The sequence below is a fragment of the Ambystoma mexicanum genome, chromosome 5p (assembly GCF_040938575.1).
Source record: "Ambystoma mexicanum isolate Mex_15411 chromosome 5p, UKY_AmexF1_1, whole genome shotgun sequence".
Classification (NCBI taxonomy): domain Eukaryota; kingdom Metazoa; phylum Chordata; class Amphibia; order Caudata; family Ambystomatidae; genus Ambystoma; species Ambystoma mexicanum.
Window position 1 is genome coordinate 1,258,743,396 of NC_090930.1, and position 72,089 is coordinate 1,258,815,484.

The following is a 72,089-nucleotide window of genomic DNA, read 5'->3' on the forward strand; positions in this document are numbered from 1 at the left end:
CAGTGCTATAAACACACAACATTACTAACTTCTTTCTTTACAATTGCAGTGAAGACCACTCTCCTGAAAAACAGCAACATCTGAAGTACAACAACAACTCAGAAGAAACCTGCTCATTCCAAACAAAAAAGAAAAGTAAGTACAATACTACCATAATATTCTTATGTTTACTCAAACTCACTGTGTAGTTGATTCATTGAATTTGTGTGCCAAAAAACAGAAATTTGTACACCATTCTACCCAAAAATCCCCATTTGTTAAACAGGGATTAAGAGGCAGAATAGCACACAAATCCCCCTTTTTCGATGCACAAATAACATAACTCAGCACGTAGAATGTTAGTATTACAGAACAAAGAACTGTTTCAATTCTATACCATTAGATTTAGTATTAGTACTTCTCCTCACCACTAGCTTACTTTGTACTGTCATCTGAACCCAAGTATAGTAACACACAAATACAAGAATAGGCTTCCCAACTAATTGTAGCTGCCCAATGCACAATCACGCACCACCAAATACATCCTTACCATCATACTCACACACTCATGCACACAGCACACATACATTGCAGAACAGCCCAACCCATACCTTCTTTTTTTTTTCAACAGACCCCAAAGAATGCCTACCAAGAACCAAGTCCGTAGAAAGGAAGGCAGAAGTAGAGCAAATGAAAATAAAAGTGTCCGAAATAAGCATCCATCTCTAGCAGAATGTGTACAAAAAGTTCAAACAAAAGATCTAATAGAGTCATTAAGCGAAACAAAACAAGCTTCCAGTACAAAAACGTTCCCTCCTCTTTCAAAATGTAAAAACAAAACAAAAAGTGATTAACAACAATTCAGCTACCACTACTGCTAACACTGCTCCTATAAATCTGGATGAAGTGGCAAGTAACCATGCCAAAATAAGTATATTACAAAAAATGTTCCACCACAGAGTCCTTCAAAATCTTATAAAAACAGGAGAGAAATCATGCACAACCCTTAAAATCTACCGTAGAATATTAATTTTAGAAGCTTTGATAGGCAGTACAATCCTTCTCAAAAGAAAGTTATTTATTTTAGTGTTAAACAGAATGAAACCACTAACACAACTAACTACTAAGTTACAAAAAATACTTCTAAACAAATGGAATGTCAACAAAAATAACTTCTTAAATATCTGTGGAGGTGAATGGAGTCACACCACCAGCACAGAACCATATTTCAATGAAGAAGCATACAAACAAAATCAAACAAACATAATTGCCATACTTAGCAGTGAAATAGGCTATGAAAAACTTAATAATATCATTATGGAACAAGAAATACTGCTTACAAAAATGTCCCCAAAAAATTCAGTATTAGCTCTCCATTCAACTGAACCAGAACGTCCAGTATACAAATAGCCGTGCACGTCAATGTGTAAAATCGCCAAAAAATCTTTCAAATGTTTACGCCAGTTCTTCAATCAGTATGTGAAAGGCAAAGACAAAATCAAAATGAAACTACTACAAAAAATAGTGATCCTCATGCACAAATTGTGCAATTTCAAAGACACAAATGTGGGAAATATTGTTGTCGCAAATACAAAAACAAAGAGAAATACTACACCAAATGCCGCTTTGGTTTCCCTAGACCAGTTACAGAAACAGGTGAAGTGAACAACTTCATGTCTTCAGTTAGACATAGGCCCTCATTACGACCCTGGCGGAAATCGAAAAACGATGGCGGAAATGCAATACCGCCATCGAATAGCGCTCGGTGCGACTATGACCCGTCACCGCAAAGTACGAAGCCATTAGCGACACCGTAGTGAACGCCAACGCTAACTGCACCAAGTACGCGCGTGCGCCATGCCAAACCGTAAATACCACCATGGCGCAAGGGTACGCGAATTCCGACCCTAGCGGACATGTACCTAACGCCATCAAGCACGGCGGAAAGTACCATTCCGCCATGGTGAGAAGTACGGCATCGCGAATCAACCGTAAACGGCCCCACTGAGTGCCTGTACACCGCTTCCTGCCCACAAAGTACAACTCCCCGTAGGTGCAATGAAGTCACAATGCAACCAGTGAAATGCACAAGTCACCCATGCATGCCAACGAACAAAAGATACACAAGAGGGGCCAATGGGAGCTGCAGGGCACAGATGGCACGAATACAGAAGCCATTCCAATGGACATGACCACAGTCCCCCCCCAAGAAACGCACGCAAACACAGGCACCTGTGACCAGCAATATTCCGAAAAGCACATCATTCCACCAGTCCACCTGGCTGACCGGCATCTGTCACACAAAACCCAATCCCCCGCCCCTGAGCATGACAACATTCAAACAGTCATATTGGCAGCCCCCATCCCTGACCTCACTGGGCTACGTAGGCAAACGCGCCCAGCACAGTACCACGCAACTAAACTCCGAAGCTGGAACCCAATGCAGGTCTCCTCACAATACATCGCTCCCCAAATAGGAATATGCCACATCACTCGCAAAGAAGAACGCTACACGGCCCATATCAGAATAGAAATTTAATGCACAACAAAATCACCAAGCCCATACAGCCATTAGGCCATGAACTCCAAAACACATTTCACCATTGTGGGCTGCATCCGCAAGAAATGACCAGCTACTACTTGTGTGACACCCTGTTCCATCATGGTACACAGAGCCACATTCACGTACGAAAAGGCAACATGGAAGCGCACAGAACCGCAGGGCCGTCCCAATGGGGAGGCACTAGTCCAGCTGAAAGGCCGAAATGTTGCTCCGAGCCACTAGTACTGCGTAAGGGCATGTGGCCCATTGGCGATCGTCCCATAAGATCGTAATGCTGCTCCACTGATTAACACGAAGCAGCAGGTATCGGGAGTAAAAGCCATCTGCAGGAGTGGCATACAGATGGCAGTGGCAAAAGGGGAGGAGATACCTGTCAACCAAAAGAAAAGAAAAAGAACAGAATGGCCATCAGAACTACATTCCAACAACTCACTCCAATGATCACACTAAATCCACAGCCATATGCATGCTAGCCCACTCCAAAGGATCATCACCACCCCAAAACCACTTGCGACTCATAACCATCTATATCGAGGTGCAAACACCATCACAAACGAGTGTACCTGTGCATGCGTCTGTTAAAACAGAATCCATCAGATGGGATTGGTAACGTGCATGGACACAAGTGTCTGAAGGCGCGTCGAGACAGGGAGGGCTCAACAAGGCCAGATAGACGATGGTCCCACTATGGCAGCCCTGCATCACATAGCGCAGGGGAGGCGGATAGATTCCAAGAAGCCCTGTACATGGCAAACTCTGTATCAAATCATCTGCCCATGCATCCATTCATCATTCCCTCATCCCGGGATGAAAACGCCTGAATATTTACTCACATAACATTAGAAATATCCATTGAGTCTGTGCGTTATGCAGCCTGCAAAATCCACAGTGCCCCAGCCCGTAATTCCAGTGTTGTGAAGTAACATGTATTTGGGAACGTCCGGCCTCATCGCCCACGTCGCTATTGCGCATCCCAAACTATTCATATCAATCATTGCATCCTCGCCATGGCCCCTGTCTCAAGGACATTGAACAATAGAACGTTATATTTGCAGTCAGACCTGTGGGCATCTCCTCGCCGCTAGCTGAAAACCGAAAGCGCCGCCCTTCGAATTCCTCATTTGCAACATCACGTCGAAAAGGCATCTGTGGCCGCTTGAAATCACAAATTAATCCATCTAGTGCGGCTGTGTGTGAAAATGGCAACTGCCTTCACCCACAAATGGGACGCCCCGCCCGTCGGTGCAACTCGGTACAGTGATGCATGAGGGCCCACCGTTACTCGAGTACTACGTTCCACTGACCCTTCACAAGTCTGTTCGCGACTGCAAAGATTGTATGTGAAACAATGGGACCATAGCCGAATGTACATATCAACAAATGTTACACGGCCATCGGGTACAAATACATGATTGCTATAGCAAGATGCCATTACTCGAATTGCAGCGTTGTGTGCGGGACGTGCTCGGCCAAAGGGGAGAGCAGCTTGCACAGGTGGAATGAATCACCACAGGTGGAGGCCATACAGCCTGAAAACACATAAATTGCACACCCAGTCTCCTCCCACAACCACACCCACTCCGAAATGCTACCGGCAGGACACGCGATGTTGGCCCTGGGGGACCTGATAGCACTGCAAGTACTCCAACTCCAAGAAGAAGACGAACACCAACTACAACCGGCCGCACGGAGGGGACGCAGGAGGAGGAGGAGGCCAAGGCAGGGCCAGCAAGGGCCGCCAGCACAGCCACTACCACCACGCAGGCAGCCCGCAATCCCACGCCTCCGAGCACATCCGTTCAACCTCACTGATGAGCAGATCCACACCCTCTACCGTTTGGACCGGGACACCATAACCGCCATTGTGGACATGACACAGGCTGACCTTGTCAGCATGATAGATAGCCCAACCGCCATCCCACCCCTACTGAAGGTGGTGTCTGTACTACACTTCCTGGCCACAGGCACCTACCAGCACACAGTCGGACAGTTGCATGGCATTTCTCAGCCACTGTTCTCACGGACACTATTGCAAGTGCTCGATGCCCTCCTGCAGCACGCAGACGACTACATCTCTCTACCACGCTCGGAGCAGGAAATTACCAACACAAAAGTGGGATTCCATGCACTTGCCGGCATACCGGGTTGCATTGGTGCCATCGACTGCACCCATGTGGAATTGGTCGTCCCACATGCCATGGAGGCCCAGTACCGCAACCGAAAACAATTTCATTCCCTGAATGTACAAATGGTGTGTGACTCCAACAGGATCATTACACATTGTTGTGCCCGATTCCCTGGATCAACCCATGATTCTATGGTCTTGAGGAACTCTACAATACCACGCTACATGGAGCGACACGCAGGGAACAGATCCTGGCTACTCGGTGAGTCTCATTACATGCATGATAATGTGGGGTATGTGATTCGGCAATGACCTGGCAGGAAGGGGGGGGGGTGTGCGTACGTAGCAATGGCATTCCACATCATACGTTTATCGTCCACATACAGGTGATGCTGGATATCCACTGAAGAGATGGCTCCTCACACCAGTCCGGAACCCACGGGACCAGCATGAGGAGGACTACAACCATGCCCACTCACGTACCCGTGTAGTCATTGAACAGGCATTCGGCCTACTGAAGACTCGTTTCCGCTGCCTCAGCAGGTCTGGCGGGGCACTCCTGTACCGCCATGTGAAGGTTGCAAAGATGGTCATGGCATGTGTCATGCTCCACAACATGTGCGTACGTAGAAATGTGCCCATGCCCCCTGACGCAGAACTGCAAGCACCTGATGATGGTCATGATGAGGGTGGGGATGTGGCAGCACCTCAAGGAGTCTGCGAGGCACAGGAGGGCCGTGACATTCGTCAGCATCTCATTGATGCATGCTTCTAGCACTCACGCCTGGTGGCTGATACATGGACACGGTACTCGTGGCACTGTGTGTGTCTGGTACATGCACAATATGGACTGTACGCCTATGATGGCCTAGTACACAAATATAATTGTCCACACATCTCATTGGTTGATCGTGCACTGTTTATGGCATATGTGATATCATGTTGAACACCCTATCGACCCGCCACCCAAGTGAGCCCAAAACACCCCCTCCACCCTCCTACCTCCCCCCGAACACCAGTGTCCAAAGATGCTCATTGTCAGTGGGCAGTCGCTATTGCAAGCCCCCTCTGCGGGTATCAGGGGCACCCCTGCCTGTGGAGCGCAGGTTCCTCCCGGATCTACGTTGGGGGCTGCCCTGGACGGAACTTGCAACGGATGATGTCTCTGCCTGCTCACGTCCATGCATGTCCCTAAGGGTTTGTGAGAGCTCAGTGAGCACACGGCGCACTGCGGCAAGTTTGGCACATACGTCTTTGGACGTCGCATGCAGTTCCCCCCTCAGGCTCTCGGTGCTTCTCTCCATTTGGACTCTCAGGCTCTCGGTGCTACTCTCCATTTGGACTCTCAGGCTCTCGGTGCTACTCTCCATTTGGACTCTCAGGCTCTCGGTGCTACTCTCCATTTGTGCCCTTAGTGTCTCTGTACTCCTCTCCATTTCTGCCCTAAGTGTCTCAGTTGATGTTTCTATGTCTGCCTTAGTGCCCCCACATTCATCGGCATGGTCCTTGAGGAGCGTGGCCAGTTGCTGCTGTTGCACGATTAACTGGTCGAGGGACTGTTGCCTCTGCTGGGCCATGGCCATTTGCGGGGGTGTCACAGAGGGGCTGGTGACCTCATGTTGCCTTGCCACAGGGCTTGTGGGGGATGGCCAGTCGTCGTCTTGTGGGTGCCCCTGCGTGGTATCCTCATGTTGTACGGGATGGGACAGACAGGGGGATTGGGACAGGTCATGGATGGATCTGACTTCGACATCCCCGTCTTCTGTGTCGGAGCATGCTGCCATCAATGGGGTGTCACCTATGGTGCTGCTGCCACCAGAGGCAGTGCCTTCTGTGGCATCCGTTGGGGGGACCGGTGGTGGTGGTGTTATGGGCATGCTGGCTGCTGGGGTGCCTGTTGATGTTCCCTCCTCTGTGCTGCCACCTGATTTGTGCTGCTGCCGTGTCTTGATGCGTGCAGCTGAGGTGGAGGGTCTTTGGCCGTTGGTCTTGGCCCTCTTTGCAGGTGTGCTGGTAGGGGTGTCCTGATGCTCGTCGTTTGGATCGGACCCTGTGGTGGAGTAAAGGAGGGCAAGGGTTATTAATGGGTCTGTGGGAATTGGAATGGCATTGTATCACATGCATTGGGGTGGTACCTGAGGGTGATTTGGGTCGGGGCCTTGGAGGTGCTTTCATTTGTGTGTGGAGTGAGGGTTCAGTTGTTTGGCAGCCTGCAGTTAGGGTGTGCCTGCTGCACGTGTAGTGGGTGTTTTAGGGGTTTTTAATTATTTATGTATTTATTGTGAGTTTTAAAGTGCGCTATCAGGCCGATGTGTGTGGACGTTCTCCTGGACATGTGTTTCTGTTGCACTATGTGGACACATGGTACTTCACATGATTGGACATTGTGGATTTAGCATTGTTTTATTTGGCCCACCTACCTGAATCTTCGGATGTCTGCACTCCTTTCTCCATCCCTCCGACTCCCTCTATGGTCTCCATTCCAATGGTGGAGGCACAGATTTCTTCCCAGGGGGTCAACTTAATGGGTGATTCAGGACCTCCCCCGGTGGCTGTGGCAATGTTGCGGTTGGCAGAAAGTATGCTACGGACTTGTATCCGCAGGTCGTCCCATCGCTTTCTGCATTGCTGTGGGTTGCGGGGTGCGGTCCCCACCGCACTTACCCGCTGTGCCACCAGAGCCCATATGGCCTTCTTGTTCGCAAGTGCCGTCCTGGTCATTTGCGTGGAGAAGACGACGGCAGCATTCTCCTGGAGGGTCTCTGTTAGCACGGTGAGTTCCTCACGGGAGAAGTGGACCTGCCGCTTGCGGTCGCACGCTTTCTTCGCTACTTTTCCCATTTTTCTTGGTTTCGCTAGGGTGGATGACGGGTTGGGGTGTGTCTCAGGGTAGTGTTTTTAGTGGTTGTGTGGATTTTGTGGTTTTATAGGTGTACGGCGGGATGTTTCCCGTTCCGGGCCCATGTTTTTACTTCCGTTTCCGTATATTTACGGTCACCGTACTTTCCGGTTGGCGCTCACTGCGGTGTCCGCTGAGATGGCTGGCGGTATTGCACCTAGGGCGCCGTACGGCGGCGGTGTGGGCCGTTTTGGGGTCATTTCCGCCATCGCGGACTTTGCACTTCCGCCATGGCGTGGTGCTCGTGCCCGATGGGTCGGAATGGGCCGCACTTTGCTCCTTCGTGCAATGGCGGAAACGCTATTTACGCTGTGGCGGTCCGGTCAGTCACTTTCCGCCAGGGTCGTAATGAGGGCCATAGTGTTAAAGGTAAATCACCTAAGAACACATATTACATAAAAATAACAGAAGAAGCTAAATATATCAATGATTACAATGCAATCATTGCCCTCTTATGGAATGCAAAAATAGATGTGCAGTATATTGCATACATTTCGACTGAAGTTGCATGGTATGTTGCAGCCTACTTAACCAATGCTGAAAAAACAGAGCTGCAAGACCTCTGGAATGACCTATCATTGGACAAAACACTGTCTCAGAAATTGTACAGCTTAGGCATAAAAATGCTCCCCCATGGAGAATGTGGCTGCTTTGAATCTGCAGATTGTTTAACCGGTAATGCTTTACATGGAAAATCTGAAAATATGGTATGGTCTTGGTCCTGCTAAATCTAGAAAAAGAGTTCTCAAATCATACGATGACATAGAAACAATAGCCAAAAATGATCCCAACAGCCAACATATTTTGAAAAACAATTTACTAGACATGTACTACCCAAACAGAAGTACCACTTTGGAAACCATGTGTCTATACCACATAGCCCAAAACTTCACATACAAAAATAATATAAAACCCAATGAAAACCAATGTAGATACAGTGTGATAAATTGTGAAGGCAGTTTAGTGAAACTTACCAATAGAAACTTAATTAATCATATCAAATTGTCATTAAAATCTCCTCAACATAAAGAACTATATTACATGTCCCTGCTAGAACTTTTTAAACCATGGAGAAAAGAAGAAGAGATACTAGGTATCTATGACTCTTATGAAGATGCTTTCAAAGCATATGAAAGCAATACAACCAATGTAAACTTTACACAGCATAAAACAATGTTGCACAATGAACAGCAACATGAAGAAGAACTCCAGGCTCAACTAGATAAGGACACTCCCGACAGTAGTCAACCTTCTGTACAGGAAGCCAAGAACCACTGGGACAGCAACTAATAGCAAATGAGGCAGAATTAGCTATGACAGAAGTAGAAAACACCATGGGGCCGATTCATGGAACAAACGTGCGCCGAAAATCTTCGCGCAAGCAGGCGCAAGCAAGCGGAAAAAAACAGGCGCACGCGTGCGATTCATGGAAGTCCCTGCGCGTGTACACCTCGGGATGTGCGCCAAACCCGTGCATGGCGCACAAGTCACTGCAACATCCCGAAAGGCGTGCGCGATGCGAACAGTGAAAGCGCACAACCTCGGCGCGTACACCAGAAAGTGGGCGGGACACGGGGCGTAACGCGCGGAATGGGGAACAACGTGTGAAAATAAGGGCATAACTGGGGATGTACTACAGGGAAGCAGACGGAACGCCCACACGCACTCGAACCACACGTATTCACGGAATCGAATAGGGCAAAGCCACGCACAGCCAAAGACACGCACAAGCTGAAACACGTCCGCCACACGAAGGCAGGCGGTAGAGTCCCAGCGCATCACAAAAGTGGCAACATACAGCAATTGGGCCTGTGCGAGCGGGGTACGTGTATTTCGGGGGCCCGCGGGAAGTTACACACGCGATTGAGCAGGGTACGTGTATTTCGGGGGTGCGCGGGAAGTTACACACGCGATTGAGCGGGGTACGTGTATTTCGGGGGCGCGCGGGAAGTTACACACGCGATTGAGCGGGGTACGTGTGTTTCGTGGGCGCGCGGGAAGTTACACACGCGATTGAGCGGGGTACGTGTATTTTGGGAGTGCACGGGAAGTTACACACGCGATTGAGCGGGGTATGTGTATTTCGGGGGCACGCGGGAAGTTACACACGCGATTGAGCGAGGTACGTGTATTTTGGGGGCACGTGGGAAGTTACACACGCGATTGAGCGGGGTACGTGTATTTCGGGGGTGCGCGGGAAGTTACACACGCGATTGAGCGGGGTACGTGTATTTCGGGGGCGCGCGGGAAGTTACACACGCGATTGAGCGGGGTACGTGTATTTCGGGGGTTTGCGGGAAGTCACACAAGCGATCTCATCAGGGTACGTGTATTTCGGGGTACGGGGGAAGTATCCCACGCAACATCAGCAGGGTACGTGTATTCCAGGGGTGCGGGAAGTTCCATACGCGATCTCATCAGGGTACGTCTGTTACAGGGGTGCGCCGGGAGCAGCACACGTGAATTGCATGTGTGGGTCCTCCCAGGTGTTCCCTCTACACCCTCCACGGCCCCTGCAGGTGGCTCACACCACAGGGGCCTACCCAGCACATGTCCTGCAGGCACCCCATCCACCCTGGCCATGCCCACCAGCCAACCCACATGTCAACTTGCACTACTACCCACCAACGCATGTCCCCCTGCACCCCGAGCCACCAGGGGCACCCACCACCAGGCCCCCACCCATGTCTCCCAGCACCCCACCCCCCAGCAGTGCAGGGGCAGCCTCCACCAGGCCCCCACCCATGTCTCCCAGCACCCCCACCCCCCAGCAGTGCAGGGGCAGCCTCCACCAGGCCCCCACCCATGTCTTCCACCACCCCCACCCCCCAGCACTGTGGGGCAACCACCACCAGGCCCCCACCCATGTCTCCCAGCACCCCCACCCCCCAGCAGTGCAGGGGCAGCCTCCACCAGGCCCCCACCCATGTCCAACTCATGTCTCCCACCACCCCCACCCCCCAGCACTGTGGGGCACCTGCCAGCAGGCCCCCACCCATGTCCAACTCATGTTCCCCACCACCCCCACCCCCCAGCACTGTGGGGCACCTGCTAGCAGGCCCCCATCCATGTCCAACTCATGTTCCCCACCACCCCCACCCCCCAGCACTGTGGGGCACCTGCCAGCCGGCCCCCACCCATGTGCAACGCATGTTCCCCAGCCAACATGTCATCACAATCTAGATCCCTGGTCCCTATGCTCAGCCTCCAAATGCAAAACACCCACCCGAGTATTGCATCCACCCACTCATAATTTGCAATTACATCACAGAACACCAATTGCAAGTTCCGAAACAAACACATTTCCCTCACATACACCCAATGGGTAACAGTGAATCTCAAAACACATATCATGAAATGCATGAAACCAATGAGATACCACACATTGAAGTTCACCAACAAAAATATGTATTAAAGGAAACATAAATAGAATAAAAAATGAAGAAACAGAAATGTGAATGTACAAAAATGAAAAGAAGCATGTCCGTGAAAAAAAGCAAAACCAAAAATAAAATTCCAAAGTAATGTTGTCCAAAGTCAATGTCCACAAAACAAAATCCAATGGGAAATAAAAAAGAAAGCCATTGCTCCATGGTTAAAAAATGAAAAAAAATACAATCCAACTGTGAACTATGTACATGGGAACAAGCCAGGGTCCATTATCCCAACAAAATAAAGGAAACCTATCTAACTACACTAACTAATAAAATAAACTATATACAAAAATGTGGCCAATGTCCAAAAGGTCCAAATAAAATCAAAACAAAAATGAAACCTAACACTACCTACATAACTATGTACAAGGGCAGCGGGCTAGTTTCACGGCTCACTTGTGGATGTCCCGGGCCAGGGCATCATCAAACTCCTCCTCAATGTCCCGGAGGCGGTCCTCCTCCATGGCCCGAGGGTCCGCAGGGCCGTCGACGTCTCCACCTCCAAACCCCTGCGGATTGCCTCGAGGCACTCGGCCCGCCTCAGGGCCCTCCGCATGGAGTTCTCCGCCCTGACCATTGTGAGCCGTGCCTCTTCCGCCCGCTGCCGCTCCGCATCTATGGCGTGGCCCAACCGCTGCCACACGGAAGACACTCTCTGTCCCGGGTCCTCCTGCCCTCCAGCCGATGCCTGCCCCTCCGATGTTGAAGGCCCCGAGCCTTCATGGCTCCCACCACGTTGCTGCTGCTGCTGTGCCTCTGCCCGTGCACTGCCTCCTGCTGCCTGCACATCCTCCGCCGGCTGGGGTGCAGTCGTAGATGTGGCCACCCCTGCTGGACGTCCGACTCCACACCAGCCAGGACAGGCTCAACCAGGACCAGGATAGCCACGTCCGCAGGCAGAGGAAGGCCAGTTGACGTGAGCTCATCCCCTGCCTGAAAACGGGTCTGGACGTAGGCATCCCTGCTGGTGCAAGATGATGCAGGGACAGGATCAGGGACAGGATTGCACACAGGCACCTCCGCGGCGGCCTCTGCTGCCTCCTGTCCTGGTCCTGCACTGTACCACTAGCACCAGTGGGATCCCCACCTCCAGACCCCGTCTCTGGTGCTTGCACGGCCTCCTCCTCCACCAAACCCCCCACCAACCTGGATGACTCCGTGCCATCTTCCCCTGCTGGGCCCTGTGGGGTCCCAGCTGCCCCTTCTGCTGCCGAGGAGTCCAACTCCAACCTCCGCCTCTTGGACTTCCCCCCGGCAGCTGCGGCCTGGGAACGGCACCGGACTCCTCACTCCCCGACGAGATCACAACATGGGAGGGGAGCCGGGCCTTGCGTCTCCGGCTGGCGGTGCAATCCCCGCCGCTGTGCTCCACAGCACCTTCTTCGCCCTCTTCATCAGTTGACGCTGCAGACAGGGAATAACAAAACACAGGCATCAGGGCACTGTACAATGGACACATACACACATGACAGTTGTACATGAGTGGCATTGGCAAACCTCAGACATGTCATCACAATCCCCAACACACATGTCATTACAACTCGCACACATGAGCCATACCACAGCCATATCGCAACTGCCACCACCATCCATACACATACAACAGCATGAGCAGCCAAAGGTGAGCCAGACATCACATGCAACACAGGAAGTGCACCACACATGTACACACACCACCACACTTGCATGCATGTGTACACCTCTGCCAAGTGTCGCAGTATCAGACGGGCATCCATGTCACATCTGCCAATCAGGCTTCCACATACCGCTGTCACATGCATCCATGTTGCATCACTGTTGCACCCTTGTCAAATACACACACATGCACATGTACACAGTGCTGATACATGCAGCCAAATACAACATACATGCGTGACATCACGGACATGTCTACTTACATACACATTCATCCAAACATGTGTGCCCACACAACTGCATTTGGCATGCAAGCCTACACACACAAGCACCATCCATGTCTCACACATTCCAGCCCTCGCATGTGTCAGCCCCACGGCCCTGTACACCCCCACCCATACTCGACCCCATACAAACACATGTGCAACCTGCACACTACTGAATAATCACCACACGCACTGCTCACAATCTGGATGCATGTACACTCACCGCTCGACTCCAGACGGGTCTGCTTCTCAAGGACCTGGACGTGGAGCGCTGGGGATATGCGTTCCAGGACCCTCATCTGTTCTTCCGACAAGTGGCCCCGGCGCCCCTTGGCATCCGCTGCCTTCAAGAGGCGCCGGGCCTTGTTCAGGGTCCTGGACCTGAAGTCCTCCCAGCGCTTCTTGACATGTTGTAAGTCACAAACTGCCACCCCCTCTGCGTTGATGGCAGTCACGATGTCAGTCCATATCCGAGTCCGTCCTTCCTTGTCGGCGCGGGAACTTCCGAAGAGGGCATCATACTGCCCCAGGACTTGCTCCACCAGGACACCAACTTCGGTGGCACTGAAGCTGGTGCCCCTCTGCCTCTCTGGCCGGGGGTTGTCAGTGGTCCCAGATGGTGTTTGCCCCGACATGACAACCCCAGAGGCAGGAGTGGGTGGGCAACTGGGTCTTGGGGCTGGGCTGTGGAGCGATGGAATCCCAGTCGGGAGTCTTCGGTTCCAGAAGGGGTGGTCACAGCAACAGCACCCCTGGGTGATGTGCAGGCAGCAAATGGCAGGGCACGTGGGCAGCAGGCAGTCAGGCAGCAGCAGATGGCAGGTGGGAGCGTGCTCAGGGCTCTGGGGGGCAGTAGTTCGGACTTCTGGACAGGAGCGTGGTCTTCCGTGTGCTTACGCATGGCCAGCTTGATACGGAGTGATTTGGCACGTGAAAAATCTGCACGCCAGCATGTAATTCGAGGAAAGGGCCCATACGTGTATGCACGGCAGCACACATATGCGATTTCATTGGATCAAAGGCCCTTAGCGCGTAAGCGCGTCTGCACGCATACGCATTTTCATTGGACAGAAGGCCCCTCAAGCGCAAGCGCCCCTGTGACGTGACGCGTACGGACGTGCATGGGCATTTCAGCTCGCGTGAAAAACTGCATGTCTGCGTGTAATACGAGGAAAGGGCCCATACGTGTATACACGGCAGCACGCATATGCGATTTCATTGGATCAAATGCCCTTAGCGCGTGAGCGCGTCTGTGACGTGACGCGCGCAGGTGTTTCCCTCATTGCACGTGATGACAGAACACACGTGGATTTCCACCAATCGCGTGTGAAAGTTCCCGGCACCCCGGAACACACGTACCCAGGCAAATCGCGAGTGGAACTTCCCGCGCAACCCGAAACACACGTATCCAGGCCAATTGCGTGTACGCACACTCCCCTCTGATCACACGCGATGACACTCGGACCGTATCCGAATACGGGAATCCCGCGCACGGCAAAAGACGTGCACAGGCGTCAACGCGTCCGCCCACACAAAGGCAGGCAGAGCCGTCCCCGCGCACAGCATAAAAGTGCGCGCAAACAACAAACGCGTATATACAGCTACGATGAATGCCCCATTTGTCGCTGCACTGATCGTGGGACACCGCAGGAGGAGGAGAATAGCCAGGGCACGCATTTTCGCACCACGGACAAGCCTTTTTGGGATGCCTGACGACCAGGTCTACGGCAGGTATAAGTTTCCACCCCATATCATCCTAGACCTGGTCAGGGAGTGGGAAGATGACCTCACACCCCCCACCCTTTGCTCCCAAGCATTGAGCCCCTTGGAGAAGCTGCTCAATGTCCTGCATTTTTTGGCCACTGGGTCATTTCAGCGGACCACTGCCATAGTGGGGGGGTCTCACAGGCCACGCAGTCACGCTGCCTACACCAGGTACTGGCAATCATGACAGCGCCCCCCTCAGTCCGCCGACACATATACATGCCCAGAACACCCGCAGAAAGGCAGGCCGTTGTCCTGGATTTTTTCAGGGTGGCACACTTCCCCAAAGTGCTCGGTGCCATAGATTGCACCCATGTGGCCCTACGTCCACCTAGGGCCATTGAGCACATCTACCGAAACCGCAAACACTGGCATTCCATCAATGTACAGGTGGTATGTGATGCAAAGAGAATCATCACCTCTGTCTATGCAAACTACCCTGGCTCCGCCCATGACAGTTTCATATACAGAATGTCCACCCTGAGCCGGGCCCTGGAAGCTGGGCAGCATGGCGACACATGGCTCCTAGGTCAGTACAAATGCCCTTGCACATGCATGCAAGTCACACACAGACAAATATCCAAACCCTAATAATCTCAACTATTATCACCTCCCCCGGGGACAGTGCCTACCCTCTGAGCAACCACATGATGACGCCAATCCGGAACCCCACCACACCACCCCAGGTAAGATACAACGCCACCCATATTGCAACCAGGGGCATAGTGGAGCGCACATTCGGAGTGCTCAAGTCACGTTTCCGCTCCCTGGACCGCTCGGGTGGGCAACTACTCTATGCACCACCAGTAGTGTGCAGGATCATTGTGGCAGCATGTGTCCTGCACAATGTTGCAACACGGCAGGGCGTCCCGGTGGACATGGTGGTGTCCCCACATCCCCAACCACAGGCACAGGCGCTGCCCATGGGAGGGGACAGGGCACGTGGCGAGGAAGCCCGGACCCAGCTTGTGGCCACATTTTTCACCTAAACTCCCACCCCTGCGGAGTGCACACAGGCCTGGCACATACCAGGTGACAATCGATGATGACAAAGAGACAGTCAACTGTCACAACCCTACCACCCTGAGATAGTTGCCATGGAAGTGCCACATCGTCTGCATCCCTAGCTACTTAAACACAAGCTATCCTGTGTGACCAAAAGGCACACATATGACATATGACATGATATGGGCCATACACAAGTATTCCAAGGCGCAATGAGACAGGGAGGGGGGAACAAGGGAACACAGAGAACGGTACTACTAGGCCAGGTGTCATTGAGATCATGCAAGTGCAGGGGTAGGGGGAATGGGAAAAGTGCAAGGGGAAGGGTGGGGGGGAGTCCAGTACAGGGGAAGTAGCCCAAAAAAATAATACATAGGTCGCCTGGTGGCAACTACAAAGGTAAGTGCAGACAAGTGCTGGGAAGGGAGGTCTGTAGGGATAGAGAGACAGTACTGCAGTGCAGGGGTTGCCAGGGAGGCAGTGCAAGTGGAGAGTGGCTGGGCCAGGGACCGAGGTCGGTGAGAGTGGCCCAGTTGCAGCTCCTGTGCAGTTCCAGTGAAGAATTCTGCAAGGGAGAGGCAGAGAGTAAGCAGAAGCAAAGAGGAATGTCTTGAGGTGCTTCCAGAACTGGAGATGGTTCCCCTCAAGTTCAAGTCAGGCCGGAAGCCTGTTCCAGGGGGAGGGCCCTGCTGCGGAGAGAAATCTACCTCCAGCTAGTTGCTCTGAGAAGCGGATGACCCGGACATGCAAGGTGTGCATTACACACACCTGCAAAACAGGCCATGGCCATCACTGTCATATCACTCAAACCCTCCCAAACATCAACATGACATGGCAAGCAATACCCATACACCAACGCAGTAACAATAAGGTACACATTGCCATGTCATAAATGTACAGTGGCATCGGACACTGCTGCCTGACCCAGAATCAGATGAAATGACAGACCAACAAAATCTCCCACCCAAAATAAGTCATTTCCAAATGCATTACAACAGTCGTAGACGTAACATCACAATGAATGCCTGTCTACATGCACATTATGCATTGCAAAATCAACACTGCAGCTCATGTGTGCAGTGTCCTACTCCTGCATCACACTGCTCAGTGCACAGCACAGTGAACAGCCATTGTGTGTGATGCACACCCTGAGCATCACATCTAAGTGACAGACCACGTCAAACATCAAATTAGGCATGTACTGGATCCATGATCGGTCACAGAACATGTGCTGCCGGGACACAGTGGGCACCAGAAGGCAAACAGTGTACACGTGGATATGCAAGGGTGGGAGTACATGTAGTGCATCAGAGTGCAAGTGTGTGGTTCTGCAAGGACATGCACTCCACATATGCATATGCACTCCAGTGACCATCAGTGTTCCCTACACATCACATGTGAACATCCACCATGTGTACACCCCAGCATGTCAAACCACAACTATCCCCTCGCACCTGAAAGGAAAACACAACACATGAACAGGCATTGATCAGCACATAGGATACCACCATTACTATGTCAGAGTTCCCATCACACTGCAGGGCAAGGCAACTATCAACAACAACCCCCCCTCACAAATGACCATGACCCACTGAACAACTGCACCTGGGTCATGGAGCCTCCAAACCTCAATTCCACCTGGCCACAGGATCACCTTTACCCTTCGTCACCATCTCCCACCTTGTGAGTAAAAAGATGCCTGAACCCTCAGAATCCACACTCATTTCCAAAATCACAAAATCCAAGGCATAAAAACGAACCCGAACACCCTCCAGTAGATAACTTGACGTAGCAGTACCTCACAAAGGCCAAGTACTACCACAATGATGCAACAACCAAGGTAGCACAGCAAAACAATGTCACGACAGGATGTGAGAAATGTGTGGTACATGACATAGGATGATGCACCTTGAATGGATGTGTACTGTCACAGGTCCCCTGTACAGGCGCGGGAGTGTCACGAAACAACCACCCCCACCATGTCCCGGGTGCCTGCAAGGTCAAACTCACACAGGCCCCTGAGACCCTGGTGGGGAATGAGGTTCAGGGATATGCAGTCGGGACAGGTGTTGACACACTGGATGACTGGAATGAGTGGCAGGAGAGGGGAGGAGGAATGACACATGAAACTAGGGAATGCACGCAAATGTACAACCTGCATGAACACATACACAATCCAAACAAACTTGGACATCATTGTCATGGCCTTCTGTAGTCCAGACTCAGGAGTGGTACGAACCAACCACCCCCTCTAGGGTTTTGGCGCCTACAAGTTCGGGGCTTACACAGGCATCCGCAACCCCAGTGGGGAAAGAGGGTCAGGGAACGTTGCTTGGATAGGCACGGGAAGCAGGAACACCGGGTAGAGGGTACAGGTTTCAAAATTGCATAGGATCACGGGTGATTAGGGAGAAAAAACATACCAAATTGAACCACACATACATCCATGCATCAGTACACTCCCCAGCAAGCCTATGCAGAGCAGTTCATAAGAAAAACAACAAGACACTTAGCTCTGGTTTTGAGTGCTGGCCTCCTGCCTGCGCACTCTCAGTTCCGGTTACAGGAGCACTGCAATGCTGCAAAGAGAGCCACAGTCAACAAGCTGTACATGCCAATTACACAAAAACACAACACCAAACATGCCCCATAGCAACAAACTACTCTACAAACAGACAATCTGTGGTCGATGCTTCGTACCCATATATAACATCACCCCTGTGACGGCTCATACACAGTCAATGCAGTAAGTCAAACGCTGGTGGGTGCGTGGCAAATGGAATACCAATGTGTCACAATTCACACAACATGCAATGTTCCCTGGGTAAGCAGACAGACCCATATAGCAAGCCATGACTACAGAGCAAGTTGCGTACCACCATGACCGAAACAAAGTTGGCAGTGCATTTATCATGAAGTACGTGGAAAAGACATGCACTGCACCCGAGTATGTCCCTTGCTGTATGTCCCTGTGAGCTGCCCCTTTCCATGTCTCGGAAGGCTACATGGTTGATACAAGTGCCTCAATGGACCTTAGTGTACCGGAGGGTATGTGCCACTGCCCCTGCATGTGTCCCAGACAACGCTACTATCAACAGCCATCAGTCCACAAACACATCTGAGCTCCATTGCGTGCTTCAACACCAATATTCGTCTAAGCTCACCCTCAGTGCTGTGACTAAGCCTGCATGTGCAACTCGCCTGGTGCAAGCTTTGCTGTGTCGTGGCCCCCCTGTGATGCTCACCTTGCCTGGAGTTCCTTCGAACATGTCAGCAGTTCTAGGATGTGGGTCTGCAATCACTGTGCCTCTGCTTGTGCACACATGTGCATGTGGGCACCAACAAACGGGTCCAGAATTCTGTCGTCCAGTGGGCCATGTCTGCTGGCAAAGGTGCTCTGGAGGCTCATCCCCCTGCAGAAAGGGCATGAAACACATGATTAATGCTTCAAAGTCATCTGTGTGTGTCTCATCAGGCATCTCATTACTTGACCATGTCAGAGAGTCACATCACAAATCACACCATCAGTCCGACTATCACCTCCAAAGTGTGGAACACTAACTAGAGCATGAATTGCAACAAGCACAGGTACAGGAAAGATATGAAACATACTACACAATGCATAGAAATCAATGTCCACATTAATCATGACACACCCCATCTAGCAAAAGCTGAACAGTGGACAATAACACCAAAATCATCCCCACTAGGGGTGTCAACACAAGTCACACAGCACCAGACATGCCACAGATATGACAGTCCAAAGCCCTTGTGTAAAATGCTGTAACACCGAACCATCCTTGCGAGCCCATGGATAAGGGAGGCAGGAGTGGCATATGTGAGTCAAGGACCCCAAGCAGCAAACACATACACAAGACAACCATGAAGGGCCCAGCTGGAACAGACAGTGGATGCCTTCAAAAGCCACAAAGCACCGCACCATCACATGAAAGCACAATAGATTAGCAATTTTAAACTAACTCAACTAATCACTAATTACACTAACTATGGAAAACCTACATTACCTATTTAAACTAACTATCAAACAGAAACTTAACTAACTAAACTAAAAGAAAAATCAAAAATGGCCACATACGACCCAGGGGGGAGGGGAGGCACCCAGGAGGGGGGAGGTACAGGGTGCTGCTCAACATCCACATGCGATGATGCTGAGCCAAAAAAAAAATCCTCCATGGGCTCAACGCCTGCACAGCACGACCTATGTGGGAGATAGATGGTCGTCCGAGTCTGGCTCATCCTGGAAAGGAGGACGTGGCACAGTAGCCTGGCCACGCCTAGCCGCAGCTTGCCCCTCGTCGGCAGCAAGTCTGCCGGACGGGTGAGCCTGGTTCTGTGTGGCGATGTGACGTAGGTCTGCATGCAGAACCTCACGTGATACACATGCTTCCTCTTGCAAGGTAGCACGTGTAACACGGAGTTCCTCCTGCAAGGCCTGGCTGGACAACCGCTGCACCTCCCGGCAAGCCTGTAGCTCAGCCGAGATGGTACGCTCAAGCTGTGCAAACCTCTCCTCTGCCTGCTGCCTCTGGGACATCATAAGGACACCCAGAGTGGATCTGAGGGAAGCATACTCCTCCCTCAGGGCATCCATGTGCGCCTCTGCGTGAGCAGCAATTGCTTGACGCAGAGACGACATTTCAGCCTGGCGTGCCCTGTCTGAGGCCGCCATGCCCAGCCTGAGTGAGCGGGCCGTGGACCGTGCCGCCTGCTGCTGGAGAAGCACCTGCCTAGCAGGGGGGAGCACAGATCGGGCCACACGCTCCATGCTCTCAGCGATGTTCTCCATTGCTGCCCCCTGCCATTCGGAATTGGCAGTCATGTCTTGCTCCCACTCAGTATACAGCGGTTGCGCGCGGAGACCGCGTTGCCGGGCTTGACCCCTGCGGGACTCAAGGACCGGGGGTCCTCGCTGTGTTGGCACCGCCTGCTGCTGCACGACTACATGCCCCCGTCGACGTGATATCCCAGGCACATCAGTGACTGGTGTGGAGGGTGACCCTGCGTCCCGATCCACCACGGGCGGAGGAACCAAGACTGTCTGATCCCTCAGTGCAGGTGTCGCAGACAGAGGAGTGTCCACATCAGAATCACTCACCCCTGACACATGGACCTGATGCTCATCCAACTCAACATGGACGTCAGAGTCGTCATCAAGGCTGGACTCATAGGCAGCCAGAGACAAGATGGACTGCAGCACTTGGGGGTTTTCGTGGCCTACCACCCAACGACCCCCACTAGTGCCGGGTTGATGTGGTGTTACCAACCCTGTGCATGGCATGACAACACCATCCTCTGCCTCCATTGCGTTATCACCTGAAAAAAAGAGAGAAAAAGGTCAATACACATGTCAGAAGCACACGACACACACACACCGACAGCAAAGGCATCCGGCAGACATGTGACACACAACATATGACCTAGCATGCATGCTGGGTCTACTTTGAATAGCTTCTGTGATCAGACCTGTTGAAAGGTGGCAGTTTCCATGGAAGTGGGTCTCTGCAGTGCAGAAAATGTGTACGCCACTCACTACCTACATGTACAAGCACTACATGGTGTGTGCCAGGATATGTGAAGGCAGTGCAATGTCAAATTCAGACATCACGTGCATTGTGCATTCAATGTGTACCATGTCTAGAAGCCAAGCACCCCTCCACCCCAGTACCAAAGCAGGGATGCCTAGCATGGTATCAAAAGGCTGACCATACACCTGTGTATTGACAGGCAGTGTTGACTGGCATCAACAGCTTAATGTGATTCAAATTACAACACTGCAAATGATGCTGGGACAGTGGGCAGGACACATGATGGAAACTCCGGAGGCCGCCCACGTGTGAAGAAGACACAAGAGTTGGACAGAGTCATTGGCCATTGAACAGGCTGAGGCCTGTGAGCCACACAGATTGTCAGGGCCTAAACATGTGTGCAATGCAGGACTGAGCCACAGTTGACATGGGGAGGCCGATGAGAAGGCAGGCAATGTATGTAACCAAGGACTCATATTACAGTGATCATCCAGTCAAGGACACATAGGGGCATGCGTGCAATGCACATGGAGCATGAATGGGCACTCATGTCCCTGCAGGACATCTGACCCATGCACAGTACAAGTGAGACACCCTGCATCGAGTACTAAGGCTGTACCACACGGCATATGTCTGGCAGTTTCTACGCTGGAAGTTAGCATCTACACAGGACACATGAACAAGAAACTACACATTGGCAAGATTGGAGCACACCAGTGCAAAGGTGGAACTGGAGTGCAGAGTGGCAGAGGAGGGGTAAGGGAGCATGCCCACATGGAGTCCCGCATGCAGGCAGAGGAGACATGCATGACGGTAGCATTGCATTACTTACACATCAGAACCATGTACACGTCACATGTAGCAGCAATCATGCACATCACATCCCACAAGTGAAACACACACGTCCTCAACAAACACGCATCAACACTCACTGGACTGGGCATCAAAGTTCAGCATCTCTCCCACTCCTTCGACCAATTCAGGTGGTATGAACTCCGCAACGAGAGCCTCATGCGGAGTGAGTTCTTCCTCCTCTGGTGCAGGCCCACTGCCAGTCACCAGAGTCAAGTTGTAATTTGAGGCACGCTTGGCCTTAGTGCTGCGCTTGATGTCATTCCAACGCTTTTTGCACTCCTGCGCCGTGCGCACCTCATGGCCGAATGAACTGACATGTTCCGCAACATGCTTCCAGTGGGTGTCACGTTGGGCAGCCGTAGTCTGACTATTGGCACCCACTAGCATGTCACGGCTGTGGCCCCGCACGTAGTCCACGAGGAAGTCCAGTTCCTGCTTACAGAAAGGCTTCTTCCTAGACGTGCAGGAGGTCGTGGCTGTGTGTGGGGTCCCAGTCTGTGCTGCAGGTGCAACCTTCCTCCTCTTGGACTGTGGCGCAGACCCTGGCTGGCTAATGCCGCCCCAACCAGTATGGCCAGTGGGTTCGGTGGATTGAGCCAAGGGAGTGGCAGGTGGAGGGATGACCAAAGGCCTGACTTGTGTCAGTGGCAGCTGGGTGCCCACTAATGGACCCTGTGCAGCAACATCAGCTGTGGCAGGGTCATTGACCGCAACGGTCCTGGTTGGCAGACTCACAACCGGGGTGCTGTTGGGTGCATCTGCCCCTGCACTTGCCAACACCCGGCTGTTCGGGGCAGCAGATGACCTGACTGCCCCAGGGACACGTGTCTTGGTCTGAGCAGCCCGGCCTGCCCCTATGGTTTCCCCCCTGGCCTGTTGGAGATCTACCAAGGGCTCTTCAAGTGCCAACACAGCCTGCGCTGGCAGACCCTGAGCCTGGGTGGCGGTGTCCACAGCTGCACCTGCAGTTACCACTACCCTTGAGCCCGTGGCAGTCGATGGAACGGACTGCCGGGTCATATTGGTGCCAGTGCCAGATGCAGGAGCTGCATCCCCCGGAACCACAGGGGGTGGTGGCATGGCTGCACCGACACATGGCACAACATTGTGCTCAAGTGGCGCACCCTTGCCTCTTCCCCCTCTCTGGCTGCCCTGGACACCCTGGAGTCCCCCTACTCCCTGGTCACCACGGCCACGTCCCTGACCACGCCCGCAACGAGGAGTACGCCCAGCTGAGGCGCCCCTCACCTTTGGTGGCCTCCCAACCATGGCACAGATGTAGTAGTGCTGGCACAGATGGAGTGGTGCCAATGGGAGGTGTACACCACAATTGACCTGGGCAATTGGGGTGAAGGGGGTGGGAAGCAAGATGTTAACAGCCCCCCTGCACCTGCAAGGCTTTATGTGACCCCGGTGATGTGGTGACGGGTCACGCAACGCTCAGGCACCCCAAAACTGCAGTAAAACCGTGCACGCAACCCTGCAGCCTATGTGCGTGGATTCAACACCCGCAGTACGCGGTGGCACCCAGTAACACGAATAACGCGTACGCGTGGGACACGCAGGCTACTATGACATCGAAAATGGGTGCGATACACAGGGGCACCCGCAGTGGGAAAAAGAGCATGTGCGATTCACCGTCTGACTAGCGCGATGCAGAAAAACACGCGTAGCCAATACCCCCGCCAAAAGAAGAGATACGTCCTTGATAGCTGTGAAGTTGTGATGGCGCACGAAACAACAGGAAGCAGCAACACACGTCGGTCTCCACGAAAGGCACGTACAGCGAACTGCTGGGCTCGCTCACCTGTACCCCGTGCTGAGGGAAACGCACGCGCGCGTCACGTCACTTACGCGCATGGGCCCTTTCCTCGTATTACATGCGGACGTGCAGTTTTCCACGCGCGCTTGCGCGCATGTGCCCTTTCCTCGTATTACACGTGGACGTGCAGTTTTTCAAGCGCGCTGAAATGCCCATGCACGTCTGTACGCATCACGTCACAGGGGCGCTTGCGCTTGAGGGGCCTTCTGTCCAATGAAAATGCGTATGCGTGCAGACGCGCTTACGCGCTAAGGGCCTTTCCTCGAATTACACGCTGACGTGCAGATTTTTCACGTGCCAAATCACTCCGTATCAAGCTGGCCACGCGTAAGCACACGGAAGACCACGCTCCTGCCCAGAAGGCCAAACTACTGCCCCCCAGAGCCCCGAGCACGCTCCCACCTGCCATCTGCTGCTGCCTGACTGCCTGCTGCCCATGTGCCCTGCCATTTGCTGCCTGCACATCAGCCAGGGGTGCTGTTGCTGTGACCACCCCTGCTGGAACCGAAGACTACCGACTGGGATTCCATCGCTCCACAGCCCAGCCCCAGGACCCAGTTGCCCACCCACTCCTGCCTCTGGGGTTGTCATGTCGGGGCAAACACCATCTGGGACCACTGACAACCCCCGGCCAGAGAGGCAGAGGGGCACCAGCTTCAGTGCCACCGAAGTTGGTGTCCTGGTGGAGCAAGTCCTGGGGCAGTATGATGCCCTCTTCGGAAGTTCCCGCGCCAATAAGGAAGGACGGACTCGGATATGGACTGACATCGTAACTGCCATCAATGCGGAGGGGGTGGCAGTCCGCGACTTACAACATGTCAAGAAGCGCTGGGAGGACTTCAGGTCCAGGACCCTGAAAAAGGCCCGGCGCCTCTTGAAGGCAGCGCATGCCAATGGGCGCCGGGGCCACTTGTTGGAAGAACAGATGAGGGTCCTGGAACGCATATCCCCAGCGCTCCACGTCCAGGTCCTTGAGAAGCATACCCGTCTGGAGTCGAGCGGTGAGTGTACATGCATCCTGATTGTGAGCAGTGCGTGTGGTGATTATTCAGTAGTGTGCAGGTTGCACATCTGTTTGTATGGGGTCGAGTATGGGTGGGGGTGTACAGGGCCATGGGGCTGACACATGCGAGGGCTGGAATGTGTGAGACATGGATGGTGCTTGTGTGTGTAGGCTTGCATGCCAAATGCAGTTGTGTGGGCACACATGTTTGGATGAATGTGTATGTAAGTAGACGTGTCCGTGATGTCACGCATGTATGTTGTATTTGGCTGCATGTATCAGCACTGTGTACATGTGCATGTGTGTGTATTTGACAAGGGTGCAACAGTGATGCAACATGGATGCATGTGACAGCGGTATGTGGAAGCCTGATTGGCAGATGTGACATGGATGCCCGTCTGAACACTGCGACACTTGGCAGAGGTGTACACATGCATGCAAGTGTGGTGGTGTGTGTACATGTGTGGTGCACTTCCTGTGTTGCATGTGATGTCTGGCTCACCTTTGGCTGCTCATGCTGTTGTATGTGTATGGATGGTGGTGGCAGTTGCGATATGGCTGTGGTATGGCTCATGTGTGCGAGTTGTAATGACATGTGTGTTGTGGATTGTGATGACATGTCTGAGGTTTGCCAATGCCACTCATGTACAACTATCATGTGTGTATGTGTCCATTGTACAGTGCCCTGATGCCTGTGTTTTGTTTCTCCCTGTCTGCAGCGTCAACTGATGAAGAGGGCGGAGAAGGTGCTGTGGAGCACAGCGGCGGGGATCGCACCGCCAGCCGGAGACGCAAGGCCCAGCTCCCCTCCCATGTTGTGATCTCGTCGGGGAGTGAGGAGTCCGGTGCCGCGTCCCAGGCCGCAGCTTCCGGGGGGAGGTCCAAGAGGCGGAGGTTGGAGTTGGACTCCTCGGCAGCAGAAGGGGCAGCTGGGACCCCACAGGGCCCAACAGGGGAAGATGGCACAGAGTCATCCAGGTTGGTGGGGGGTTTGGTGGAGGAGGAGGCCGTGCAAGCACCAGAGACGGGGTCTGGAGGTGGGGATCCCACTGGTGCTAGTGGTACAGTGCAGGACCAGGACAGGAGGCAGCAGAGGCCGCCGCGGAGGTGCCTGTGTGCAATCCTGTCCCTGATCCTGTCCCTGCATCATCTTGCACCAGCAGGGATGCCTACGTCCAGACCCGTTTTCAGGCAGGGGATGAGCTCACGTCAACTGGCCTTCCTCTGCCTGCGGACGTGGCTATCCTGGTCCTGGTTGAGCCTGTCCTGGCTGGTGTGGCGTTGCGTCAACGGGCCATGCGAGGTGACCTGCAGTCTTTTCATGAAGAGACTGCACGTCATCTCGAATGGCTTGTTGACCACGTCAGCCTGCTGGGACAGGTCACCCAGGCCGGATTCCTCCAGCTGATGGGGCTTGCTACGACCCCCTCCTCAATTGGACCCCCTACGCGCCAGTCGTCCTCTGTGCCATCTTCCCACCAATCAGTCACCTGGGTGCCCTGTGGAGCTGCCTCTGACGGTGTGGCCAGGCTGGTGGAAGAGGCATCCCTGCCACAGTCGGGAGTCGGATGTCCAGCAGGGGTGGCCACATCTACGACTGCACCCCAGCAGGCGGAGGATGTGCAGGCAGCAGGAGGCAGTGCACGGGCAGAGGCACAGCAGCAGCAGCAACGTTGTGGGAGCCATGAAGGCTCGGGGCCTTCAACATCGGAGGGGCAGGCATCGGCCGGAGGGCAGGAGGACCCAGGACAGAGAGTGTCTTCCGTGTGGCAGCGGTTGGGCCACGCCATAGATGCGGAGCGGCAGCGGGCAGAAGAGGCACGGCTCACAATGGTCAGGGCGGAGAACTCCATGCGGAGGGCCCTGAGGCGGGCCGAGTGCCTCGAGGCAATCCGCAGGGGTTTGGAGGTGGAGACGTCGACGGCCCTGCGGACCCTCGGGGCCATGGAGGAGGGCCGCCTCCGGGACATTGAGGAGGAGTTTGATGATGCCCTGGCCCGGGACATCCACAAGTGAGCCGTGAAACTAGCCCGCTGCCCTTGTACATAGTTATGTAGGTAGTGTTAGGTTTCATTTTTGTTTTGATTTTATTTGGACCTTTCGGACATTGGCCACATTTTTGTATATAGTTTATTTTATTAGTTAGTGTAGTTAGATAGGTTTCCTTTATTTTGTTGGGATAATGGACCCTGGCTTGTTCCCATGTACATAGTTCACAGTTGGATTGTATTTTTTTTTCACTTTTTAACCATGGAGCAATGGCTTTCTTTTTTATTTCCCATTGAATTTTGTTTTGTGGACATTGACTTTGGACAACATTACTTTGGAATTTTATTTTTGGTTTTGCTTTTTTTCACGGACATGCTTCTTTTCATTTTTGTACATTCACATTTCTGTTTCTTCATTTTTTATTCTATTTATGTTTCCTTTAATACATATTTTTTTTGGTGAACTTCAATGTGTGGTATCCCATTGGTTTCATGCATTGCATGATATGTGTTTTGAGATTCACTGACACCCATTGGGTGTATGTGAGGGAAATGTGTTTGTTTCGTAACTTGCAATTGGTGTTCTGTGATGTAATTGCAATTTATGAGTGGGTGGATGCAATACTCGGGTGGGTGTTTTGCATTTGGAGGCTGAGCATAGGGACCAGGGATCTAGATTGTGATGACATGTTGGCTGGAGAACATGAGTTGCACATGGGTGGGGGCCTGCTGGCAGGTGCCCCACAGTGCTAGGGGGTGGGGGTGGTGGAGAACATGAGTTGGACATGGGTGGGGGCCTGCTGGCTGGTGCCCCACAGTGCTGGGGAGTGGGGTGGTGGGAGACATGAGTTGGACATGGGTGGGGGCCTGCTGGCAGGTGCCCCACAGTGCTGGGGGGTGGGGGTGGTGGGGAACATGAGTTGGACATGGGTGGGGGCCTGCTGGCAGGTGCCCCACAGTGCTGGGGGGTGGGGGTGGTGGGAGACACGAGTTGGACATGGGTGGGGGCCTGGTGGAGGCTGCCCCTGCACTGCTGGGGGGTGGGGGTGCTGGGAGACATGGGTGGGTGCCTGGTGGTGGGTGCCCCTGGTGGCTGGGGGTGGGGGTGGTGGGAGACATGGGTGGGGGCCTGGTGGTGGGTGCCCCTGCACTGCTGGGGGGTGGGGGTGCTGGGAGACATGGGTGGGGGCCTGGTGGAGGGTGCCCCTGGTGACTGGGGGGTGGGGGTGGTGGGAGACATGGGTGGGGGCCTGGTGGAGGCTGCCCCTGCACTGCTGGGGGGTGGGGGTGGTTGGGAACATGAGTTGGACATGGGTGGGGGCCTGCTGGCAGGTGCCCCACAGTGGTGGGGGGTGGGGGTGGTGGGAGACATGGGTGGGGGCCTTGTGGAGGGTGCCCCACAGTGCTGGGGGGTGGGGGTGGTGGGGAACATGAGTTGGACATGGGTGGGGGCCTGCTGGCAGGTGCCCCACAGTGCTGGGGGATGGGGGTGCTGGGAGACATGAGTTGGACATGGGTGGGGGCCTGCTGGCAGGTGCCCTACAGTGCTGGTGGGGTGGGGTGGTGGGGAACATGAGTTGGACATGGGTGGGGGCCTGCTGGCAGGTGCCCCACAGTGCTGGGGGCTGGGGGTGCTGGGAGACATGGGTGGGGGCCTGGTGGAGGCTGCCCCTGCACTGCTGGGGGGTGGGGGTGGTGGGAGACATGGGTGGGGGCCTGGTGGTGGTTGCCCCACAGTTCTGGGGGCTGGGGGTGGTGGGGAACATGAGTTGGACATGGGTGGGGGCCTGCTGGAAGGTGCCCCACAGTGCTGGGGGGTGGGGGTGGGGAGAGACATGAGTTGGACATGGGTGGGGGCCTGGTGGAGGCTGCCCCTGCACTGCTGGGGGGTGGGGGTGCTGGGAGACATGGGTGGGGGCCTGGTGGTGGGTGCCCCTGGTGGCTGGGGGGTGGGGGTGGTGGGAGACATGGGTGGGGGCCTGGTGGTGGGTGCCCCTGCACTGCTGGGGGGTGGGGGTGCTGGGAGACATGGGTGGGGGCCTGGTGGAGGGTGCCCCTGGTGACTGGGGGTGCAGGGGGACATGCGTTGGTGGGCAGTAGTGCAAGTTGACATGTGGGTTGGCTGGGGGTCATGGCCATGGTGGATGGTGTGCCTGCAGGACATGTGCAGGGTAGGCCCATGTGGTGTGAGCCACCTTCAGGGGCCGTGGAGAGTGTAGAGGGAACACCTGGGAGGACCCACACGTGCAATTCACGTGTGGTGCTCCCCGCGCACCCCTGTAATACACGTACCCTGATGGAATCGCGTGTGGAACTTCCTGCGCACCCCTGAAATACATGTGCCCTGCAGATGTTGCGTGTGAAACTTCCCCCACACCCCAAAATACGCGTACCATGATGAAATTGCGTGTGGAATTTCCCGTGCACCCCTGAAATACACGTACCCTGCTGAAATCGTGTGTGGCACTTCCCGCGCACCCCTGAGATACGTGTACCCCCAATCGCGTGTGGAAATTCCTGCACACCCCTGAAATACACGTACCCTGCTGAAATCGCGTGTGTCACTTCCTGCGCACCCCTGAGATACGCGTACCCTGCTCGCACGGGCCCAATCGCGTGCAGAAATTCCCTCGCACCCCTGAGATACCGTACCCTGCGGAAATCGCGTGTGGAACTTCCCGTGCACCCCTGAAATACGCGTACCCTGCTCACACGGGGCCAATCGCGTGAGGTACTTCCCGCGCACCCCAGTGATACACGTAGCCTGCTTGCCGTGCTGGTACAGGGTTAGCGCAGCCCTTTGCGCTGGATTGGGTATATTGATGGCTTTTCCCTGCGCGAGAGGTGTTCTTGGGGGCGTAACTGGCGCTGCTGCAGGGTCGCTGCGCCACTGTGCGCCACGGCTGGTTTTGGTGGCTGGAATCCATGAATACGCTGTGCGCGAAAATGGATTTTAGCGCACGCGGCTGGCGCAGGGATTCGCACGCGCACACTGTGTGCCAGCCGCGTGCGCCACTTGTGCGCTGAATTCTATGAATTACCCCCCATGTGTCACTATGAAAAAGACACAGAAGACTTAACTGTATTACAATCAAAACTAAACAAAGAGCAGCATACCATTTTTCAAGAGGTAACAAAAGAAATTGCACATGGTGTACAACATGAAAATAAAGAATGTACCTGCAAAAATTACAAACCTATACTACAATATGTCAGTGATGAAGCTGGTACAGACAAAACATTCTTAACAAAATCATCAGCAAGTTCCTTCAACAACTGACAAACAACAAACTGTCAGCTGTTGTAACTGCCCTCACAGGTTTAGCTGCCTACAACATAGGCGGTGTCACTTTACACCAATTACTACTCCTTCCTGTAGAACACCAAAACAAATTAGAATATTCCAAACTTTCTACAGAAGCTGCAATGGAATTACGCAGAGTGTTAAAACAAATGAAAATGCTGCTAATAGATGAGGTGAGCATGGTCTCCAATCTAATGTTGGCTTTGATTCACCTCAGATTACAAGAAGTACTTAAAACAAACTATGAAGAGCTCTTTGGAGGAAAATACATTATTGTTTTCGGAGATCTTCTTTAATTGACACCAGTGAAAGTTGAACCTATTTTTAAAATCTTAGGACACAAACTCTGCCGTAAAACTGTTGGCAGCATAGGTAATGTTAACATTAGGCAGCATTTACAATACAGCGAATTAACAGAAAAAAGGGTGTCAGTCTGCAGACCTCACCTACGCCAACATTTTAAAAAGTATTAGAGTCGGTGTACTATCTCAAGAAGCAATATTAATATGGCCATAACTCATGTGCTACTGATGTCATGGAACAATTAGCACACAAACATGTCACGTGTATGTCCTTGATGCCAACTCTTGCAAGCTGTTCCAAGTTCAATGAAACAATGTTGAAAAAAGAAATGCAACCAATAATTGAAATTTGCTCCACAGACAAACTGGACGTACATCGTATGACACTACCCATGTGTCAACAAGCCACAACAAGATTACATGCCTTAGAAAACTCTATCTCCAACACAGCTGGTTTGGAGAAAATATTAAAATTATCTTTAAACTGTAGAGTGATGCTTAAACGTAACCTTGACGTGGAGCAAGGACTAGTTCATGGAGTACTTCGTACAGTTGTTGGCTTTCAAACATATCACGTGACAATAACATTCAGTTTGTCAATATTCTCTTTGACAAACTACCAGATGTAAAAAGAATATGATGCTCAGCAGCTTGATTCCTTCTTTTGTATGCAGAGAGCAATTTTCTCTAACTCTAGCATTCGCAGTCACCATTCAAAAATCACAAGGTCTTACCCTAGATAAAGCATTAATAGATATTGGGAACACAGTCTTTAAAGAAGGCACGAGCTACATAGCACTATCACGCTTACGTACACTTGACAGTCTATTTCTAATCAATTTTGATGCAAGTAAAGTAAACGCTGATATTCCTTGCATTTTAGAATACAATAGACTACATTCACTGTACACCCCATCTAAAAACGTATCCTCTTCCAAAAAAAAGCAAAACGTTATAAAATAAAACTACTTCAAACAGAAATGCAACAGGATCTCACTGTACATCCTCCAAAGAGAGTAAAAGAAGCTAATACTTCATCAATTACTACAACCAAAGAAAAATGTACTACTCAAAGTAACTCAGATACTTCTTCAAAGAAGTAACACACACTCCAAAGAAATGACTTGCATGCAGAACTATCTGGACCATTCAAATTTTGAAATGTAACTGGTGTAAATTGCTACACAAATGTAGCAATAAATATTCTATTTCATTTGCCACCAATTATTGACAACATTTACTTACACAATACAGACCAATTGTGTTTACAAACGTTAGTCCTTCATAGAAATGCAACCAACAATCCTGACAACACTTACAGTGTTGTGTTCATGGAATAAGACAAGAATTGGACTACTCTGCTGGAATGGTGAAATTCACTATAAACTCACAAGAAGATCCACAAGAATTTCTAATGTACTTACTACAATTACTGGAAAACAAAAATATACCTATAAATGACCTCTTCCAGATTTCATACATGTGGAAACATGCATGCACTCCCTGCAACAATGTGGCACAGGAATAAATCCTAATGAATGCTGTGTATGTATCAATACCTAACTGTGAATCCATTCCAAAATGCAAACCATGGCAGATTATGTACTACCTGCAATTCAGATAATCCTTCCACCTTACAAATACAAACACATAGTAAATATATAATACTAATGCTTTTACGTTACAATACAGATGGTACCAAAAACAACTGCAAGCTGACTGGATTCACACATAGTCAAGTCTTACTTGGTAAGAAAAACCTTACAACAATAGGTATAATCTACCATGCAGGAGCCCCAACCAATGCAGGTCACTACACTGCATATATAAAAAAGAATTGTGTATGGTTTGAATGTAATGATAATACCATTAATCTAAAGCAAAGATTACCAGCAAATATTATAAATGCTTATTTAATATTCTTAAAATCAAAATGTATTAACTAATCTGTGCATAAACATTTATAAAACTTCAATAAGAAAACTATAAACAGTTACAATATGCCAACAGGTATCTAACTGTCCCAAAATTCTGGAACAACCAAACAGATAAATCAACACCACTAAATTATAAGAAGAAATAAACAGTGAGAATATGCCAACAAGTATCTAACTACTCCAATATTTTGCAACAACCAAACAGATAAATCAATACCACTAAAATATAACAAAAAATAAAAAGTTAGAATACGCCAATCGGTATCTAACAGCCCCAAGATTTTACAACATCCAAATAAATAAATCACACCACTAAAATATAACAAAAAAGTAAACAGTTAGAATATGCCAACAGATATCTAACCGCACCAAAATTCTGCAACAACCAAACAGACAAATCAACACCACTAAATTATAAGAAGAAATAAACAGTTAGAAAATGCCAAGTATCTAACTGCCCCAATATTTTGCAACAACCAAACAGATAAATCAATAGCACCAAATTATAAAAAGAAATAAACAGTTAGAATACACCAAAATGTATCTAACTGTCCCAAGAATCTGCAACAACCCAACTGGTATATTAGCAAAGTTAATAATATAAGTTACAATTCCACATCATGTATCTAACTATCTGCAACAACCAACAGATAGAACATTAGCCATTAGCCAGAAACAACAAGTAAACACTAAAACAAAGAACAAAATGTACTGTACCATAACAAAAAAAGTTTTTTATTTAGACCAACATGGATTTCTTTTCTCACAGACCCAATGATTTAAGCAACAAACGCAGAAACTGAGCAAATTGTACAGTACACTGGTTGTCAACTCCTAACTATGAGGGTCGAAATAAAGCAGACATGTCTATTATGCAATGTAATAAGTGTTTATATACTACGTACACTAACATGATCTTTTCTTTTATCACAGAAATTGAAAAAGAATATCTGCTCCAGTTACCCACTTCATGAAAAAAATATATCCAATCACAAAAAATCAAACAGTAAGTATATTATAATAAATATAACTCATAAATACTGCTCCATAACACAACCATTGAAGCAAACATCTAACTATACAACACAATACAAAATGTTTACTTTCATGGATATGTTATACTGCACTGCTGTTACCATAATCTACAATCTTAATGACATGACATAGCCAAAACATCACATACAAACTATACAAATCAAATACAACACAAACAGTAGATTTGCAAATATTTGATAGATGTTTGATTCTATGGGTGTGATCTGTGGGTGTGATATGCTGTGGTGGTTGTGGCCAGGGCCTAGAGTCTTGGGTGCATGGCCTAAGGCAGTGGGCCGTACAACCATCTGCCATATACCTTTTTTGCAAAGTTTGGTGAGGATTCGTCCAGAGGGAGCAAAGTTATAAGCTGCCCAAAAAGTGCTCTTGCTATGGGATTAGCAACTTAACATATATTAATATATATATATATATATATATATATATATATATATATATATATATATATAGCAATCACCTACCGGTGACAATACAATTCAGAAAATAAGCAAAGCAATTGAATGATGATGTAGAATAGAAAACACAGGAAAAAGAACAGTTTAGGTTTGTGTACAGATAGCATTTAGTTGATAGTTCCCCCTGCAAAGTACTGAAGTACAAATGAGCAAACCTACATAAATGTGAGTAATCAGCGGGTATTCAGGAATGCAAGACAATATCTAGAGTTAGATCTAATCTTCCCTCCCCCAACAAGAGAGAAAACCATTTTTGGCAAAGGACACTTTCAAAGTGGCAGGAGAAAATTGCTTTGAAAAATAAAATAAAATAAAATAAAATAATGCAAAAGGGTGCAAAATGCTTAAATGGATAGAAGTTCTGAGAAAAGCTACACTAAACAGGTCCTAACACACATGAACTATGATATAAACAACAGTACACACTTTAGATCAGGATGGAATAGAAGAAGCACTTTGAAATGGGACAAATACAAGTGTAAACCTTTGAACTTTGCACATTTGTGGCCAACTTTTATTATGCAATATTGGAGTAAAACCAGTCAAATACACTGTCCCCGATTTTGTGGATGTCGCTAAAGGTCTTGGGTATCAATGAGAGTTGAAATTCCGTTTCTATCTTTAAAACTGAAGAAGTTATAGAGGTTTTAGTGAGAGGCATTTTGGCAAAATAGGCGTGAAAATGAAAACAGGAATTTGGTTTTAAAAATGATGGATAGGTTTTCTTATACTTTATTAAGGACTATGAAAAAGGGGATACCACACATGAAACTTCATAGCTATGTGGCCAGCACAACCAGTCCATGGTGTTTACTCGATTTCTGGGATTTACTTTAATGATTCAAAATCACTAAGAAGTTATTATTTTGTAACACAGATGAGAGAAAAGTCAGCCCAAGAAGGATTCTAACAATACTATGGTTCTGAATTTAAAGATGGGATGGGTTGAGATTGGGATGATACAATGCAGAAATACTATGGGTCACTGTTCTCCCAATTCATACTTACAGTCCTTTGTAATTAAATTGGACCCTCAGTTCTGGTTATTGGATTGGATCAGGTCTGCCGGCAGCAGGGCACCTCCGGAGGGATTTGGATCAGCGGCGCATTTCGGTCAATTTTATACAGCGCCTCAGGCTGGATTAGGATGGCCCTTCTGGTCACTGGACACGGCAGATTACAGGATGCGTGTTTCAGCGGACACACCTTTAATGGAAGCAAGCCAAGCTGAATCAGAATTATTCTTTTAAGTTCTGGAGGTTTGCAATTGTGTCAAGCTAGCAATAGTTCAGCTATGCTAAGTCTGGATTCTGCAAAGAAATCTGGATCTTCAAAGAGTTCTGGAGTCAGCTACAAGATGAAGAGTTCTAGATCAAGGTGCTGCACGTAAATCTGGATGGGTTCTGGAGGCAGTGTGTCTTATGTGTTGTGCAGTTCCTATATTTATACTGTCAAATGCCATCACCTAGGTTTATGGTGTGGGCAGAATTTCAAAAACACACCCCCACGGCTGTGAGTGTCTGCAGGCACATGTGTTGTCCTGGTTGGCAGTCTGAACAGAGCTGTCATCTTTATGATGCAATTTAGGAACTCCCATCTTGATTTTTACCCAAAACATAACTTTTTCACAAATGTACATTTCTAACATTATGTACCCTAATAAAATTGGACTCATTTATTTCAAATTTGATTGTCTACATTCACATTCAATCCCTATCTTTGTGCGAGCTGTCTTTCTCATTCTATGGATTTTTATCAAATTCAAACCTAACAGTTTGGATTAATCATTTCTAACTCGATACATCTCTGGGCGCTTATCAGTGGACCATGTACATCCAATCTTGGGTTTGCAACATTAATCGTTCTGCTATAATGAGACTTTTTTCTTAACTTTGGTTCCTTTAATGGTACAGATTTCATCAATGTCTTAAAATCAAGAGCCTGAAATTAGGTTAATGTCTATCAATGTTCAAATGTATGCCTCTTTAGGTTGCTCATTTCAAGAGTTTTAACTTTTAATCACATGTAAGGATTTAACATCAACGTTCCCCTTTGCAACCTCCCCTTCCCAGGCAGCAGCTGTCCAGCCCTTTGATTAGGGAGGTGTGTCCTCCTTCCTGGAAGGAAGCTCCCCTGTAGAGATCAGGTGGGCAGCTTGACATTGTCCTCGGCTCAGCCCCAGACGAACGTCTACTCAGGTCCCATTGTGCTGCATGTTGTCATTATGCTGGAACCATGAGCATCACTTAAGCCTTCCTGTAGCAAGGAGTGTCAAGCTGAGATGTCAACTTTCCCAGGCCATGCACTACCCAATCAGAATTTAGCAGTTACTTCCACTGGGTTACTGTAAGATTCACCTACAAGCTTAATATTTAAAAGATATAACATGAAAAGAGTTTATAATGGATTTTGACATTTTAAAGGAATTAAGCCCTTCAGAGAAAAATGCTTTAAACAGGTGGATTTTTCACTTCTTCAGGAAAAAGAAAACACGATTTAAACTGGGTTTGACAGCCAATTTCCCTAGGCAGCTGTCAGGCAGTGATGCCTGGATTCCTCTGACTGCCTGGAGATTCTTTGATTTCAGCAAACTTTTCCTTCCCATAATTCACTGGAAAGATGACAGAATTTAGCATCAAAACACCACTTTGAAGGTTGCAATTTACTAAGAGAAATGTGTTTTCAAGGCATTTTCAGATTTTAGCCCACTTTTGTGGCCTTGATTCAGGTGACAGGTGCCAGGTGACAGTTGACCAGTGTTTTTACACCAACTTGGCCTGTGTGGCAGGGTGTGCAGCTCTTTTGTGGTTTATGAACCATGCGCCGTCTTGCAGATTTGGCGGGCACATGGTTATTGCCTCCATTTACAGCAGTTTTCTTTTCCCATTGGCAAAGGGGTGTATTAGGGTGCATTGGCATGGGTTGAAATATCCCATACACCCCGCCTGACTCAGGCGTGACATCCAGTTGTGGCGGAGTCGGGCACGTGGGATTATTTTTCCTTCGGTCCATGTGAAGAAAACCGGTTGCTTCTCCCATCAGCGATGGATGAGACACGCTCTCCTCACTGGTTCTAGTTAGAAGTGTGGAGTGACACACCGGGCTCTTGGGTTTTTTCATCCTTGTCCCCGAAGATGTCCTCCTTGGTGATTAGGTGGTTTTTAGTTCAGTACTAGAAAACGGAACATAGCACGGTTATGGAAATTTCCCCACTACTGTTCCCCGAGGGGTGTAGTGAGGCGGATGCATACATTGAATACAATTTACAATATTCCCCACCTATATTTAATAATGGTCTTAACACTCTCCCCTCATACATACCCAATGAACATTTAATAATTCTTTTTAGTCTCTGGATTTTCCCCCTCTGGGTTTCCGGTAGGCTCTTCTATTTGCCACAAAGTATGCCTGGGATGGCAACTCTTTAGCTGGTTGATGTGGACCCACTTGTCTTCCCCTTCTGTCAAATCTCCCTTGGGGATGTGGATTCTGTAGGCGACTGGTGAGATTCTGTCCACAATTTCAAAAGGACCCTGCCAACTTGGGCGTCATTTGGACTCTTTGGCTTGGTTCCTTTGGGCATTTTACAAGTAGACCCGGTCTCCTGCTTGATATTCCTTTTAAGATGTCTTAAGGTCATAGTGGGTCTTCATACTGTCTGTAGATCTTTCTAGATTCCGCTGAGCATACGCAAAAGCATGTTGAAGGTGTTTTCTCAGATTCTCAACATAATCATGAGTTGTGGAGGCATTTACCAAGGTCTGCTGTTGGGTTCTGTAGTGCAGATGCTGGGGTAGCACCATCCTTCATCCAGTCATCAAATCAAATGGAGAATGTTTTGTTTCAGAAGAAAGGGTAGATCTGATGTCCATCAGGACACGGTGTAATTGAATATCCCAACTTGGCCCAGAATCTTCCACAAAATGTTTTAATATGCTCACAATAGTTGTTTTGTACCTCTCAATTCCACCACTAGAGGATGACTGGTAGGCAATGTGTAGTTTCCTTTTGACCCCAAATATCACCCACATCTTTGTCATAACTTTGCTAGTGACTTCGCTAGTGAAGTGGCTATCTCTGTCTGACTCAATCCTTGGGGGTTGTCCAAAATGCGAGAAGATGTGATTAATCATCAGGGCAGCTGCTGTTTCTGCCTTCCAATTTGGGGCCGGGAGACATTCCACCCATTTAGTAAACAAGCATGTTACGGTTAACATGTACCTGTTCCCCCTAGAGGAGCGAATAATGGGCACAATGAAATCGACTTGCAAATCTGACCAAGGCATCATGGGCATGACTTAGAATCAGGCTTCGGAATGAGGGAGGGACCCCCCACTGATCATGGCCAGATATGGATCTCCTTACCAACAAACCGCCTTGGATTTGGAACATTTTTGGAAATGTCATCAGTACTCAGAGGTCCTCTTTCCTAATGCAATTGGTATCTGTCAGGGGAAAGTTCTCAGGGTCCTCAATGTGTTGATAAAACCTATCAATTATTGGATCCCCTTTCTGAGCCATAATAAAATCAGCATCTGGGGTCTCCTTACACCACTGGGCAGTTGAGAGTTCATTGTGAGCATTTGTCTGGGACCTAGTGATATCAGTGACCTGTATTTTCCCCAACAGCGACTCGATCTCAAGTAGATCCCCTTGGATGGCTCCGGTTTTGGCCTGCTGATCAGCAAGGTCATTTCCAGTTTTGTCTGGTCCCTCTACTTTAGAATGACCCTTTATCTTTTTCCAGTAGATTGTCATCCCACTAGAGATGACCAGATCATCAATATTCTGTATTAGTTTACCATGCTTTAGTGGTTTATTGTTAGCACATGTTACGCTGTCGACTGGTTAAATTGCACCAGTCTGCTGGAAGGACCTTTGTGAATATCTCACTAATTTGCTTTAAGTAAATGTTCAAAATTTTCCAAGAATTCTTCAAAAATAATAATAAGTTCAATTAGTTGTAACCAAAAAATCTTTTATTTAGAAATCTGCATTTGTCTGAGGCCTTTATCAAGCATTATATTGTCCAATGCATTTCGGTCTGTGCTAGACCTTCTTCAGGGACTGTATTAAACGATGCTTCTAATCTTAGGCCTGTTTGTATTCAATTCCTTATTGGAGAATTATCCAACTCTGCTTCACTCAAACATGCTTGTTTATATTTTGTTATATGCCCTTTGTGCAGCTTGCTTCTGTTCTTGATAATCTGTAGTAAACAGATGTAGAAGCAGCCGGGCACCTTGCTCGCTTGGCTTATTGTTAGCACATACCATGCCTCTGGTTTTCCAATTAACCAGATGCTCCACGAACCTGTTCCTGACATAATCTGAATCAGTGATTATGACCAGTTTGTGAAGTTGGTGTTGGACAGCAGTGAGGATGGCTTCATGCACAGCCATCAGCTCTGCCACTTGACTACTGCGGGACCGATTTTGTACCCAGCAGAAGGCTCTGGGGCATCATTCACCCATGCATTCCCCACGCTAGCTACAAGTTCCTTTTCTCCGTTGTTGTCAACATGGTAGGAGCACCCATCCACATAGACAGTGGGCATTCCCTCACACGTTTCTTCTTCGTAGACCTGTGTGGGGAATTAAGGTATGCCTCCATGTTGACCTTGATTTTAAGACTTTCGTCCTCAAGACAGTTTTCTCTGGCACAATCATGCAAGTCAGCTAGACCTTGTGCGAGGGGACTCTTCTTGTTTTGGCCATATCTGACCTCTACAGGAAAGCCTTGCATTGATAGAATCCAGGAAGTAATTCAGGAATTACTCACATTTCCGGCACGGATTCTCTCACTTTGAAGATATTGCAGAGGCTTTTGTGGAGTCTCCACTATGATGTGTTTCCCCTGGATGAACGGGTGGTAATAGTTCAATGCCCACACCATTGCCAGGAGTGCCTTCTCACAATTGTTGAATTTTTCCTCCACAGAGGATAAAGTCTTACTCGCATAGGAGATGACGTTATTGACCTTGTCATGCTTTTGGTATAATAGTGCAGTCAAGCATTTATTTGAGAACCCTGTCTCTAAGAATAACTCCTTGTTTTTGACTGGGTAAGCTAGGCAAGGCGCTTGTGAGAGGCTGCTTTTGAGTTTTCTTCCTGCCTCGGCTTGTTCTGAACACCACTCCCACTTGACCCCCCCTTCAACAGATGGATCAGAGGTCTTGTGATCTCTGCGTAATCCTCAATTAACTTTCTGCTGTAATTAGGCAGTCCAAGGAGGCTCCTTAGCTCCTGCAGAGTTGTGGGGTCTTTTATTTTCTGGAGTGCTTCTATTTTCTTTTCCTGGGGACAGAGACCCTCAGGAGTTATCTCATGCCCCAAGAAGTGGACACGGGTCCTGCACTACTGTGCCTTTTGGAAAGATAGTTTTGCTCCGGCAGTCCTCAACTGTATCAGAACATAACGGATCTCGGCTATGTGTTCCTCTACAGTTAAGCTTTTGATTAGGACATCATCTACATAGGCCAGGTTAGCCCCTTCACCCACGTCAGGCATGGTCTTATGCAAAAAGATATTAAATTCATTGCTGGAGTTGATGTATCTGAAGGGAGTCCAGGTCCAAATGTACTGCTGCCCCCGAAGGTAAAGGCCAGCTTGTATTGGTCCTCCCTACTGACAGGTTCAGTCAAGTACCCATTGATCAGGTCAATGGCAGTGTATACACTTGACCTCTGGATCTGTGCCAGCCCTTGGTCAGTGTAGGGAAGTGTGGACCTGTTTGTTTAGCTCCCTTAGGTGAGCACAGAATCTCCACTGGGCGTTTGGTTTCAAAATCCCCAGCACCGGATTATTGAAGGTGCTGTGGACTGGACAAATTATCCCACGAGACTCAAGGTTCTTAATTATTTTTGTAAGGGACTCCATGGATGCGAGAGGCAAGCGATATTGCTCCACAAACACTGGAGTCATGCCAGGGTCCATGGGAATTGTTGTTTTATGGATTTTGCTGCAACCAAAGTCATATGAGTGCACCGCAAATCTAAGAAAACTTGTTTAAATTTTTGCTTTTGCTGCACAGTCTCACAGGCATCAGGTAGGTTGACTCTCTCTTCAACCATCTGCCTGAAGCCCAGAAAGACTTCTGGTTTGGCTATCTCAGTGGTCTCCTCCAACTGGGAGGAGAAGTACCTGGTTAAAGTACTGACTTGAACTGATGGCTTCAGGTGGGGAAGGCAGTCCTGGTGGACTTGAAAGATCACCTCATCCCTCCTGAAGTCACAGGTTACCTCTTCCTTACCATAAGGGCAGAAAGGGTAGACCAGGAAATTCCCCCATGCAGGGTGAAGATCCTGTCTGGTGTTGTGTCATTGTCGCTATCACTTTCAAAACAGTCATTGGGGATTGGTCCTATCATTTCATTACCTAAATCTATGGAAAAATGTTGGTCGTCAACCGCCATTCCAATAATGGTGCCTGCACCCAGAGTGATACTCCTAAGGTCGCTGTTATCCACCACTATTGAATGGTGTCATGCTCTGTATTGACTAGTGGTGTTAGGTTTAACCCAAACCCTTGCTGTTGGAAATGGGCCTTGAGGTGAACATATGCGTCAGGATTTTGCAGTTTCTGTCCTCTTTTAATTTTTACTTTAAGTGTTGAATTGCCGGGTCCATTCTGGGGTGGTGACCTCCTCTCCAATCTGAACTTCAACTGCATATGGCAGCAGTTGAGCTGACCGAAATGCATTCTCTGGATCATCCAAGTCCATGGGATTACCTGCTAATCGGGACCAGGCTTTGAAGTTTATAGGGTCCAAACTAATGGCAAAGCAATTGAGAATGTCACTGCCTAACTTAAATATAGCAGGAACATCTCGCACGACCCAAAAATGATGGACTATGCTCTTGATGCCTAAGGAAATTTTGAGCATACACCTGCTAGTCAGGAGATGTTTGGAAATGGGTATTTCCAGGTCAATTTCCCATTTGCCTATCAATTTAAATGTTGGAATGGCTGGATCTTTTGTGAGTTTTCGGAAAATTACCTCGTTGATGAAGCTCTTACCATTGTTCACGCACACTTGGGCGAGAATAGAGTCCTTCCCCCATTTAACTGAAAAGGGATAAACAACTGTTCTCCAATTTTCTGAATGTCAGCCAAGCTTTGAGCTGGTTTCTCATCAATTTGGACAATAGAAGTGGGATTTTATGATTGTAAATTGTTATAGAATTTCAGAGTATTTCCTTGCAGTGTAGAATGCCACTTAAGACTGGAAGGAAGGTTGATTTTCAGAAATAGAGAGGACTTACCATCACCAGTTTGTTGTCCTACTGCAATTACTGTCACGTCGGGGTTTTTGTTGTTTTGAAAATGGAATTCAATTTGGTCAGGTTTCTGTTCAACCATGTAGCATTTGCCATTTAGACTAACATGGATGACGCTATGTTTTAGTTTTATTTGTCTGTTAGTCTGGGTCCAGAGGACCTTGTTTACAAAATCTATCAGGCGAGACAATCTACGCAGGATGTCATTCCCCAGAAAACATGGTGTGCCCTCTGGAGTCAAAACTATGACCGGGTGTCTCACCTTGTGTTGCCCAATTTTAATGTCTAAATCTGCAGTCCCCTCGACAGGAATTTCATTCCCATTGAAGTTCTGAAGTTGTCCAGGAAGAGGGGTGAGAGGGATCTGGTATCCCCCCCTTAATGAATTCAGCGATCAAAGGCCCTTTTTGACAGATGGGTGGCTTGGATCCAGTGTCCACAAGTGCCAAAAATGTACATTGCACTTGTATTTGGACCGGGGCCTAAAATCCTCCCTCCTTCTCTTCAAGGGGGCAAAGATAATGTACACGTTGGGCCAATTGGTGGGTTAATTTATTCACTCTTGATTCTGACAAAGGGGTAGTTTGGGCAGGATTCTGTTTGGGAGCTTGGGAATCTGTAAGAAAAAGTTTACAGTTGGATATTGGGGAAGTTTTGGGCTCCCCTAGTTCCGATTCTGGGCTGCACCCCCTTTTTGGAGGCAGTCACCAGAATTGGTTTGGGCAAGGTGATTGTCTGGCTGGTCATTCTGTGGTTCAATGGTGGGCAGTTTTAACTCAGTCCCCACATTTATACAGTCTTGATTAGGATCTCTTGGGACCCATTTTTCTTTGGGAGGAGTTCCCCCATCCCTGAAGGAGAAGATCCTTTTCCCAGAGTCCTCTGAGGACCCCTCTCCTTCAAATAGGAAGACTCTAACCTCCTCAACAAAACGGGTCTTTTTAGGCCCTTTAATTCTCCTTCCCGCACTCTGTTCGTTAGGTTGCAAACTTCCGGGGGAAGCAGATTCTGGTTTCCGGATCCTAGGTTTCTAGGGGCTTTTCACAAGTGGGGAAGGCAGATTCTTCTAAGGCTTTACACCCCCTTCCCCCTGTGCCTCCTCCTTGGGAACTGGTGGGTTATCCGGGTTCTCTCCCCGTCATTGCTCTGGAGCACCAGACCCTTGGTTTGAGGGGTTCTGAGTCACCATGCTCATCTGAGGGTTCTGCTGAGCCCTCAACATGCGACCGAGCTCCTGTGACAAGTTCTGTAGCTGGTGCTCCAGTTGGGACACCAGCTCTGGCTGGTACGGGGGTCTCTGGTCCATCCTAGGTGGATCACAGGAAGAGTAACTGTCCCTTCTCCTATAATACCTTTGATTGGGATAGTTCTGGTAACCCTCCACCCTTGGCCTCCCCTTTCCAGGATTGGGCTTTCTGGGCTCAGGAAAGTGGGGAAAGAAAGAAGGGTTGTTTTGGGGGTTGATGTTTGGAGGGACCTGGAGGAAGACCCTCAACCCAGCATTTGGGGGATACTGCCCTCCTGGGAAAGTTAGGAGGGAAGTGGTTGGCAGCTACCTGGCTGGACCCCCCCTTTGGACAGGGGGAGTCCACACATAGCCCAGGATGGGTCTGTTACCCTTGTAACAAGGGCTTATATAATCAGGGGAGTTAGGGGTCCCATTTTTGGGATTACCTCCCTGTCTAACTGTTTGGGATTAGCCCGAGGGCCTTCTGGGTCTTTGGTTAGAAGGATTTTGCACAGAAATATTTTTAGGCCCCCCCATCTCCAGATCTAAAATGGGAGCAACCTTCACCTCCGCCACCTTAGCAGCAGTAGGGGTGTTGGTTGGTTTGGGGTTTTTATTTGTATTTTTATTCTCTACTGGTTTCTGCACTTCATAAATATGAGTTGCCTGTTCAATGACCCAGTCTAGTGATCTCTTCTCGTGAAAGTCCCTCACCAGCTGGGTCATGATGTATTTATGGAGTGCATGAAAGAAAGTATTGATGAACTCCCTACTGTCTGTGCGCCCCCTACCCGTGTGGTCTGCGCAAAGGCATGTTTTAATTCTTGCACAAATTCTTGTGGGGCCTGGTCTTCCCCACATTTCAGGTTGTAGGCCGCCTTGAGGGCCTCTTGACGGTTCCTATGTACAGAAAAATGTTTTAAGATGTGCGCCCTATAGGTGGACCATCTTGAGTGGTTCTGATCTTCTAGCCCCACAAAGAAGCTGGAATATTCAGGGGAAAATGGCCATTTGCTATATTGAATGCAACTCTGGCTACCGTTCAAATGGAAAGTATCCATCATTTTCTAGTATAACTCGAGGTGCTCCCAAACTGAATACTTGGCATTTTTATGATAGGGAGTTATGACGCTCCTAATAGCCTTGATCTATTTCAGGGGATCTTTCAGTAGGGCCCTCTTAATTTTGTTGGCCTTCTTAGTCTTAGTCACCCATGTCCACTCAGACTCAGAGGCACTGCTACAGGAGGTGGCTATCTGATCCTCTAGGCTCTCCTTGATTCTGCAAGCTTGGAGATGGCTTGCAGAATGTGGGGGCCTAGTTTATTGAGACCTTTGGCACTCAGAAGACCTTTCTCACTCTCCCTTGTTCTCATGATTGGCTGAGTACCACCCCCCCACTGCCCTAGCTGGTAAGAGGTTTTTAAGATACTCTTTGTGGGCCTAGTTTCATGGAGTTCCCCACCAAATTGTACAGACTGATCCTTTGGTAGGTGGCATTTTTGAGGATTCAATTCCCTGATTCTCCCCTCACTGGAGTCTTCCTCATCAGAAAGGCTAGCCCTAACATTTGGGAATCTGTACAGAGATGCCCACCCATCCATTTCTGGGAGGCACTGATCTGTCAGTCCCATGTTTCCCATTCTGCTGAAGTCTACCATCCCCATGGCCCTTGGTTCATATGAGCCAGTGGACATGAAGGCGGCAGAGTCCATGGTACTGAAGGGGTTAGAGTCCCTGGTGACAGGGGTCCTCATGTTATGTTCAGGGGCTTCTCTGTCCCTTCCTACCTCTTCTCTTTCAGCCCTTATTCCCTAGTGACATGCCAAAATCTGACTCTTTTGCTCCTCTACTAAGGCCTTACTGGTCTCTATGATTGGCTCTTGCTCTCTCTGTGCTTCCAGCCTGGATTGAATATACTGGGCAAATGTTTGCTGCAGGAGACTCACCTCCTGAGTTTTTTCATTATTAGTCTGAATGCTCTTTTCCAGAGCATCCTCCACCAGACTGGTGTGCTCCAGTAGCTTCTCATATTCAGTTTTAACTTCACTAAACTCTTGAAGGGCCAGCTTTCTTTCCTCTAAATTAGTTTTTAATTGTCTGACTTCCTCGCCTAAGGCGTCCCTCTCCTGACGACTTAGAGTGCCCCTCTGTTCAGCCAGGTTGTCCTCTGTTTTTTAACACTCTTCACTTGCTTTAAGAGAGACAAATCTTCTTTTAGTTTGGTGATATACTGCATAGCCCCTGTTTCTGATTCTTGGCTCTTCAGGAGCATTTGCTCTGCAGAGTCCAGATTAGACTGGATTTTCTGCAGTGTTTCCCCTTGCTTCTTTGCCAGATCTATATTGTCTGCATGCTTTTCCTGGATTATTCCTATGTGGAGGTACAGGTAGGCCGCTATTTTGGCAATTTTACACTGCTCCTCTTTTATTTTTGGGGCCTGTACAGTTCGTTAAGTGCTTGGTTAAATGGACCCTTGTCCTGCCATGTGTCTAGATCTATTACAGTGACTTGTTGTTTTATTTCCAATAGCCATACCTGTTCATCCTGTCTGGGCCACTCACCCCTGACAAACAGTTTGTGCAGGAAGTGTCCCGTTGCAATATTAATTTCTACTGGGGTCGCCATTTCAGAAACATCAATTTCCTTCTGACTTATCTCAGGGTTAATTTACTTTTGCAAACAGGCCTGATATTTGTTGAGTATTTATTTTGAGAGTTGCTTTTACAGTGTAGCAAAGTATGCCAACCCAGCAAGGTGCCTGTACCCTGCAGGCTAGTATGATGTGTTAGAATGACATGGGTGGTATTTCAAATTCAGAATCGCGGCACGAGCCCCCAAGCTTTAAGGGATTTCAATCAGCCAGACACCCATGTCTCGCCTAGCATGTAGTGCACAATGGAGCCCTTATTTACTTTTGTCTATAAGTTCAATATTCTGAATGATATACCAATCATATCACACCCATCTCAAAATAACCCCCAGGTCACAATGAACCAGGAATCAGGCTAGTTGGTAAAGGTAAAGATGTATTTATTCATTTAATATTCAAATCACACATAGCTTTAATATATATACATATATATATATATATATGCAGTAAAAAGAAACTTTGTTAACGAGACATTATGGTTAAGTTGCTCTACTAAAGACCTGTCAAATTCAGTAAAAATCACTTTGCAGCCGGTCACGAGTACGTGCATTTGGCGTCCAAAGAACCCATCACTTGGCATCTGGAATCTATGGCAATCACAGTACGGCAGAATGTAGCTGTTCGGAAAACGTAACAGAAAATACATATCAATACCCAACCTTTAGCAAACAATTGCAAAAAAGACAAAAAGAACGTGGAAAGTGATACACAAATCAATATGGTCATACATGACATTTAAAAAAAATAATAGCGTTGCACATGGGTTAACCTAATAATAGCCTACAAATGGTGAGAATCTGTATTCTCCATAATGTTAAAAATTGACAGCAACACAGAAAGATAGCACCTCAGTTATAATACCAAAATTACTGTTGTAGTATAACAAATTAAAACTCATTCCGGTGTAGAGTTGTCAAAAGTAAACTTACATGATATTTACTAGCTAGGTACTTTTCAGCAAAGAATCTCCTTCAACTGATATTACATGTGTTTTACAAACATTTTGAATACATAACCTTATCAAATGGTATTTTTCCCAAACTTGCACTCCCTGCATTATTACTGGATTTTTGATGTCCGCAATAAATGAAAATGGAGGTGTCCTGAGGACACTATACCTGTCCCTATTGTTGGCAGGCACCACAAACACAGAACCATATTTTAATGAAGAAGCATACAAACAAAAGCAAACAAATACGATTGCTATACATAGCAGTGGACAAGGTTATGAAAAAATTAATAATACCATAATGGAGCAAGAAATACTGCTTACAAAAATATCCCCTGAAAACTCAGAATTACCTCTCCATTCGACTGGACGAAAACATCCAGTATACAAATGGTCATGCACGTCAATGTGTAACATTCCCCAAAAAAATCTTTCAAATCTTTACACCAATTTCTCAATCAATATGTGAAAGGCAAAGACTAAATCAAAATGAAACTGCTGCAAAATATGGATACCTGTCCAGTGCGTAAATACACAGGGCTACAAGGACATTCAATAGCCTGCATTTCAGGACCAATTTGCAAAAGCACCTTCCATCCTATCAAAATGATATCGACACATCATCCACCTATAAGAAATCTACTCTATAAACTGTACTATTCTAAAAGGTCTGCATTAGCACTAGCCAATTTAAATAACAATCTTCTACATGGTACAGCCAAAGAACTACTTGAAGAACTAGAGCATATCCAGAAAAAATATTTTGGAAGTGAAAGCCACGTAAAAAACGCAATACTTTTACAACAAACTAGCAACAATTGTACACATGGCAACCTTCTACTACACACATACAAAAAAGAAATGCTAACATTTTAAAGTACATCTACTGAAATACCAAACCATGTGTGTGTGTGTTGACACAGAAATGTTTATAAAACGAATACAAAAACTATAGACATAACCTACAAAATAGATGAAAATGAAGATTCTAAATGGTTTGAATTAGCTCTCTAGCTTATAGATGAAAACAAATATGAAATAACTGACCCTTTAATACTTTGAAGTTACTGCACTACAAAAATAGACAACAACCAAACTCCTTCACGTGCTATCATAAATAATTTGGAATTATTTCCACTACCAAATCTGACAAAAAATGTACACACTCTAGGAGTGCAACATCAAATAGAACAATCTTTAATTATCTTAGTAAATGGTGTACCAACAAAAGACAAAACAATTTGGCAACAACTCGTCGACTTACATAAAGTTAGACAAGCCCTGCAATATCTAAAATACAATTATGAGTACTACAAAGAAATAAATATTGAAAAAACTTAAGAGGAACAACTGAAATAATTCAAGAGTCATAAGAAACTGGTCAATTTGAACTTCTGGATCCAGCTGCAGTATCCAATATTTTAGACCATTATACAATTCATCCATTGCACTCTAAAGACAGCATAGATGATGCACTAGAAACGTACCAAATGCGACAAACCAATGAACCTATGGGAAAAAAGTATAGAAGCATGTGCTTTTCCTCTATTGTTTCCTACTTGCAAAGGAGATAGATACGATGACAGACCCATTCAAATAACAGCATCAGAATACCGTTCATTACAAATGTATTCTGAAGATCCCAAATTTTAGACAAAATGTGGAATACATATTCCACCTACTCTTTGAAAGTGAACTAGCAACTCTATGTTACGGAGTTGCACACATATTGAAATCGGGAACACAGTTTCAAAATATGTCAGCTACACAATTAATACAAAAAGTGCAAGAAAAAGATGAGGTTTTACAATCAAGTATTACAAATCTATTCGCAAACATGTGTGGTACAAAAGAATACTGGTTCCGACTTCACGGAGATGTGCGTTGTATGATCAGAAACCTTGGACCACCCACTTGGATTGTAACATTAAGTTGTGCAAAATATGCATGGGAAGATTTACATGATTTCCTACGCATATCAAACAAAAACAAAGCGAACATAGATATACTAACACCTGGAGAACTTTGCTCTCTAGATCCTGTTAATTTTTCAAGATATTTCCATCATTGTTCCATTGCTATGCTACACTTTATTTGTAATAAAACTGTTCCTCCACTCGGAGAAGTGGAACACTTCTTTTGGAGAAAAGAATTTCAAGCAGAGGAGCACCACATATCCACACGCTTTTATGGATTAAAGATGCTCCTAGATTTGGTCAGGATAGTGATGCCACTGTTTTGCAGTTCATCCAAAAATATGTCACTTGTGAAATCCCTTCACAAATGACATATAGTGCATTCATGCACAAATTGTACAATTTCAAAGACACACATGTGGCCAATATTGTCGTCACAAATACAAAAAGAAAGGGAAATGCTACACCAAATGCCGGTTTGGTTTCCCTAGACCAGTTACAGAAACAGGTGAAGTAAACAACTTCATGTCTTCAGTTAGACATAGTGTTAAAGGTAAATCACCTAAGAACACGTATTACATAAAAAGAACAGAATAATCAAAATATATCAATGATTACAATGCATCATTGCCCACTTACGGAATGCAAACATAGATGTGCAGTACATTGCAGACAATTCCACTGCAGGTGCACAATATGTTGCAGCATAATTAACAAAAGCAGAAAAATACAGAGCTTCAAGACCTCTGGAATGACCTATCATCAGACAAAACACTATCTCAGAAATTGTACAGCTTAGGCATAAAAATGCTCTCTCACAGAGAATGTGGTGCCTACAAAGCTGCAGATCGTTTAACCGGTACTGCTTTGTATGGAAAATCTGAAAATATAGTATGGCTAAGACTTGGTCCTGCTAAATCTAGAAAAAAGAGTTCTCAAATCATATGACGACATAGAAACAATAGCCAAAAATTATCCAAACAGCCATGACATTTTGAAAAACAATTTACTAAACACATACTACCCAAACAGGAGTAACACTTTGGAAAACATGTGTCTATATCACATAGCCCAAAACCTTGCATACAAAATTAATATAAAGCCTGATGAAAGCAAAGGTAGATATACAGTAACAGATTGTGAAGGCAGTTTAGAAAAACTTACCAAACACGTTTAATTAATCATATCAAATTGTCATTAAAAACTCCTCAACAGAAAGAACTATATTACATGTCCCTCCTACAACTTTCTAAACCATGGAGAAAAGAAGAAAAGTTACTAGATAATTATGACTGCTACGAAGATGCTTTCAAAGCAAATGAAAGCACTATCACCGATGTGAACTTTATGCAGTACAAAACAATGTCGCAAAATGAACAGCAACATGAAGAAGAACTCCAGGCCCAACTAGACACTCCCGACAGTAGTCAACCTTCTGTAACAGGAAGCCAAGAACCACTGGGACAGCCACTTATAGCAAATGAGGCAGAATTAGCTATGATGGAAGTAGAAAACACCATGTGTCACTATGAAGAAGATACAGAAGACTTAACTGCACTACAATCATAACTAAACAAAGAGCAGCGCACCATTTTTGAAGAAGTAACAAAAGAAATTGCACATGGTGTACAACATGGTGTACAACATGAAAATAAAGAATGTACCGGCCAAAATTATACGTTAGTGGTGAAGCTGGTTCAGACAAAACATTGTTAATCAAAACCATCAGCAAGTTCCTTCAACAATTGATAAACAACCAACTCTTAGCTGTTGTAACTGCTCCCACAGGTTTAGCTGCCTACAACATAGGTAGTGTCACTTTACACTGATTACTACTCCTTCCAGTAGATCACCAAAACAAATTAGATTATTACAAACTTTCTACACAAGCTGAGCTGCAATGGAACTACGCAGAGTGTTAAAACAAATGAAAATGCTACTAATAGATGAGGTGAGCCTGGTCTCCAACCTAATGTTGGCTTTGATTCATCTCAGATTGCAAGAAGCACTTAAAACAAACTACGAAGAACTCTTTGGAGGAAAACACATTATTGTTTGTGAACCTATTTTTAAAACATTAGGACACAAACTCTGCCGTAAAACTATTGGCAGCATAAGTAATGTCAACCTTTGGCAACATTTCCAATATAAAGAATTAACAGAAAACATGCGCCAATCTAAAGACCTCACCTACGCCAACATTTTAAGTATTAGAGTTGGTGTACTCTCTCAAGAAGCACAAACAATATTAAAAACCCGGCACATCCATGCACTTTATGGTGATAACTCATGTGCTACTGATGTTATGGAAAAATTAGAGCAAAACATTGTCAATTGTATGGCCTTAATGTGCACTCTTGCAAGCTGTTCCAAATACAATGGAACAATGTTAAAAAAAGAAATGCAACCAATAATTGAAATTTGCTCCACAGACAAACTGGACGTACAAGGTATAACACTACCAATGTGTCAACAAGCCACAACAAGACTAAACACCTTAGAAAATTCTATTTCCAGCACAGCTGGCTTGGAAAAAATATTAAAATTATCCTTAAACTGTAGAGCAATGCTTAAACGTAACCTGGACGTGGAGCAAGGACTAGTTAATGGGGCACTGGGTACAGTTGTTGGCTTTCAAACATACCCACGTGAAAACAACATTCAGTTTGTCAATATACTCTTTGACAAACTTTCAGATGTAAAAAGGATAGGGCGCTCAATAGCTCGATTCCTTCTCTTCAAAGACATGTATGTACGTAGAGAACAATTTTCTCTAACTCTTGCATATGCAGTCACCATTCATAAATCCCAAGGTCTTACCTAGACAAAGCATTGATAGATATTGGTAGCACAGTCTTTAAAGAAGGCATGAGCTGCGTAGCACTATCACATTTACGTACACTTGAAGGTCTATTTCTAATCAACTTTGATGCAAGTAAAGTCAACGCTGATATTCTAGAACACAGTAGACTACGTTCACCATACACCCCAATCTAAAAGCATATCCTGTTCCACAAAAAATAAAATGTTGTAAAAGAAAACTAATTCAAACAGAACTGCGACAGAATCTGACTACAAATCCTCCAAAGAGAGGAAAAGAAGCTAATACTTCATCATTCACAACAAGTAAAGAAGAACCTATTAGTCAAAGTAACTTATATACTTCTTCAGAGAGGCAACATACACTCCGAAAAAATGACTTGGACACAGAACTAGCTGGTCCATTCAAATTTTCAAATGTAACTGGTGAAAGTTGTTACGCAAATGTAGCTATGAATATTCTATTTCAATTGCCACCAATAGTTGACAACATTTACTTACACAGTACAGACCAATTGTTTTTGCAAATGTTCGTCCTTCATAGAAACACAAAAAACAATCCTGACAACATGTATAGTGTTCATGGAATAAGACACAAATTGGACTACTGTGCTGGAATGGTAAAATTCACTATAAACTCACAAGAACATCCACAAGAATTTCTAATGTACTTACTACAAGTATTGGAAAAAAAAAACATACCTATAAATGAAATCTTCCAGATTTCATACATTTGGAAACATACCTGCACTCTCTGCAACAATGTTACACAAGAAGAAATCCTTAACGAGCGCTTCGTGTATGTATCCATACCAAATTGTGAATCCATTCCATTTCAGCAACTTGAACAACATGCAAACCATGGTAGATTATGTACTAACTGTAATTCAGATAATCGCTCCACCTTACTAATACAAACACATGGTAAATACTTAATACTAATGCTTCTACGTTATAATGCAGATGGTACCAAAACAACTGCAAGCTGACTGGATTCACACATGGTCAAGTATCACTTGGTAGAAAAACCTTCACAACAATAGGTATAATCTACCACGTAGGAGCCACAACCAATGCAGGTCATTACACTGCATATACAAAAAAGAAATGTGGATGGTTGGAACGTAATGATAGTACCATTACTCTAAAGCAGAGATTACCAGCAAATCTTTCAAACGCTTATTTAATATTCTTAAAACCAAAATGTAATACCTAATCTGTACTTCAACATTAAAAAAATCAATGAAAAAACTATAACTAGCCCAAGATTGTACAACAACCAAAGAGATAAACGAATACAAATAAATTATAACAAAAAGTAGACAGTTACAATACGCCATCAGGTATGCAACTGCTTCAGAAATCTTCAACAATCCAACAGATAGAACATTAACCAGAAACAAGAAGTAAACACTGAAAGGAAACAAACAAATAGACTGTAGCATAACAAAAAAGAGTTTTTTAATCCGACAAGGATTTTTTTCCCACAGATCCAATGATTTCAAAAACACACACAGAAACTGAGCAAAATGCACAGTACACTGGTTTGTAAATGAAATATGAGGGTCAAAAAACAAAAAAGCTGAAATATCTATTATGGAATGTAATAAGTCTTTATAGAATACATAAACTAACATGCTCTTTTCTTTTATCACAGAACTTGAAAAAGAATAGTTCCTCCAAGTACCAAACTCATGTAAAAAATGTATCGAATGTCAACAAATCATGCAGTAAGTATAATTAAAACCATTTGAAAGATAATCAAATCTATAGGTGTGATCTATGGCTGTGATATTGTGCAGTGGTTGTGGTCAAGACCTAGTGTATTGACTATACAGCCTGCAGCCTACAGCCTTCACCCATGCACCCTGCCTCAACCACCACCACCACATATCACACCCATAGTAGCTTATAATGTTTGATTCTATGGGTGTGATTGATGGGTGTGATATGGTGCGGTGGTTGCCGCCAGGGCCTAGAGTCTTGGGTGCATGGCCTTCAACCATGTGTGTTTTTAGAACAATTTCAACTTGCTTGCAAACATTACGGACAGGTATAGTGTCCTTAAGACACCTCTATTTTGTTTGATTGCGGACATCCCGGGCACCAAATGTGTTCTTAGAACAGTTTGGACTTGCTTGCGAACATTACGGACAGGTATAATGTTCTTAGAACATCTCCATTTTGGTTAATAGTTGACATCCCGGACACCTCGTTTGTTCTTAGAACAGTTTCAACTTGCCTGCGAAGAGTACGGACAGGTATAGTGTCCTTAGGATGCCCCCATTTTCGTTTTATTATGGACATTCCGGAAACCTGTGCTGTCCGCGGACACCTCAACTGCTTTAAAAAAAAAAAAAAGAAATGAATTAGGACACATATAATAATTTTACTTTATTATATATAGATGTAAAATTTATGAAAGAGAAGGGGAAGCAGAAACTGAGACAAACACAGGAGAATTGGGGGTTTCAAGAGGATTCATAGTAGGTGAAGAAGGGATGGAAGTCTCATCAAAACGTTTTTGTTCATGGAGAGGGTTTGCGGATAATTGACTGGGATATGATGAGGGGGACAGGTACATGTGGGACAATGGTATCTAGTTTTTTCTTTCAAGTGATCCTCCACAAAGCTTTTCAAACTGTTGAAATTTGTCATGTGCATGTCAATTTTTTCTTTCATGCGCTGGAGAGTCTTAACCAATATTTCTTTTGGTGTACTATTTTCAATGATTGTATGGTCTGTACAAGAAAAAAGATTTATATGTTAAGTGTATATAAAGTAATACTTATTAATTGGTTTATATAGAGAAGTGTCTACCATTAGGTTCACTATCTTCAGACATTTCCTCACATGGGAAATTCTCCTCAAGCCAATCCCGAGTACTGGACATTTCTGTGAGAAAGGAAAATTATATCACTTTTTTTGTATCTAATACAGAAATTTTACAAATATATAATAAAAATGAAGTACACTTACTAGCTTCTGGTAAGTTGTGTTCTTACTGGTTCGTAGCTCTACTGTTGCTCCTAGTTGTTCAGTTTCTGTGAGGTAATTATGTTGGAAGCCTATCTTTCTTCTTTTGGTATATTCCATTTGATTACATATTGTATTTAAATGAATGGTTGATGTGTTACATGTATGGCTTACACTTCTTATTTATTACTACATATAATGTGTATGTGTGCTGGTTTGTGAACTTGTGCAGTGTTCATATGGTATGATAAAACAATTTAAGATACCCCCTGACTTTTTGGGTAGTGTTTCTGTTGTCCGCTTCTGTCCGCGGACATACGAAGAATCCGTGGACATCAAATTCAGTAGCAGGGGTTCAGTATGTTCTATGTTACATGTATATAAAGTCAGGGATATTATTATTAAGCTGTGCTACCAAAAACCTATGGAATTCAGTAAAAAACCTTTGCTAAAGGTATGTTATGGTTATGTTGTGCTACTAAAAACCTATGAAATTCAGTAAAAAAATGTTGTTAAAGGGACGTTAGGGTTCTAAGTAAAACCGAAAAACCCCTGAAATTCGCCAGTTATGGTAAGTTAAACAACCATAACTTGTGCCATAACTTGTGCCACCACTGTGCACTGCTAAGACTAACAGCCAGGAAATCAAAGATGACATCACAAATGTCATTGATGACATCACTGATTACATCATATGTCTGGCTCCCCCTTTATTCCTTTACTGACATATCTAGGGCACATGGTTTCTTTCGGTAACAGGCAGGAAATAACAATTGAAAAGGTACTATATTTGTAGAGTTATCCCTCAAGTATGTTCTTACAGTAATTCTCTTAGGGTCCAGTTATATCGTATGAAACATATACATAAAGGAAGACACAAGCTTGAAAGACAGCAATGGTTTCTGTGCATGAAGATAATCAGTAGGGTTATCACCACTTTCTGATAGTTTTTTTTTAATTACTGTACTTTCCCTGTATATATTCATATTGGTATGCATTGTACTCACACTACTTTCTTTAGGGTGCAGTCACATCATAGGATACATATACATAGGGTAAATTGCACCTTTGAAACAGAACAATCATTTCTCTGCATAAAGATAATTAGTTAGGTTATGTACACTTTCTGCTACTACTATTGCTTTTTTGCTTACTTCACTTTCCATGTATATACTCATATTTGTATGTGTTGTTATTTATTTGTGTTTTGTCTGTAGTAAGTAGGTTTTATTAGCTACTTATTACATGTTTGACAGTATGCAAAACTGTAATAAGAAAGTAGTTATAATTTCATTATTGAATATGGCAAATATTGCACTTCCATCATGTATGCTGCACACAATGCCTATGTTTCTACATGAGTACGTTAGTATACTTGATAGAATTTATAATAGAATGTATTTATAGTACAAATTAGCAAACCTACACAAATGTGAGTAATCAGCAGGTATTCATGAATGAAAGACAATGTCTAGAGTTAGATACAATCTTCCGTCCCCCAACAAGACAGAAAACCGTTTTTGGCAAAGGACACTTTTAAACTGACAGGTTAAAATTGCTTTGTAAAATAATGCAAAAGGGTGCAAAATGCTTAAATGGATAGAATTTCTGAGAAAAGCTACACTAAACAAGTCCAAACACACATGAGTTATGATATAAACAACAGTACACACTTTAGATCAAGATGGGATAGAAGAAGCACTTTGAAATGGGACAAAGACGTGTAAACTTTTGAACTTTGCAAATTCGCGGCAAACTTTTACTATGCGATATTGGAGAACAATGGGTCAAATACACTGTTCTGCCATGCGGTTTTGGATGTAGCTAAGGGTCTTAGGCATCAGTGAGAGTTGTAATTTCGTTTCTATCTTTAAAAGTGAAGAGGATATAGAGGCTTTAGTGAGAGGCGTTTTAGGCGCGAAAATGAAAAGAGGAATTTGGTTTTAAAAATGACAGACAGGTTTTCAGGTTTTCTTATACTATATTAAGGAGTATGAAAAAGAGGATGCCACACATGAAACTTCACAGCTACGTGGCCATCACAACCAATCTGTGGTGGATACTCAATTTCTGGGATTTACTTTAGTTATTCAAAATCACTAAGGAGTTATGGTTTTGTAACACAGATGAGACAAAAGTCAGCGCAAGAAGGATTCTAACAATACTATTGTTCTGAATTTAAAGATGGGATGGGTTGAGATTGGGATGATACAATGCAGATATACCATGGGTCACTGTTCTTCCTATTCATACTTACAGTCCTTTGTAATTAAATTGGACCGGCAGTTCTGGTCATTGGATTGGATCAGGTCTATCAGCAGCAGGGCACCTCTGGAGGGATTTGGATCAGCGGCGTAGTTCTGGTCAATTTTGGATTGCGCCTCAGGCTGGATTAGGATGGCCCTTCTGGTCACTGGACACGGCAGATTACAGGATGCGTGTTTCAGCAGACACGCCTTTAATGGTAGCAAGCCAATCTGAATCAGAATTATTCTTTTAAGTTCTGGAGGTTTGCAATTGGGTCAAGCTAGCAATAGTTCAGCAATGCTAAGTCTGGATTCTGCAAATAAATCTGGATCTTCAAAGAGTTCTGGAGTCAGCTTCAAGATGAAGAGTTATGGATCAAAGTGCTGCACGTAAATCTGGATGGGTTCTGGAGGCAGTGTATCTTATGTGTTGTGGAGCTCCTATATTTATACTGTCAAATGCCATCACCAAAGTTTATGGTATGGGCAGAATTTCAAAAACACACCCCCACGACTGTGAGTGGCTTCAGGCACATGCTTTTTCCTGGTTGGAAGTCTGAACAGAGCTGTCATCTTTATGATGTGATTTAGGAACTCCCACCTTGATTCTTACCCAAAACATAACTTTTGCACAAATGTACATTTCTAACATTATGTACCCTAATAAAATTGGACCCATATATTTCATATTTGATTGTCTACATTCACATTCAATCCCCATCTGTGTGTGAGCTTTCTTTCTTATTCTATGGATTTTTTATCAAATTTAAACCTAACAGTTTGGATTAATCATTTCTAACTCAGTACATCTCCGGGTAATTATCAGTGGACCATGTACATACAATCATGGGTTTGCAACATTAATCGTTCTGCTATAATGAGACTTTTTTCACAACTTTGGATCCTTAAATGGTACAGATTTCATCAAGGTCTTAAACTCAAGAGCCTGAATTAGGTTAATGTCTATCAATGTTCAAATGTATGCCTCTTTAGGTTGTTGAGTTAAAGAGTTTTAACTTTAAATCACAGGTAAGGATTTATCATTAACATTCTTTTAACATTCTCTTTTGTAACATCCCCTTTCCAAGGCAGCAGCTGTCCAGCCCTTTGATTAGGGAGGTGTGTCCCCCTTCCTGGAAGGAAGCTCCCCTGTAGAGATTGGTTGGGCAGCTTGCCATTGTCCTTGGCTCAGCCCCAGACGAAAGTCTACTGAGGTCCCATTGTGCTGCATGTTGTCATTATGCAGGAATCATTAGCATCACTTAAGCCTTCCTGTAGCAAGGAGTGTCAAGCTGAGATGTCAACTTTCCCAGGCCATGCACTGCCCAATCAGAATTTTGCAGTTACTTCCACTGGGTTACTGTAAGATTCACCTACAAGCTTTTATTTAAAAGATATAAAATGAACAGAGTTTATAATGGATTTTGACATTTTAAATGAATTAAGCCCTTCACAGAAAAATGCTTTAAACCGGAGGATTTTTCACTTCTTCAGGAAAAAGGAAACATGATAAAACTGTGTTTGACAGCCAATTTCCTTAGGCAGCTGTCAGGCAGTGATGTCTGGATTCCTCTGACTGCCTGGAGAATTTTTGATTTCAGCACACTTTTCCTTCCCATAATTCACTGGAAAGATGACAGAATTTAGCACCAAAACAGCACTTTGAAGATTGCAATTTACTAAGAGAACTTTGTTTTCAAGACATTTTCGCATTTTAGCCCACTTTTGTGGCCTTGATTCAGGTGACAGGTGCCAGGTGACAGTTGACGGATGTTTTTACACCAGCTTTGCCTGTGTGGCAGGTTGTACAGCCTTTTTGTGGTTTATGAACCATGCGCCATCTTGCAGATTTGGCGCGCACAGGGTTATTGCCTCCATTTATAGCAGTTTTCTTTCCCCATTGGCAAAGGGGTGTAGTAGGGTGCATTGGCATGTATTGAAATATCCCTCAGCTTGCATGAGAGAAGAACAAGTTTCTTACCAGCTGGAACATTCTTTCGACTGGATGTTCCTCCCACAAATTCCTCATCTTGTGATATTCGTTATCGCCATATCACAATGTGAGGAATACGTGGGAGGACACAATCCATTCGAAAGTAGTCAAGTTTCAAAATCTGTCTGTGTCTTGAAGTCAATGAATGAGACACAAGTGAAACAGCCTCCCTGTTGCCCTCAGACTTGAGCCGGATCTCCTTAAATTCCCAGAAGCTTCTCAAGGCCTTCCTTTTCTCCTCCTCCTTCGACATCCCCCTACCTTGCTAATTGTTCCCTGCCATTGTGACTGGTTCATGGTCCCTTATGAATCTTCTGGGGCCAGGACCTCCTCAACCAGTCTCTCCAAACTTCTCTTCAACCAGCCTTTCCCTCGGGCACCCGTCCCTGACTAGCTTACTGAGTCTGGTCCACCCTTCTCACACTAGTCTACCTCTTCCCCTGGTATTTTCCCTCTGGCTCCCTTAGCACTTCCCAGCCCCTGTGCACCCCATGCACTCACCCTCTTGGCTCCCTTAGCACTTGCATAGCCCATGGCCCAGCCACCTGCACTGCACCCTTCCCTCTACCTATCACTTCTCTGCCCTGACTCCCCCTTTAGCACTCCCTGTTCTGCACTTGCACAGTCCAAATGTCACAAGGCCAAGTAGGACCGGTGTTGTCCAATTTGTTCGGGGAGCATTGGTTGCAGGGGTGTCCCCCGCTCTCCATGTTTGGTAGCGATTGCCTTGGGGTCGGGGGTGGCAGGGGTGTCCACTACTTCCTGAGGAGTGAAGGTGGAGAAGAGAAAAAAAAAGAGAGAAAAGCGTACCCTGCAGATTCGGATCTGACCCACGTAAGAGGGACGGATCAGACACCAAATGGTCAGAAGGAAACAATGAAGCACAAGTTAATTGTGGGGGTGGTGGCGGATGTTGTGGGGGGGTCAAGATTTTGCCAGATTTGGCCACAGCAATATTGTATTCATGGCAAAATTGACCACGGTCAATTCCACTGCAAACAATTCTGCACGGTCAAATCACGCATATCCAGAACCAGTATGGTTTTTCTCCTTGTCCTCCTACCCCACCTTGTGGCACCTGGAAAGAACTTGGCTGTATAGGCACAATACAAATGTGCAGAACATAAATAAATAATTAAATACGTGAAATGTCATTGGGTGACACTTGGGAAAATAATCGGGAAATAAGAGGGACTAGCTATGTGGGTCGCTTGTGTGAAGCACATCTCAAAGTTCTTTTCTGGGAGAATGTATCATAGAAGAGGAGTGGAAAATACCAGTTAATGTCCATCTCTGGAAGTGAGCAAAGGAGACATTGGGTGATACCCGTGAGAAGGAAAAGGGAGAAAAGATAATCCCTTAGGGCAACCTGTCCAAGACTCATGCTTCTGTCATTTGTGTGGAAGAAAGTATCAGAGATCCCATTAGGGGGTTGGTCTGAGTCAGAGCCTCTCTCTTCAATTGTATGAGTGACACATACATCACTATCTAAGACTTGTTAGGATGAGAAGTCAAATCATGGTAGAGGCAAGTGGGATACTCATTGCTCCTGTGATTTGTGTGGGATAAAGTAGTAGACATTAAGGAAGGTGGAAGATGACAGTCAGTGTCTGTCTCTTGAAGTTAACAAACAAGACACAATTGGTGGACACTTGAGAGGAGAAACAGAGAATCTCTGCGGGAAGTTTGTGGAATAGTCATGATCACATGATTTTTGTATGAGTAAACAGCCAAGATTCAATGTAGCTTAATGAACCGGTCAATATCCATATATTGAAATGAGTAAATTATTCACATTCTATTGTGTGACAATTAGGAGGAGGAGCAGTGGCAGCAGGAGCATATGAAGTCTAAGGGCTGCATATGTGGCATCATGCTCAAGGAATGTATTGTCATTTCAAGCTTTAGTGCCACACACACCGCTAACGTAGCATACACGCAATACAAAAGCAATCCTTACAGTAAAATATTGTTAAAACATAGTTCATGGCACATAAAAATATTGAATAAATACATTTTGCTCATAAATGCTTGTCACCTATATAAATATAACAAATACAAGGACACAGTATCAATGAGAAAATAAAAAGTTAATAAAATAAGATAGACTCCATAGTAGCACTAGGAATTGTGCATTGTTGTATTGTAGAGTCAGCAGTCTGTTTACTGCTACAGAGCCATGTTTTATAGATAAGGGGCCTGATTCATGGAATATTGCCCGGTTCAAAGTGATTTTGCACTGCTGAAAAGTGATTTTCAACTGCAAAAATGACCTCTTGCTCTGAATATGCACTGCAAAAAACACTTTGCACATATCCATGAATCAGGATTTGTGTCAGTAGTGCAACGGCACTTTTCAGCAGTGCAAAGTCACGTTGAACCGTGGAAATAGTCCATGAATCGGGCCCAAAATGGGCAACAACTGAGAAAATATTAACGTCTGTGTATGTTATGCAAAAGTACAGAGCATCACTAATATGGCTGGCACTATGTCTTTTCAACAAAAGTATTAAGTAAGCAACTCTCAAACCCTTGTACCACGGCTGGAAGAATAAAACATGATGACATGACTGTTGGCAGTCTGATATACTACTATAATGACCCATCTCCCTAAACAAGGATTTAATCAGAATGTATGATTTGCCATGGCTAAAGGGGCTCTTACAGTGGCACTGTACAACCTGTATACCCAGTTTACACAGTGGTATAGGCACTTACAAAATGCCTGATCCTAGCCACACAAATGTTATTTAGCCTCTTTTCAGGGAACTGCAGGTTTCATCTTTGTGTTGCACATCGCCTCTTTACATTTATTAGCTGTTTTAGTATGAAACCAAGGGGGTGCTATGACCCATTGTTTTTTTGGTCACAATGGGCACACACAGCAGCTGCCTAGGGTTCAGCTTCTGCCTTCTCTGACATTTCCCCAAGACATGTTACCAACTTCTACAAAAGTTGTAAATGTAAGAGCACAATTCAGTTAACACCCCAAGTGCTTCAGAGAGACAGCCCGGCAGCCACTCTCCTACTACTCTTTCTTCGGTATTGACAATAGATGTTAGTGGGTGAGGCAGAACCTTGCCTGGTAACAGGAGCACTCCTGTGGGAAACAGCTTAAACCCTGTGCGTGTGCTAATCATTGACAGCCCCTCAATGCCCTTGGAAGTACCATCCTTAGAATCTCGATGAATAAAGCATGGCAGCTGTTTTTGCCCAGCCCCCATCATTTTAGCTGTGGCACAGGTAGGAAAAAAACCCTGATACCCTTAACTAGAAAGGTGCTAGAGAAATGGCAAACTCGAGATAGCAGACTTATTGGAAAGCCCATCATAGCCCCATCCCCATTCCCCCTATATGTCACTGCCAACACACTGTTCTTCACCATCCTGCAGCCATTGCACCTCCCCGCCCTCTTTTTTACTTCAAGGTGCAGCACATTTTTAAGGAATGCCCATCCCTCCCTCCATCTGTTCTGCTCAGCGTTTCATCATGAAGAATCCCTGCAGTGTTGCAGCCTAACTGATACCAAAGGCCTTGTGCCATGTCAAACCTGGTGCGTTTGTGTCTGTTGGTGGTGATGGAGGTTGATATTCACTGCAGACTGTTTAAAATGAGTTTGGGGCTTGAAGGAGACAGACCTTTGGATGAAATTGCTAGGGATTCTTCCCCCTGTCTGGACCAAGGCCTGCGAATACCTGACAAATACTTGTATTGCCGTTCCCATATAGACATAATTCCCATCAGGCCACTGGGCACAGCTCCTGAGCATTCTAGAGTTAGCTTTGAGGCATCTCTAAGCCTGCCAACCAACATGCAAAGCAAAGCAAAATGGGTGACTGTGGGCCCACATTTCAAGTAGCCCATTCTCTGAACCAAAGGTTCTTGCCTCCCATAACTCTTAGCTATTGCTTATGGTAATTGGATGGAGTTTACAGACTGACTGGCCCTTCTCCCTCATCTTCCAACTCACAGGTAATTGTTTTGCACATATGATACAATGAGAGAGAAAGAGAGAGAGAGAGAGCAGGGCAAAGTATACTAGTGAAATGGAACCGTATGCATGAAGCCAGTCATAGGAATGTAGGGTTGCAGGTTGTTTTGCCTTGACTACATGTTTTTCAGTGTTTATTGTGAGGGGTCAGAAATGTGAGGTGGACAACTGCTTGTAGTCTTCTCAGTGTTAACAATTTATCAATAACAGAAAGTGTACATAAACCCTCACTAAACCTACTCCACCGGGAACATCCTTGCCTGATCTAAGTTCTAAGTGGATTTCTCCTAGCATACACAAAACTGGCCCTCACACTAAACAATAAAACAGTCAAAGTAAAACATACAACATGAATATGTGATTACCAAACAATCAGTGATTTGGATGACCCACCCCTGTCCTGGGTAGATCCCTTTCCCAGGATTGTCAATCTCTCCAAGTGTGCATAAAGAAAAGTACAATCTTGAATCAGTTGTTAAGAGTTCCAAAAGAAGTAAAAATTCATTAAAAAAAAAATCCACTGGTAACAGTTCTGTAGCTTTCTGTTAAAAGTTTTCCCTTCCAATTCCAGCAAAGAAAACAGCACCAATGGTAATCATGGATATGTTTTTTTCCAGGATGGTATTGCCACAGTTTAAAGATACAAGGGACCACTTTTGCTTCATCAACTGCCCATGTGTTTCCAACCTCTGTTGAGTCTTTGATATATTGAGTCATGAAAAGTCTTCGTAGGGTGTTGCTTTCCTCTTGACAACTACCGTAACTGTGGAGGCAGGCTCCTTTGCTCCACAGTGTGCCACTGCTTCAACCACTTTTATTACAACATTCACTGACAATATTATAGACAACCACAGTTCTTTTCTGCTTGCTTCAACTTGGTACTTTATGATTGTTAGGCAATTTATAGACAAGACGCATTGACCTCCACAGATAGGCAAGGCACTCTTCTTTCCTATATGATAAGGAAAGAGTAGCTTCTTTGCCTCTTCAGTCTGTCTTGCTGTCACCCATATAATCTGCCCTTGCTTCCAGACTACTTCTCTCTCAATAGTCTAAGCATTATAGATTGTTTTCTTAATCTTCTTACAAGTGCACAGATCCCTTCCCCACCTGTATTCACACCTTTGTGGTTCCAGTAGCGACCTGAGGCTGTATTGCTACTCTTACAGATTTGGATAACCGCGTAACACTTGTATCAGAGGGCACTGGAACTTTAACAACCTCAACAACTTCAGAATGCAGGTGGTTAGATTTCAGTAGGGCTGGTTTCACTATTGAAAGTTTAGCTTACTGACTTAGCAATGCTTGCTCTTCTCTTTAATTCAGCAACTTCTATGTTTATAGAATATTTGTTCTAGATGTTACAAGGTTCAAGCTTCACAAGAGATACAAATTTAGATAGACTCAACAAATCTTTGATGACGATTTTCAACTTTAAAGAACTATAAGGATGAGTGTTACCGTCCATTATCAAGCAGTGAGATTTTACTCTGATCAGGAATCACAATTGTCCACATGCGACCTCTCTTTGTTGTAATAATCCTTGTTTCAGGTTGTGAAAGTCAGTTTAAACTTTCCAAAATGATTCAGGAAAGCATTCCTCTTCTAATTGGAGCCGGGAAAAAACACTCCAATAAACATATGTAGTTCAACAATGGGAAATGGAAAGCTTTTCATTTTATGCAAGCAATGCGGTTGGCATCTGATGTGCGTGTGATAAATTTCCATTTTTATTAGGACCTTTCTCAACTATGAACAACTTCTACTTGCTCCCACTCTTATGTGAGTTACAATTGAGCTGGTTAGGGTTATTCAGTGAGACTGAACATGGAGCTTCACTCACCGACTCTGGGAACACTGCGGTTGAGGGCTGCTTCCACTTCCAGACTTCTCCTTTTATTACTACTTTAGGCACTCTTGGGACCCACATCCCTCTGCAGCATGGGTGTCTCTGGTCCCGCCTCGGCCACAGGGAGTTTCCTTCACTCCAGCCACTAGGTGCAGCTGGCAAGACCTTCAATCTCAGCACGTCTCTCTCAGTGCAGCCAGGGCAAAGCAGGGTCATTGAATACAGGAACAACTCAGAACCTGCAGGTGAAATCTGCTTATCTCTCATCCCAGCACCCTTAGGTGATCACACTTCCTCATGAACTTCCAGCTTAATGCTCTTCTCTTTCTACTGCTGACAGTCTTCCAGCTCCAGCTCATTCCCCGGCTCCTTTGTCCTTCCCCATCTTGCTGCAGACTTGTAAGCATCTCAGGTGAGGCAACTGATTTCAGGTGCAGGTCCTTAATTTTAATTGCCTAGCCAAGGCTGTTAGGCCTACTAACCTGTCTCTCACTTCTACATGCCTCTTCAGCCCTTTTGTATTCTAGGACATGTAGTTCACTTTAGTGAATTTAGGCTTTCCCAATTTGTTCATACTTTTAAGTGTAACTTCACTTCCCTTAGTGTTTTTAGAAGAGGGATTGTGGATTTCACAAGACAGATGGCACAGAGAAGGCAACACTTCTACTATTCCTAGTAGTGTACCTTCAGTATAGAGCAGGACATTTCATGTTATGGTTAAAAAAAGATTTGTTCTTTTGAGGTAAAAGATTTGTTCTTTTGAGGCAAACGTTCTGGATGTTCCAATCTTAGATTTGACCATCTTCGCTTTAAATGGAGGTTGAAAAATATTAGACAGACCAAAGGCTATAACCTCTTCTGGCATGGTGGTAAAAATATCCCTGTTAGAGGAAAAATACTGTCTTTACCCAGGGGCTTGTCTCCACCCAGGTGATCCTCCTACAGTACACCAACACCAGGATTGGGATCAGGAAGTGTCTGCCCTCTCCTGGGCCCCTGGGAGGAGAACATAGGCAGGGTTTTAGTGAGGGATCCACAGGGTTCCTCACACTATGTATTCTGCATGTAAAGTATAGCATAAGCCTGAACTGTAGACAGTAGACAGACGTGTTATAATGCCCTTTCCCCCTCTTGCACTGCTACTCAAAGAATACAGCAAAATGTGGTTCAGCTGTCACAAAGTCACTGACACCTGATTCTAATTAATATTTGCATGTAATGTACTGCTCTTTTATTTCCATGTGTGCACAGACAACAGTCATGTGAAGGGCCTTCCACACCACAGTGCTTTGAAGTCACACCAATGGCAGTAGGCCCTATACAAATATCAAATAATGTAACATACAGTGATATGGAATGGGTTTTTCCAAAGGTCTGTTTGATCTATTCTCATACAAATGGTCTTCATATGTCTGCATCAATGGCATACATATCCCCCATTCTTGATGATTCACATCTAATACAGCTTCATGGTATTTAAAAAAAATTGGGGATGACTATATTCTAATCCACAAACATATTGGCATCAGAGCCATATTATATGAAATATCATTCCAATCTAATTACAGTTTTAAAGGTGGGTTTGGTATACTCTTTAGAAGACATATTTTGTTTTAGAAACAACTTCTGTAAAGTAGAGGGTTAATTATTTTTCATGTGACCTCACATTTCAGGAGCAAACAGGGTCACCGATTTTGCCTTGGCATAATACACGAGCATTGATGGTCATATGGCACTGTTACTATTTACACTTGCAAATTTAATGAGCGCATTACTGGATCTCTTCTGGGTAGATTCAGCTTTCTCAATGTTACCGGCACAAGAACACTTAGGGCCTCATTACACGGATGGCGGTAAGGGTTAACGGTCACCGTTAATGGTAAGGGTGAGTGTTAACCCTTACCGCCTTACTACGAGGTCCCTTTGCGGGTTGGAGACTTTAACGCCTGCTTTTTGCAGGCATTAAAAACCAACCCGCAAAGGGACCAGGGTGCTAATTATGGTACCGCAATTTGCGGCACCGTAATTAGCGCCTTCCCCATTCCCATAGAGCCCTATGGGGCAAAAATGGGAATGGGGAAGGGCAATGGGGGAAGGGGGAATTACCGCCCCGCCAACCTTGGAATACAGCGGTAATTCCCCTTTCCACCAAGGCAGTGCCGGTATTTTACCGGCATGGACCAAGGTGCTAATAGCCCTTAGGGCCTCATTACACAGACAGTTGTAAGGGTTAACGGTCACCGTTAATGGTAACAGTGACCATTAACCCTTACCGCCGTATTACGAGGTCCCTCTGCGGGTTGGGGAATTTAACGCCTGCTTTATGCAGGCGTTAAAACCCAACCCGCAAAGGGACCTTGCTGCTAATTACGGCACCGCAAATTTGCGGTACCGTAATTAGCACCTTCCCCATTCCTATTATGCCCTATGGGGCAAAAATGGGAATGGGGAAGGGTAATGGTGGAAGGGGGAATTACCACCCCACCAACCTTGGAGTAGGGTGGTAATTCCCCTTTCCGCCAAGACGGTGCCGGTAATTTACCGGCATGGACCAAGGTGCTAATAGCACCTTGGTCCACCGCCTACCGTGTAATGAGGCCCTGTCTCTTCAATCTTAAACCAAAATAGTCATACTCATTAACGTGCTCAAGTGTCGTCCCCTGATAGTAATGTTTATCTTTGGTGGCCTCTTTCATGGTGGATGGAAAGCAAAGGTCTCAGTTTTAGACTGATTGAATTCCAATCAATTTTTCTGACAAAATGAAAGGATGAGTTCACACTGCTTGCAAAGACCAGTCAGAGTCATCGAAATGAGCACTGTGTAATCTGCAAAAAGAAGGAGCGGGATCCTATCAGCTCCTAATATTGAGGCGTCCAGGAGCACTTTGTCAAATATTGCAAACAAAGGGGCTTTGGACAAACAAAACAGAGTTGGAGCCAAGTCAAATCACTCACACTTTCCCTTCCGGATGGGGAAGGTGTGTATTGAATCCCCTGCAGGGTCTATGGTACGGCTCCTTCATCATTACTACAAAGAGAAATAAGGGCTTTCACCAGTGGCTAGGAGGTGACCAGTCTCTTCCATAATCTGCTGCGTGGAACACGACTGAAGTCAAATGTAAAGTCCACAAAGGAGGCTCATGGATTCATTGAATATTAAAATATTGATCGATGGTGATCTTGCCATGCTGAAAACCCACCTAGTGATGATCAATTGCTTTTGTTTCCTGGATTCAATCTAACAATCGGCCCGACAGCACTCTGGTGCACATGTTCCCACCTGCATCTTACTCAGATGCCATTTTGGAAACATTTTCAAACATATCATAGCAGCTCCTAGGATTAAAAAAGAAATACCTACATAAGTAAGGCCAATAAATATGACTTTTGTAAATTTAAATCAATTTCCATTCTCAGATGCTTGTAGACAGGAGGCCAAGAATGGGGTCGAGAGGGGAAGCAGGGTATTATGGGCTTGCAGGAAGAGAAAGGGTCACGTTGTCAGACAGAGGGCCTCATTCCGAGTACGGCGCTAACCAATGGCGCTATTAACGCCTTGGTTGATGCCGTAACCGGACCGGCAGCGCCTTGGTGGATGGCGGAATTACCGCCCCATTCCAAGGTTGGCGGGGCGGTAATTCCCCATTCACCAAGGCTCTTCCCCATTCCCAAATGAGCCCCCATAGGGCTCAATGGGAATGGGGAAGATGCAAATAACGGTGACCGTTCATTACGGTCATCGTTATTGACTTGGAGGCCCCTTTGCGCCCTCGACTTTAACACCTGCTCAGAGCAGGCGTTAAGGGCGAGGGCGCAAAGGGAACTCGGAGTATGGCGATAAGGGATCACCGCCACCGGTCTCGTTACCGGTGGCCGCTATCCCTTACCGCCATACTCGGAATGAGGCCCAGAGTCTTTACTGGCCAAACCACAAAGCTGTAATTAAGGCAAAACATTAACTCATTTAAAGTTAAAATAACACCAGAGGTGCGCAAACAACACAGGTGCATCCTATAAATGCATGCACAGGCAACATAAATATATGTAGACAAACAACAATATATATTGCCATCATATCACAGCATATACTAGGCATTGCCTTTATGCAATCCGACCTTAATATATTCCAAGTATTGGCATGATGTTGCAATGTACTCACATTGTATCTAATGCAGTTCTTTAACATGCACACATGCTTAAAATATTTGGTTCATTTTGCCATTAGTATTGCAGCCCTTTATTCTAAATACATTAAATACCATTAGTACCCGTCATGCGCTGCGCACCGGGAATACAGCGGGTGGATTGGCTCTTTTCCGAGCCATATCACACAGTATTCCCGTGTATGCCATGCGTGCCGGGTACTATGTTCCCGGTGGGGGGCGTGGCAGCCCCTTAGCCAATGAGGAGGCTCAAAATGGGGCAATCCCCGCTCCGAGCTTCCCCATGGCTGGAGGCTGCCTTCATCCTCTTCCGGGGACTCAGGTATGTTTTTTTCTCCTACACCTCCCTCCCCCGCAAACTATCCCCTCCACACCCTCCCAACCCCACTTACCTTATTTTTTCTTCTTTTCTTGGAGCGACAGCGCTGGAAACACTTCTGTTCCCAGCACGTCTGCTCCCGATGGCTGCCATGGAAAGGGAAAATGGACTACGTTTTCCCTTTCCCGGCGGCTATTTCTTTTGCAACTTTTTTTTTTTTTTTCTGTTTCGAAACGAGGGAGCGTTTCAAAACCGAAAAAATTCCATTAGTACCCCGGTCTAACAGGCCGGGGTACTAATGGCTATAAGACCCTCGACGGCAGGCCAATACCGCCCACGGTAATGCCCCTGGGGCTTAGTTAAGGCCCTCGCTACGCTCGGGCCTGTAACTACGGCCCCGGGGGCATTACCTGGGGCAGTATTGGCCTGCCGCCTCGGGTCTTATTGCCACATTGAGTTGAGATACAATAACAGTTTGAAAGTGAGAGGGTGTCAGCATGAAAGACTACATACATAAGAACAAGTTGGATTGCGTTGTTTTCTCTGCTATTGATGTTTGTGTTGGTTGTTGCTTGAATATGAATATAGCCCTTAGAAATATTAGCAGCCAATTCAATGTCTTAATGTACCTGAGTTTTGGCCTGCCCTCCTTGGGCTGCCTCCTCAGTTAACTGAGGATTTATTGAAAAAGCAACTAGACTACATCTCACTTACCTCAAAACAGAACGTCAACTCACTCTCAGACCTTCAATACACTCATGCTCAGTCCATCACAACTATGCCAGATCAACACAATTGTTGACTGTTACACCACATCCAAGTCCTCACTTTCAGATGTGCAATTTGTCAATCTTACATCCTCACCTCCTGCTCAGGCTTCGGTTTAATTAGACCCTTGCTCTTAGAACACCCACTCATTCAGGCCCTAAACAGTCCGTCAGACCATAATTTTATCTCCAGGTGGGTTTAGGGGGAGGCACATACCCATTAAATAGTTGGAAAGATTGGAGATTAATTTGCCAAATAAATTGGCTAAAAGGTCATAATTAAAGGAGACAGTTCTGGCTAGCTACACAACATAAGCACAAAAGAACAGTTTCATGCAAAAGCATTAAAATGTTAATACTTCTTAGTCTGACACATTACCCTAGAGCAATAATTGCCTATAGCAGAAATGTGAAAGTTATTAGAAAGAACATGTCTAAGGCAAAACACCGAATGTATCGCAGGTTTATGCTACAGGTGAAGCAGTGCTTAATGCATACAGAATGCCTTACTGAAGAATGGCAATTAGCCCTCCTCTGACAGGAGAAGTCGCTCCATTTTTAAGCACGTGGCATGACATAATACCCTATTCCTATGTGGCCCATAAACACGTCTGGGCCAGAAACAATATACAATCAATGCTGTTAAATGGCAGTGTGCTCTTAGCTTAGAGTTTCTACATAGGTGGTTGTGTTGTCAATTGCATTTCACCGATTTTCAAAGATTCCATTATGCTTCTCATGCTATACTAATCCATGTAAAACCCTATCGTGCATAGTTCAAGTTAGCAGCGTTACAAGATGCCAGGGCAGCCATTGAAATGTAAGGTGATATTTATGTTTTCTTCATGATTTTTTATGCGTTTTCTTTTTATATTGATTATGTCTATTTCGACACTTTTAGTGAGAATATTCATTTGCCGCTATTTTTCATATATTCAATGTGTATTTATGAATGTAGATGTTCATTTGAGCACGAACTGTAATGGCTTATGCAGAATAAAAAGTAATCATAATTAATAATAATGACACAACTCAATATTATTCCGTCTGTCAACCTTAAAAGAATGATCAGGGGCTGAGATAGCCTTGCTGCGTGATGCAAACTTGTCAAATGCAGGCTACACCGTCACTTTTATTACTGTAACAACCCTTTTTTGTGTTCGTGTATAGTAACATGCATATTTATATGTGTCTGTTAAGATATGCCCGCAAATTATCGCCGGAACGTAGACAAGACTCCCAATTTGTCTGATTTCCAATTCACAAAGCAAACAGCAGCCAGTAGCACTGCAGCCACACAGAACATTCAACCTTGTCAACAATTTTGAATGATGGCTGCAGCATGGTTAATTCAAGAAAACGAATCTCGCAGCAGCTGTGCAAACTGCCTCAAACCAATAAAGTGATTGTTAATGCCGTGAATGTCTTAGGTATCCTGTCGGCATAGAAAGAACAAAAAAAAAAAAGAAAAACACGTATAGCTCTGCTGATCTCAGCTTTTGCTAACAGTGATGGGTGCTAAAGTACTGTCCTTGCTTCCAGGAAGCTGTTTACTACCAATTACTCTCTTGCTGTGCCTGTGACAGCTCTCTGCAATATTAACTTGCAAAGCCTCTCTCCGTTTATTTTGTATCGTTCCCTTCATTGTGTCTAAGTGTTACCTTTTGAAGTATCAGTCAAAAGTGTGTGCCTATGTATCAGCTTGTCGCTCTGCCTACTTGCCAGCCTGTGTGTCATTTTTCTTCTTTGCGTTGTTTGTCTTATTTGTTTATCTCGGTGTTGGCCAAGCTTCATCTCGCTTAGACTTGTTGCTGACATCTCCCTCTGTCGGCCTCGCTCTCACTGCTCCCCTGAATCTCCTTGACTAGGTCTATTCTTTGGGCCTGATTCACAAACACGGCCGCTGCTGCTAATGGGGAGATTGCACCCAGCATTCACAATGTGCACGTTACTTTATACCTAATGTGGAAAACCTAGCAGTCGAATAGGAGCAGAGATTCCATG